The following is a 72,089-nucleotide window of genomic DNA, read 5'->3' as shown; positions in this document are numbered from 1 at the left end:
GGATGGAGGGACAAATGATTTAGTGGCGTTCAGCCCCCAGGCTGCTCTCCTTCCTAGCTGGTGCCTGCCTCCATCACCGCATGCTCTACAGAATGTGCCATCTGGGGGCCTTGATGTAGGAGATGGCTGGGACTTTGGGAGCTGACTGAGCTGCTGCTAAGACAGAATGTGTCCCTGTGAGAATGTACAGTGAGTCCAGGGAGAGGCATCCAGCCTGCTTTCCTTTGAGCAGGGCTCTGCCAGTCTCCATGGGGACTTGGGAGAGAGAGAACGATTCTCTGCAAGGAGTGACTGTTGGAGATGGGGGTGGAATGCTGCCTCAGTGTCTGTTCTGGGGTAGAGGGAGGTCACATGATTAAGAAAAGTTAGCTGGTTAGTTGACCAACTCCAGTTCCACACCCAAAGTGAGCAAAATGCCTTGTGGGTCAGGTGCTTAAAGGAATCCTTTTATATTATGAGTCCTCTCCACTCCCCCACCACAATAGGCTGGAGCTGGGTAAGTCAGGATTGGAAAAGCAGCATAAGCAAAGTGCAAGGCATGGTCCCAGCTTCTAAGGAGCTTACAATCCAATCAGAAAAAGGATATTAAAAACAGAAAGCTATTAATGCACCGTACATGAGAGAATTAAGCAAATGCTAGGTGGGGCAGAAGGTAAATGCTGCAGGAGTTCAGGAAAGGGGAGGAGTGTGGGGAGTGGGGGCTGAGACGGCCAGGCAGTTCCCATAGAGGCCGGCCTCGGTGGACAGGAGGAGGGAGGAAGGCCATCCAAGGGGTGCGGCAGCAGGGTAAAGGCCTGGAAGTGAGGAGAAGTGAGAAGACCAGGGTGACAGGCATTGCAGATGCATGGGAGGGAGAAAAAGGGGTCAAGTTCGAGGGTGAAGCAGTTACTGGAGACACTTGATGTCCGGCTGATAAGTGTCCTGAGGGAATTTAAAATCCAGAGCCTTAATCTTCGGTGATATATATGGCACATGCAACAGATATACATATCATGAGCTGACACCAATGGCAGTAAGTGGATACCTGTGGTGGGGCAGCCTCTGTCAGATATCTGATGGCACTAGGCTAAACGTCCAGAGATTGAGGCCATTGAGAGTCTATGACCCTAGGAGGACAGAGCCATGAGTTCTGGCAGGGCATGATGAGCAGGCATGATTCTGGAAGCAGACAGGCTGCGTTCATACCCTTGCTCTGCCAACTTTGAGCCATGAGTTGTTGGTAACCTCTGCGGGCCTCAGTGTCCTCCTCCGTAAGAAAGGAGGCAGCACAGAAGCCCATGTAGTTCACGTGTCAAATGTCGATAAGATGAGTCTGGCACATTCTTAGGCCCTTGCTATGGTCTGAATGTTTGTTTCCCCCCAAAATTCATATGTTGAAATCCTAGTGTGATGGTGTTTGGAGGTGGAGACTTTGGGAGGTGATTAGGAAACAGAGGTGGTACCCTCGTGGATGGGATTAGTGACATTCTTATAAAAGGGACCCCACCGAGCTCTCTTGCTCCTTCTAGGATGTGAGGAGACAATGAGAAGTCTGCAACCCAGATAAGGGCCCTCACCAGAGCCTGACCATGCTGACAATCTGATCTTGGACTTCCAGCCTCCAGAACTGTGAGAAATAAATTTCTGTTGTTTACAAGCCACTGTCTGTGTGTTTTGTTTTAGCAGCCCAAGGGACTAAGATAGCCCTCAGTAAAGGGAGTTGTGATTATTATTATTATTATTTTTACTCCATTTCTGCTTCTCTAGCCTGGTCCCTACCTCCTAATGCAAAATGACAAACTGCTACAAAGTTCACGCTATTTTCAGGGGTCATCCAGGCATGTGCCACATGAGATCACCACACGGTGGCTGCTTGGCACCATTCCCCTTCTATGGCAGGGGTTCACCACATCTAATGAGAGCGACAATCATATTCTGCTGGGTCCCACTGCCATGTGCCACCAGTGGGCACCACTAAAATAAATGGAGCCTGCATCAATCAAATATATGCAATTGACACCAGAGGATAGGAGGGGACAGGACAAAGCATGGAACTGGATGTGGAGATGGAAGGAGGAATGTTAACCTGGCCTCATTCTGTTTAGTTAAAAAAAAATGTATCTGGCCGGCCCCGTGGCTTAGCGGTTAAGTGCGTGTGCTCTGCTGCTGGCGGCCCGGGTTTGGATCCCGGGCGCGCACCGACGCACCACTTCTCTGGCCATGCTGAGGCCGCGTCCCACATACAGCAACTAGAAGGATGTGCAGCTATGACATACAACTATCTACTGGGGCTTTGGGGGAAAAATAAATAAATAAAAATTATATATAAAAAAAAATAATGTATCGAGTGCCTTCCTGTGCTTAGAATTGTCCTGCCAGTGTTTGCTATGGTATTGGAGACACAGCCGTTCAACAATTGATCGGGTAGTTAAATACTGGAAGCCTACTATGGGTGAGTTAAGAAAACAGATATTATGCTTTAGATAATCCGTTAAAAAAGGATTTTGTTTTTAAGGGGAACGTTGAGTGAGAAAACTCATGTGCTCTTGTGAGAGATGAAAGCGCGTCCCTACTGACTCCCTTACCCACAGGCATCGAGCCGTTCCTGCTCTGTCTTCACTTCTAAGGGACCCGTTGAGTGGCCGATGATGAGTGCTGACCGCTTGGTTCATGGGAACAAAGACATTCCACCGTCCTAAAGCCGGGGATGGAAGCAAAGAGATGCTCTAAAGAATGAGCTATCTCTTGTTGCTCTAGCTCTATGTCTCCATCAAAAAGGTTTTGACAGAGGGGTCTTCTCAGAATGAAAAATGTGAGAGGGGCTGGAAATTAGGGAATTGCTATCTGCAGCCTTGCTTCTTTGGGGAATTGGTTCTTCCTCATGATTTATTTTTCCACTTTGAAATATTTCATTCATTCATCCCACAATTCATTCACGGCGTTTCATCAACGTGCCACTATGAAAAACTAGGCCAACTTAATTTTTTTCCTTTAGCACTAAAAAAAGTTCTCCAATTCAGTCACATTAGGTGATTTTCCCTTCTAAAAAGTAGTTCCTTGTTTGAAATGGATTTTAAAAACAATAAACTGGAGGATGGGGGGAAAAATCTCTATAATGATCCCAATGTAACATATTTAGTTAGCAGTATGAATAATATCAAAACAATGTGCTGATCATACCCACAGCTCCTTTGAGAACACTGAGTGAGATCATGTGCTTACAGGTACTTTGACAAATATACAGTGCTCAGAAGGGGATTTTTGGGGAGCAAAATGGGAAGAGCCCAGGCTCAGAGGTCAGACACCTCTGAGTTCAAATTTTGACTTCATTATTTACCGGCCCTGCGATATTTAGCAAGTTATTTCTCCCTGTTAGTTGGGGGTTATGCATATAGAGGAATGTTTGGGTTATGGTGGACTCAGCTAATGGTAACCATTATTATTATGCAAAGGCAAGGCATTACTATAATCACTATAATTATTATTTTTTATTATTTTCAGTCTTAGAATGAGTCATGTGGCCTTTCTGCAACCTTCTTAATGATATTTCGTTCGAGTTAATATTATAATATCAAAATGAGATTGTGTTCTGGGACCACTGATGTTAGTGGGAGGTGAGGCCAAGGAGCGCAGAGCATCAAGACATAGTTCTCCAAGATTAAACCTTGACAGGGGACAATACCTGCAGTGGCTAAAATTTAATTTTTATCTAACTGAAAACTCTTGGGTGACTTCACTTCTCTTCATAAAAGTTCGTATCATTTACTATAGACCAGGTGCTGGGAATGCAAAGAATAAAACACAAGAGGTACCTGGCCAGAGGAGGTAAACATAGCATAATGTGGGGAGTGCAGTGATAAAGAGATAGATGGGGCTTGTGGGTAGAAGAGAGCCGGGGCATGTGAATCTACGACAGGATGCTCTTGGCCACTCATAACAGAAAGCTTGACTAAAAAATGGCTTAAACAATAAAGAGATGCATTATCTTCCATAAAAAGTAGTCGTAACATAGGAAAGCACACAGAGGAAAGTAAGCAGAGTTGTTTACTTTAGTAACTGGACACAGATCCAAGTTCTTTTCGTCTTCTCACTTTGCCACCCTCACTCAGTATATTGTTTAGATCCCCTCATGATTACAAGATGGGTGCAGTAGCTAAGACATCAACAGTATCAGCAGACTAACACCCAGGGACAGACACAGGCCTGTTTCTTCTATATGCATTTCTTTTTAAGAGTAAAGAAAACTTTCTGGAAGGTGCCTGTGCCACCACAGCAGACTTCTCCTAACATTTCCTAACCAGGTTACCTGGCCACTTGTGAAAAATCACAGTAAAGAGAAGGGCAACACCAAAAATGGCTCTTAGATCTGTTAAAATTTACTAAGTCATGGAGGGAAGAAGGAGACCTTGAAATAAAACTGGGCTTTCCCAGCACTAAAGAAAATAAAAGTTGGTCTTTTCAACAGCATCTAACTCAGCCTCGGGGTGAGAGAGTGGGAATCAGGGATGCTTTCTGGAGGCAATAACACCTGAGCTGAGACTAAAGCCTTGCTACTCAAAGTGTGGACTGGGGACTAGCAGCATCAGCAGCACGTGGGGGCTTGTTAGCAATGCAGAATTTCAAGGGTGTCCTAGACCTACTGAATCAGAATCTGCCTTTTTACAAAATGCCCAGGGGAACCGTATGCACATTGAGGTTTGAGAAGCACTGATATAAAACATGAATAGGAGGCAGCCAGGTAAACGTATTTGAAAATGGAATGGGGCTAGGAAATGGAAGAGAGAGCTGTATGAACAGAGGTGGTAGAGGGAAAAGTAATGTAATACATTCGGTTAACTATAATGAGCTCAGGGTTGTGGGTTTTAGATACAGCTTCCAGTATTTCAAAATATTCAGAAAATTTAATCCACCCAATATCACCAATAAAGTACTTCCCTGAAGAATTTGGCAGAGCTAACACTTATTGAAAGCCTGCTGTGTTACGGGCACTGTCCTGTTTTTCTGTATAGGTTGTCCTGTTTAGTGATGTATAGATTGTTCCACTTATATGAGGCTGCTTAACAAACTACTTTAAAACTTAGAGCATTGAAACAACAACTGTCTTACTGTATCTCACAATTTTATGGGTCAGAAATTTGGGCAGAGCTCTGCAGGGTGATTCTTCTGCTTCAGGTTGTGTCAGCTGGGGTCACTCAAGGGTATTCAGCTGGTGGTTGAGCTGGTCTTTGGGATCCAAAATGGCTTGACTCACACCCTTGGTGCCTTGATGGAGTGGCTGGAAGGCTGGGTTTGGCTGGGCCCCTCCCACTTCCTCTCCTCTAGTCTTACTGCCTCTCCAGGTGGCTTCTCCAGTGAGGTAATCAGCCAGAGAAGAAGCCAGAGACAGTTCTAAAAGTTAGGTCCAGAACTGGGAAATTTCACCTCTGTCCTACTCTACTGACCAAAGCCACAATAGACCAAGAATTGAGAAGAGGGGAAATAAGATTCCACCTTTCAGTGGGAAGAATGTCAAAGAAATTGTAGCAGTGTTTAATCCACCAGATACTAATTCATGTATTCCCCTAATAACCCTGAGGTAGTTATTAAGTTATTTGTCTACAGAAAAAGAAATGGAGGCACAATGTAGATAAGTAACTTGCCCAAGGTCAATGCCTAGTCAGGGAAAGTGTCTAGATTGGAATCCAGTCAGCCTGGCTGCAGAAAACATATTCACCCACTGAACCACTAGAGGAAGGCCACACTTACCAAGAATTAGTTAGAGAGAGTATGTTTCTATGGTTTTAAACCACAATGCAGGTTATAGCTCCTTTTCTCTGAAGAACCATTTCATGGGCCTGCTGTTGGCAAACTCATTCTCCATGACACATGTGTTGAATAGCCCACTTACACTTTTAATACCCTGGTTTGGGCCCCACATTTTTAAAGGGCTTTTGATCTCTTCTTTCTGCATCCAGTAACCCTAGCCTGGGTGTGGAGGATCCAGCAGCAGATTAAATGCATTTCAAATAATGAGAAGACAAAACCCTGCCTTCGCTGCCCCCACCACTCTCCTGGATTGTTGAAGGATTATTTACTGTGTTTGCCTTGACTTGAGCTATTTAATTTTTCCAAAACAGATGCAGGCGATTGATTAATGGCATTCCCACTAAAAGTCAGAAATGTCAGCAAGACTCTTACAAGCCAGTGTCATTCTGGACCAGAACAATAGATACGGCTAAGAAACAGGGACTTGTGCCAAGTATTCTTGAGGCTAGGAGGTCATGTGCCACTTTTCTGCTACGAGAGAGATATATTTAAGGGCAAGGGAAGCGGAGTTTAGGGGGTTGGGAATGGCTGGGCATGTGCTAATAATAGGATGGATCACATGACACCTAAGTCACCTCGAAAGAGGCTTAATTGGTGGAGGTGAATTAAAGTGCTCGGAATTAAGGACATTTCTTCAAATATCCCGATGTGTAAAAATAGACCGAAGGAAATACCTGTGTGATGGAGAGAGAATGGCGAAGTTAGGCTGACCTCCCGTCAGAGGGCTTTTGTGATTTGCTAGGGCAAAGTTAGGAGCAGGACCAGTTACATAATTTGTGGAGCTCAGCACAAAATGCAAATGTGGGGCCCCTTTTTAAAAATTTTTAAGAATTTCAAGATGGTGACAGCGGAGCATTAGACAACACGTGTGGCCCTTCTGAGTTCAGGGACTCTGTGCGACTGTGCAGATCTACGCCCGTGGAGCCAGCCCTGGTTAGGAGAACCTGATGCTCAATTTCTTTTTTCAGGTGGGGCAGCAATGAGTGAATCTGACAATGACCTGCAGGGCCAGCCCCAGGCGAATAGGTGCAGGGGGCAGTTTGTTTAGGAGATCATGTCCGCTCTATGCTCCCTCCTCTGTGCCTCCAAGCCTCCTCCTTTCCTCAATTACCCAGAGCTCCCTGGCTCTCTCACCTTCTCCATCCCCTCCCCTCCAAAACCTTGCCTGCAGAAAACGATCCCAAAATGTTCCAGACACTGAGGTGTACATGACTGATAATATGTGGAGTGCTCCCCCTACGTGTTTGTATTTTTACAGACATTTAAGCCTCAGGCAAAGCAATGATGGAATTTCAGGTGTTATCTGGTTCATGGGAAAATTATTATTTTTTTCTAAGCTGGGAGGTTTGCCCAGAGCCCTTGAGATCACACTGTCATAGGCATCCACTTATTTTGGCAGTCGTGGAGGCTCGTGGCTCTTTGCTCTCGGGGCATTTATCCCAGAGAGTACAAGTTGCAGCCTCTTCTTTTGCCAGTGGAGCTGAAAGGACCCCTCCTCCCCGTGCATGGGCTGGACAGTAGGACACGCTGAAACACTGTCCACAGGAAAGGTCTACAGACTGAATTCCACTTTGGTTGCACTTTGGTGAGCCTCAGTCTCTCACGCCATCCCCACCCGGGCACCTCCATGCCCACTCAGCTCTTTCAGAGTACACAGCTCAAGACTCGGCAGGCCTGAGCTGTCCTTCTTTCCTTCACACCCTCTCTGAATACCAGAGACACCCCTGGAGTTGGCTGCACATATGACTCAGGGCACACCCTCCCCCTCACCCCCAACACACACTTGATCCGGCAGGGGTCTTGCTGCTAGGAGGGTTGGGGCTGGGAAGTGCCCTCTGGACATCCCAAACCTGACTTTGCTCCCTTTCTCTTGGGCCTGCTGTGGATTGCCTGTCCTTTCCCAGGCTTAATGTCAAAGGAAACGCCTTCTATAACCACAAACCACCAGGGCCTCCCTTATTTCTCAGATTGACTTGGCTTCTAGGAAGTGGCTGTGGCCTACAAAGCCACGGCGTGAGCCCAGGAGCAAATCGTTTCAGTCGCACAAGGCCACACAGAAGCTCTGCCTCACAGAGGAGGTTAATAATAGAGCCTGTCCTAGAGGCAGTCCAGGAAAGCCTTTGGAATGTTCTGTCTTCAGATATGCCTTGGATCGATTCATTCAGACGCACTTTATTCTCTGGGCCTTCTCTGTGGCGACCTGGCTCTAGAAGGAAGGTGATTACAGTTCCGGTTTTGAAACCTCGGGGGCTATGACTGGTTTAGGGTTTGAAGCCAAAACATATTGAGCAAATGAAAACCTCTGACTCACCAGGAATCTTTGCTTTTCGTTTTCAAACACATCAATCAGTCTGTCAACAGCACTGACTGAGGGTCTATTCTGTGAAGAACCGTGGACTGGGCACTGTGGGGAGATTTGCAAAACCATGTATTAATAGTTTCATTCATCCATCATTTATCTAGCCATTTAATTCAATTTAGTGAATTGAGTCAAATCAGAAATACCCACTGAGCCTTACGAGCCACAAAACTCTGCTCTCAGGGGATGCCGGAAATGTAAAGATAGTAATGTATAAAAAGTCACTCTCTAGAGCTTACCATCTAGTGGGAGTGGTGGCAAGGGCAAATACATAAATAGATTAGACCAGGCAAACTAGGATGAGTATAACAAGAGAAGCTGACCAGAGGTGTTCCAGAGATTCAGAGAAGGGAACTGTCATGATGAGTCAGAAGAATTACAAAATGCAGTTCCTTATTGGGAACTCGTTATTAGGTATATCAAGTATTCAAAAAGTATGTGTTGAAAATTGCTAAGTAAGGTGGGCTTGGTTATGGGCCTTGGAGGATTGGTAAGAATTCATAGGCAGGGGCAATCACCACTAGTAGCAAGTCTAGTGAGGTCTCAGGGGGCAGAAATCTGTTCTGTTTACTCATCCATCATCTTTCTTTTATCTATTCATCCATCCAAGATGTCACGATCGGCAGTGAGGGGCAAACCAGGGGGGCGATTGACACTGAAGAAGCAGGAATGGGAACTAGAAAGTATTTGCAAACTAAGTGGCGGGTATGGGCAACAGAATGAAGGTCTGATGGTTCGCCAGAGACTTCATCACAGATGGGGAAGGAGCCAGAGGTGGAACCCTCAACACAGGCCAGCGGCCAGAGACTGGGCAAGCAAATAAGGTGACTGCGTACAGACACCCACACGTGGTCACTGAGTCTCTGTGACTCAGTCTCCAGATGGGCACTTAGGCCTGGTGCTAATTATATATTAAGCACTTGCTGTGTGCTCAGCATTGTGCCAGGTGAAAAAAAGATCCAAGAGAAATGTGTGAAATGGTCTTTGTCCTGACAGAGCTTATAATCCAGTTGAGCAAAATAGGATAAATAGAAAAGAAATGAGTGGAGCATAATACGGGAACAATTGTGAGAGTCAAGTATGAATGAGTTGTGGGAACTGGAAAAGAGTAAATGCAGTCTGAACTGACTTCACAAGTATTGACCGGGTGCCTGCTCGCTCTAGGCAGTCACAGGAAGCGTGTTGGAGGAGGTGGGTTTTGAACAAGCCTTTCAGCAGTGGCCAGTCAGGGATGGTCAGGCAGGAGATCAGAGGCCTGAGCTGGTGGACATCTGCCTCAGCCTACAGCACTGCTCATAGCCCCAGCCACCTGCTGTCCTTGATTCCCTGGGGTGGGGGTCTGAGGATGCCCTGGGCTGGTGGCATGCTGGACCCAGCTTGCACAGGGTCATACTGGCTCACACTGGCTTGGGAGGGCCAATTTTGTGCATCTCTTCTCAACTCACTTTCACGTGACATCATATTGGTAGCTTGAAATCGACCATGATGGGACTATTTATGCCACAGACATCAGCAAATGCTGCAAATCAGGGAATTTTTTCCCCCTGAATTTCTGACTTATGAGCGCACTTTGCCCCTGGACCATTTCCCCCTGTCAGGGAATGATAGACATAAATCACCACCTCTAGGAGGAGAATTCTCAACCTGGATCTGATCAAGATTTTATTTTTATTTGAAATAATTCAATAAACAGTTCAAGAGTTCATTTCAAAAAACGTGCCCTTTTGAGTACCTGCTACGTGGCAGGTATTGTGCTGGCACCAGAGACCCAAAGACGAGTCCGGTACAGTGGTGAGGAGAAAGGGGCACACAAATCGATGCCAAGGTAGACTGGCGAGGGCTTGGATGGAGGTATCTGTAGGATGGCAGAGGAACACAGGAGGGGACTGGAGTGGATGGAGACTCGGGAAATGTTTCCGGAGAAAGCAGCACTTGTTCCGATTCCTGAAAGAGAATTCCAGGCAGAGAAAATACACCAGCAAAAGCAAAGGGATGTTTGAGGGCTCTCAGCTCTACACACTGTCATTTGTAAGGCTGGAACATAACACGAGAGCCACAGGGGCACGCTAGCCAGGTCGTCAGGGATCCCCTGATGGAGTTGACGGCATTTGAACATTGTCCTTAAGGTGATGGTGGGCCAGGGAACAAGGTGCAGGGAAGCCATAAGGACCAGAATAAGGCAGGGCCAGCGCTAACTGTGCCTGGTCTGATTCCCTATCAGCTCTTCCCCTATTTCTTTGAGGTCCTTTCGTAGGGTTTCTGGGGCTGGGAGGGAGGTTGGGGATCCCTGCTTATTGCACTAGTGGGGCAGATCCAGTCCCCTGACTTTCCGAACCTGGTCCCCGACCTCCCACTCTGACTGCACTTTCCCGGTGCCTGAGACCACCTGCTCCTTTGGCCATGGCAGACCTCCCACTTGTCGACTGCCTTCTTTCTCCGTCCTAGAGTGTTCCCTTTGAAAAAATATTGTTTATGTTTTAACATTTAATGCACAAATAATGTGTTAACACATTTTCAGTGTTCAAAAAAAAAAAAAGAAAAGAAAATCCCCCAAATCTTTTTAGATGCTCGCTATCCCATTTATTTCTCAAAAGTACTTTTCCTTATAGACTTTTCACTATATTATTATATGTGTGTGTACTTATGAAATATTGTTTTTTATATATAAATGGTAACATGCTTATGCATTGATTTGCAATTTGGTTTTTTTTCTCACTTGAAAAGATGTCTTGGAGCTCTTTCCATGCCACTGAAAATAGATTTGTCTCCTTCTTCTTAAGTGGTGTATTGTATTCCACAGTGCAGATATATATTCTTGGTCATCCTTCTACTAACAGACTTTTACGTAGCTCTCAATTTTTTTGTGATTACAAACAATGCCAGAATGAAGATCCCTGTATAAACCTCCTTGGGCAGATATGTAAGTGTTTTTCTACACAATAATTATAAGATATAAGTATTTAATATCCTAATAGGTAAATTATCTTTTTAAATGACTTACCAATTTAATCTCCCTCCAGTAGCCAATTTCCCTCAAACTCTTACCTTAATAAAGGCTATTATCAAGTGGATTAATTTTGCTAATCTGATGGGTATGAAATTGAGATCTCACTGTTTTTCTTTTATTTTCAAAAATAATGTTATTTTTTAAAATAGAGATTTTTTTTCCCCACAAAATTCTACTTTTAAAATTGTCAGACAGTGAAATTGGCTTTTTTTCTTTTGGTGTAAAGTTCTACGAATTTTAACACAAGCACAGTTAAGACATCCTCTTCTCATGCCTAACACCTGGCAGCACTGATCCATTCTCCACCACTGTAACATCTTCTTTTTGAGAATGTCATATTAATGGAATTACACAGTTTGTAACCTTTTAAGATTGACCTCTTTTACTCAGCAGAATGCTTTTGAGATTCATGAGAGTTGTTGCATAATATCAATAATTTGTTCCTTATTATTGCTAAGTAGTATTCTGCTTATGGATATATCAGGGTTTGTTTATCCGTTCACTGAACGGAGGACATTTGGGATGTTCCTAGTTTTTAGTGATTATGAATACAGCTATTCTAAACATCTGTGTACAAGTTTTTATGGCAATATATATTTTCATTTCTCTAGAGTGAATGCCCAGGAGTGGGTTTTCTGGCTCAAATGATAAGTATATGTTTAACTATAAGAAACTGCCAAACTATTTTCCACAGTAGCTGTGCTGTTTTCGCACTCAACTCGTGGAGTATGAGAGTTTCGGTTGCTCTGCCTCCTCATCAGCTACCACCTGGTAATGCCAGTATTTTTTATTTTGGCTGTTCTAATAGGTGTGTAGTTGTATCTCACTGTGGTTTTAATTTGTATTTCTCTAATAGCTAATGATGTTGATTGAGCCTCTTTTATTTGCCATCCTTATATCCTCTTTGGTGATGTGTCCAAATCTTTTCCTCACTTTTTTAACTGGGGTTTTTGTTTTCTTATTGTTGAGTTTTGAGAATTCTTTATATATTATTGACACAAATACTGTGTTGGAATTGTGATTTGCAAATATTTTCTCCCAGTTTGTAGTATGTCTTTTCATTTTCTTTTTTTTTTTTTTCTTTTTGTGAGGAAGATCAGCCCTGAGCTAACATCTGCCAATCCTCCTCTTTTTGCTGAGGAAGACTGGCCCTAGGCTAACATCTGTGCCTATCTTCCTCTACTTTATATGGGATGCTGCCACAGCATGGCTTGACAAGCGGTGCGTTGGTGTGTGCCCGGGATCCGAACCTACGAACCCCGGGCTGCCGAAGCGGAGCGCGCGCACTTAACTGCTCCGCCCCTGGGCCGACCCCTTGTCTTTTCATTTTCAAAGCAAAAGTTTTTAATTTTCATAGACTCCAATCTATAAATTTTTCTTTTATGTATCATGCTTTTGGTATCATGTCTAAGAACTCTTTGCATAATCTGAGTCATGATTATTTTCTCCTATGTTTTCCCTAAAAGTTTTACATTTTACGCTTAGATCTATGATCCATTTTCAGTTAATTTTTGTATAAGGTTTGAGGTATAGGGCAAGGTTTATTGTGTTGCATAACGATGACCAATTGTTTCAAAACCATCTGTTAAAAAGACTCCTTTCTTCATTGAATTGCTTTTGCACCTTTGCCAAAGATTAAATGGGCATATTCTTATGTGTCTATTTTTGGACTCTATTATGTTGCATTCATCTGTTCTATGCCTTCACGAACACCACACTGTTTTGAGTGCTGCAACTTTATAGTAAGTTTTAATATCATACAGTTAAATTCCATCAGCTTTATTCTTTTCAAAGTTGCTCTAAACATTCTGGGTCCTTGCTTTTCTATATGAATTTTAGAATCTTATCAATATCTGCAAAAAGTTCTGCTGAGATTTTGATTGGTACTGCATTAAATCTGTACATAGATTTAAGGAGAATTGATATCTTTATTATGCTGAGTCTTCCATTCCATGAACATGATATGTGTCTCCATTTATTTAGATCCTCTTTGATTTCTTTAATTTCATTTCATAGCTTTCAGCATACAGATTCTGTACTCATTCTGTAGGATTTATACCCTTATAAGTATTTCATTTTTTTAGCTATTGTAAATGGTATGGTTTATTTAATTTCAATTTCCAATTGTACATTGCTAGCATAAAGAGCTACAATAGACTTTTTTGTGTTGATGTTGTATCCTGCCATCTTGCTGAGCTCACTTTGTTCTAGAAGTCTTTTGGTAGAGCCCTGGGATTTTCTAAATTGATGATCATGTTATGTGTGAATAGGGACAGTTTTATTTCTTCCTTTAAAATCTATATGCTTTTTATTTCTTTCTCTTGCATTATTGTGCCAGCTAAGACCTCCGGTATTATGTTGTATTGGGAATGGATATCCCAGCCCTCTTTCCCATCCTAAGGGGACAGCATCTTAGGGGAAATCTTTTACCATTAAGAGTGACGTTAGCTGAAGGTTTTCTGTAGATGCCTCATGTCATCTTGAAGTTCCCTTCTCTTCTTAATTTGCTGAGAGTGTTTATCAAGAATGGATGTTATATTTTGTCAAATGCTTTTCTGCATCTATTGATAAGATCACATGGGTTTTCTTCTTTAGATGGTTAATATGGTAAATTATATTATTGGTTTTGAATATTGAATCAGCCTTACATTCTGGGGATAAATGCCAGTTAATTGTGGTGAATTATTCTTTTTATATATAATTGTATTTCATTTGCTAACATTTTGTTGAGAGTTTTTTTCATCCCTGTTTGTGAGAAATATTGGTCTGTAGTTTTGTGTTTTTTTGTACTTTTTTTTATGGTTTTGTAGCAGTATAACATTGGCCTTATAAAATGAGTTGGAAAGTATTCCTCTTCTGTTTTCTGGAAGAAAGTGTGTAGAACTGGTGTTACTTCTGCTTTAAATTTTTGGCAGAATTTTACAGTGACTTCCATTGGAACTGGAGATTCTTTTTTGGAAAGATTTTAGCTATAAATTCCATTTATTTAATAGTTATAAGTTTATTCAAGTCATGTACTTCAGCTAGAGTGAGCTTTAGTAGTTTGTGGTTTATAAGGAATTGATCCATTTAATCTAAGTTGTCAGATTATTGTGAATAGAGTTGCTTGTAGTATTGTTTTTATTATCCTTTTGATGTCTGTAGGGTCTGCTGTGATATTGCTACCTTCATTCCTGATATCGGTAATTTGTGTCTTCTCTCTTGTTTTCTTTGTCCATCTTGCTAGAGACTTACCAATTTTATTGATTTTTCTCTAAGAACCAGTTTTTAGTTTTAGTGATTTTTTTTCTATGGTATTTCCATTTTCAATTTCATTGAGTTCTGCACTTAGCTTTATTATTTGCTTTCTTCTGCTTTGTGTTTATTTTGTTCTTTTTCTAGTTTCTTAAGGTAAAAGCTTAGATTACTTATTTGATACTTTTTTCTCTTTCTAATATAGGCATTTTAGTGCTATAAATTTCCCTCTAAACACTGCTTTGGCTGTGTCCCACAGATCTTCATACGTTGCATTTTCCTTTTCATGCAGTTTCATTGAGACTTTCTCTTTAACCTATGGATTATTTTTAAGTGTTTTAAATTTCCAAGTGTTTGGAGACTTTCTTGTGAAATTTTTGTTATTGATTTCTCATATAATTCCATTACAGTCTGAAAATATTCTTTTTATGATTTCAAATATTTTAAATTTGTTAATGTTTATTTTATGACCCTGGATACAGTCTATCTTGGTGAAGAATATATGTTCACTTGGAAAAAATGTGTATTCTGCTGGTGTGGGTTAATATTTAGATCCAGTTTGTTGATGATATCAATCTGCTCTATATTCTGACTGATTTCCTGTCTACTAGTTCTATTACCAAGAGGGAAATGTTGAAGATTGCAACTATAATTATGTGTTTGTCTACTTATTCTTTCATTTCTGTTAGTTTTATTTCATGTATTTTGAAGCTCTGTTGTTAGGCATACACACATTTGAGATTGTTATGCCTTTTTGGTGAATTGACACTTTTAGTAACATATAATCTCTCTCTTTATCTTGAGGAACTTACTTTGCCCTGAAGCCTACTTTGATAATAATATAGCAACTTGTGGTAGGAGACTCTAAAATGGCCGCCAATGATCTTCACTCTCTGATATTCATGCCCTCATGTAATTCCCTCCTCTTGAGTGTAGGCTGACCCTAGTTACTTGCTCCTAACCAACAGAATACAGCAAAGGTGATGGGATGTCATATCGGTGATTAGGTTACACAAGATAGTGACTTTTTTCTTGCTAGTGGACTTGCTTTCTCTTTCTGGCTTTGATGAAGCAAGCTGCCATGTTGGAGAGGCCTCCATTACAAATAACTGAGGTGCCCTTGAGCCAACAGTCAGTAAGGAACTAAAAGCCATCAGTCTAGCAACCAGCAAAGATTTGTAGTCTGACAACAACTGTATTAGTCAGGACTCTCCAGAGAAACAGAACCAATAGGATATGTATAGATACATATAAGAGGAGATTTGTTATAAGAATTGGCTCATGCAATTTGAATATGATTTGTCTGGGTGTAGATTTCTTTAGGTTTATCCTGTTGGAGGTACATTTAACTTCTTGAAACTTTAAGTTTCTGTCTTTTGCCAAACTTGGAAGATTTCTAGCCATTATTTCTTCAAATATTTTTTCAGAACTTCCCTCTTTTTTATTCCCTTCTAGAACTCTGATGACACAAATGTTAGACCTTTTGTTGCTGTCCCACAGGTCTCTGAGGCTCTGTTCATTTTTTTGTCAATCTTTCTGTTGTTCAGACTGGAATATTTCTATTGCTCTATCTTCTAGTTTACTGCCTTCTCTGTCATCTCTAATCTACTAATAAGTCCATTTAATTAGTTTTAAAATTTCAGTTATGTTATTTTTTAGTTCTAAAATTTCCATTTAGTTCTTCTTTTTATGTTCTATTTCTTTGCTGATTCCTTCTCCTTTAACATTTGTTTTGAGAGTGCTCTCATAGCCTTGCTCTTTCAAGCATTTTTATAACTAACATAAGGTCTTTCTCAGATAATTCCAATATCTGTGTCATCTCCTTGTTGGTTTCCATGTGAGTTGAACTTCACGATTCTTCATACTAAGTAATTTTGGATTGTATTCTTGACATTTTTAGTATTAGGTTATGAGACTCTGTGTCTTGCTTGAATTATGTGGATATTATTCATATTTTTGTTTTAGTAGGCAATTGATGATTAGATTTAGACCACAAGTTCCCACTTGCCTTCTATAGGCTGTGGTTACAATGTCAGTTCAGGTTTTAGTCTTGGCAATGCTATTCAGATCTGTCCCATGAGTGCACCACCAAGTGGTCACTCTGGGACCTGGGTGGAAGTCTATTAGCTCAGTTCTCAAAGTCTTTGATATGCTTATTAGGATTAGATCCAAGCATGTGTGTGTTTGGGGTGAGCCCAGAAGTTCATTGGGTCACTGTCCTGAGCTCTTCCCTCTCTTGGTTTCCCCAGTACTTCTCAGTTCCCTAGGGCTCCTCACTTTGGTCTTCTATGCAATTGCAGTGTGTCTGTGGCCAAGTGGAAGGAGGTCAGAAAGAAAGAAAAAGCAATGGGATTTGCCCTCACCTTAATGGAACCCCTGCTCCACTGAATGGTGGGAAAAGTTCTCTCGCAGAGTTTTAGCTCCTGCAGGCTGCCATTGCTGCTGTTATTATTGCTTTCCACTGCCACCACTACAAGACTGCCTGGGGGGCGCAAGAGAATGAAGAAAAAGGAGAGAGAAAGCTGAAGAATTTCCTCCACTCTTTCTGAACTTTAAAACTTCCTTTTAGCACTCCTGGAGCCAGGGCTAGAGGGTTTCTCCTGGAGCTCTTTCTCTCTACTACAGTGCTCACTTCAGGTTGTCCAACTGAGTTAAGGCCAGAGGGACAGAGAAGGGAAAAAATTGTTAACTTTACTGTTAGTTTGATGATACTTTATTTTTGGTGTTCCACACTGGTCTGCCTACTGCTATTTACTTTTCAGAGTCCTCTAGTGGTTGGACCATTCATTCTGTCCAGGTTTTATGGTCGCATTCAGTGGAAGTGAAAGTATGGTGTGTGTTTACTTCATCTCACTTGGAACCAGCTTCCTTGCTGTTGTTTTAATATACATTTCTCTGATTACTTGTGAGGTTGAACATCTTTTCATCTTGTTTTTTCTTAGCACGTATTTTCTTCTGTGACTAACATTTATATCTCAAGCCCATTTTAATGCTTGGTTTATTTGTTTTTTTATTACTTGTAGGAGTTCTTTTATCCTGAATAGTAAGGCTTTGATTATTTTCTATGTGACAAATAGTTTTTACCATTTTTTTTTTTTTTGGTCTTAAATTGTTCATAGCTAAGGTTCTTTATTGTAATAAAAGTATGTAAGTTTGATAAATTAATCAAATTTATCAACCTTTTCGTTTGACTGCTTTTGGTAACTTTTTTTTAGGCTGGCCTTTTTAACTTCAAGGTCACTATCATATTTGCCTATTATTTGTAATATTCATAAGTTTGCTTTCTTATAATTAAATCTTTTATCCATTAGAATTTATTTTCATGAATGATGTGTGTTAGGGATGTAGCTTAGTGCTTTTTCCCAAATAAGTTGCCATTCTTTCCAACACCACTTATTACACATCATTTCATCTGCTGATTTTACCAAATAGCAAGTTCCCATATATACAATGCTTTGTTTCAGAATTACTTTGACCTATTTATCTATTCCTTCAGAAATATTACATTATTTTAATAAATACGGCTAATATGCTTTAATAATTAAAAGGACAAGGGTTTCCTCAACAATTTTTCTTTCTCAAAATTGTCCTTGCTATTCTTGGCATTTATATTCTTTCATATGAATTTTAGAATCAACGGATCTTTGGGATATTGATTAGAATTGCATTAAATTGGTAGATTAATTTGGGGAGAATTGTCATGTCCACACTTTGAGTCTTCTCATCCACCAACATGCTATATACTTGCATTTATTCAAGTTTCCTTTTATGTCTTCCAGGAGAGCTTTCTAGTTTTTTCCTTGGAGGTTTTGCATACATTTTATGAAGCGTATTCTCAGATATTTTATAGTTTTGTTGATATTTTAAAGGGTATTGTTTCTATTTTATTTTATGCTTGGTTATTGTAGATATATGGGAATGTTGTTGATTTTTTATGCTTAGCTTGTATCCAGGGTTTTACTAAATGTACTTATTGTTTCCAGCAGTTTTTCAATTAAATCTTTAAGATTTTTTTAGTACATTATCATAATTTTCCAGAAATAATGACTGTTTTTATTTCATCTCTCTCTCTCTCTTTTCTTTTTTTGTTGTGCTGACCAGATATACCAGTATAATGTTAAATGTAGAGAGGAGAGGAAAGATCTTTGTTTTATTCCAATTTTATCAGAAATTCTTCTCATATGTTACCATTAACTATAATGCTTGCTATAGATTTCTGGTAGGTAGCATTCTTCAAGTTCAGGAAGGTGTTTTGTATTTACGTTGCCTAATCATTTTTTAAAAATCACAAATGGGTATTGAGTTTCATCAAATGATTGTTTAGCATTTATTCAATGACTGTAACTTTTAAACCTATTAATTATTTTCTAATGTGGCACCATCTTTGCTCTCCTAGGATAAACCCTACATGTATATATACGTACAAGGATTCAATTTGTTAATAAGTTATTTAGAAGTTTGCATCTATATTTATAAACAAGACTGACATGAATTTTTTCTTATAGTGTTTTTATCTAGTATTGATATCAGAGTTTCTCTCACCATAGTTCTTTACATATTCTCCCTATGTATACACATATGTATATATATTCCTTATATATATGTGTGTGTGTGTATATATATATATACTGTCCCTTACTTTACTGTTTTTATTTAGCAATATATTTGTTAGATCATTTCATATCAGTAGGAAAAGAACTTCCTCCTTTTTGAATTTTTAAATGAGCTCATGATATTCCATTGTATGAATGAGCTATAATTTATTTAATAAGTCCCCTACTGGTGGACTATCACAAGCACTTCTATAATGCATAAATGCTTACATATATCATTTTATACACAGGTGGGGCTATCTGTAGGAGAAATTCCTAGAAGTGGAGTTGCTGGGTCAAAGGACATATACACTTGTGATTTGGATACATTTTGCTAAATTGCCCTTCAGAAAGATTATACAAATTTACACTCCCACAAGAATTTTTGAGGTCTCCTTTCTACTCATACCCTTTCCAACACAGTGTTATCAAACATTTGATTTTTGGCAATCTGATGGATGAAAAACAGGTACTTCTGTATAATTTTACTTTGCATTGCACTTATTGAAGGGTATTGTGACTAGTTAAAATTGTACATTTTCCAGAATCCTTTATAGACAGGGGTGATAATGTGATATGTTTCTGCCAATAAGATGTAAGAAAGAGTCACTGTGTGAAATATTTAAAACTTGCAACAAATTCTGTGAAACAGAGTACTGAGATAGAGAATATCAAGGGAGAAACTACTTCATTATATTGAGTAATCAGGAAAGGCCTCTTCGAGGAGGTGGCATTCAAACTAACCTTGAATTTTAGGAAAGAATCAGAGAGTGGCTGGCAAAAATTCAGTTTTGGATACACTAATTTTGTTAAGTTTTTTTAGACGTCCATACAAAGATGTCTAGTAGGTAGTTTAATATGTAGATTTGGATCCCAGACGAGTCTGAGCATAGAGGAAAAAGTGGGGAAATAACAGTATATGGGTTATACTTAAATCCATATGAACGAATGTGATTCTCCAGAGAGAGAGTAAAGAGAAGAGGATCAAGGACTGAAACAGGAGGAACAAAAGCATTTAGAGATCTGTTAGAAGAGGAAGTGCCAACAAAGAAATATAAGAAGAAGTAGTGAGATGAAGAAAACCTTTACGATGTGAGGTCAGCTACTCTAGACCCATTATTAGGGGTAGTGCTAAGATCATCATATGGTCTATTAGTTATAACCTTCTCACAAAATCAAAGACTAGACCCTGTTAAAAACAGTATGGTAGAATTTCATGGGGTCATTGTGTATGTCTATATATTATAGCTAAAGTCTTCAATAGTTCCTATCAATGGATAGTATATATAAATATATATAAAAAATATGAACATAAAAACTTTCACTGTTATTCACCCTTTTTCCAAAACATGTATAACAGAATGGACCATCACCTCCTTTGTGCTGGCAAATATAATTCCTTCGAAGTAGCTTAAGTATTTGTTTGAGTTTTTTGAGGCCTCTTTATCTGATGCTGTTGTCTTTGAGATCAAGCAAAATTAGTTTCTTTCCAAAGATTAATAAGAAGTATTGCAGAAAAGTTTGCTTGAAACAAATTTGTTTTTAAAGCAAGGCTAAACAGATTAAACTTTATTGGCAGTTGGGAGCCAAAAAGGGTTTATTAAAATGGAAGAATGTTATGATAAGAGTTGTGATTTAGGAAAATTACTCTCTGGGCAGCATGAAGGAGGGAAAGGAGAAGAGAGATTGGAGGGAGGGATAACAGTTAGGAGGTTGATCAAGATATGATGACAGTGTGACCCTCAAGACAGGCAATACAAGAGGAAAAGAAAAAGAAAAAAAAATCATTGGGTTTAGCTTCCAAGAAAACAATTTAAGAGGGAGGTGAGTATAGACTCAGCCTAGCCACTGTCTGTTTTTTGCCTTTTGCCTCTTCCCTTCTTCCTATCTAGAATGTAGTAAACACCATGGTAAAGGCGATGAGCACATGCTAAAGAAGACTGAGGAGGAAGCGAAGTGGATTGTGAGTGTGGCAAGGAGGACATTTTAAGCACATTGGATCCCACAGATACCAAATAAGTGGCTGGATCACAGAGAGTTAGAGCAGGAAGTAACCATAGAGGTCAGCTAATCCAACGCCTTCCTTTTACAGATGGGGACATTGAGATTTAGAAAAGTGAGGTGACTTGATTGTGCTGTCACTAAAACAGCCAATGCTCACTCCCCTGTCCCAAGCCCTAAGATTAGAGTGATAATTTTTAGAAAGATCTCATAAAGCTGGGTATATGAGGGACCAAAAAAAGAGGAGAGTATCAGTGTAAGCAATTATAAATAAGTCTTTTTGGAGGAAAACAATCTAACCTATATTTATCAAGTGATGAACTTAGATGAGGTCCATTCCCCAGTGCAAGAAGTTCAAAGCAGCATAGGAAAATCTATCCTCCACCTTCTCTCATAGTCCGTACTCTCCATACCCCCTGCCAAATGGCTAAAAATATATATTAAAAAAAAATTCTGAGCATCAAGAAAAGGATTGGAAACAAATGAAAAAAAAATCCATTATTCCATTTAGCAAACTCACAGGACTCAGATTAGAAATACATCTCAAGGAAAAGCTGGATAAAGTAAATAACAACATTCATAATGTGAATATTTCCTATGAGCCCTGTTCAAAGTATTTTATGTAAATATCTTATTTTAATCTTGAGAACAACTTTGTGTCCAGATTATGCAGATGGGAAACTGAGGCTCAGACCTCATTAATTGCCAAAGGTCAGAGACCGTGTATTGTCATGACTGTAAGTGGTAGAAACCCAAATGACTTAGCTGAGGCAGGATGATGAACTTAGCAGTTTGGCTAACAAAACTTTGGGGAGGCAGAGAGTCAGCTGGCTTCAGGAAGGAGTGGATGCTGTTGTGGAAGGCCTGCAGGGTTGTCTTTGCCCCTCTCGAGGTCAGCCTCACTTCTCAGACCAGGCTTCTCTCCTCATCAGGACTCAGGGCAGCCAACAGCTTAGGCCTCACATCTCATAGCTTTGCTTTCAGAGAGGGACTAATTTCTTGTTTTTTTTTAGTGAGATCTGCCCAGAGCTAACATCTGTGGCCAATCTTCCTCTTTTTTGTTTTTTCCTCCTCCCCAAAGCCTCAGTGCATGGTTGTATATCCTAATTGTAAGTCCTTCTAGTTCTTCTATGTGAGCCGCTGCCACAGCATGGCAACTGACAGATGAGTGGTGTGGTTCCATGACCAGGAAGTGAACCCAGGCCACCAAAGCAGTGAGAGTGCCGAACTTGAACCACTAGGCCGTCAGGGCTGGCTCTAATCTCTTCTTCTTTTAATGGCACTGTGATTGGCAACTTCCACTGAAACTATATGGTTTGATTGGGGCAAGGAGCAGCCCCCCAAAAGAAGAGGGTGGGTGCTGAGCACAGAAGAAGAGAAAATGTCAGAACCAGGAATTCCACATTAGCCACGATTCATTCTCAACGGTATACTATTCTAGATCTCTGCTCTGAACCACCATAATACAAAGAATAGTAGCCTAATTGACCAAAGGTAAAGAGAGATGTTTTTTGTTTTTTTTTTGTTGTTAGGAAGATCTGCCCTGAGCTAACATCCATGCTAATCCTCTTCTTTTTGCTGAGGAAGACCGGCTCTGAGCTAACATCTATTGCCAATCCTCCTCCTTCTTTCTTTTTTTCCCCCAAAGCCCCAGTAGATAGTTGTATGTCATAGTTGCACATCCTTCTAGTTGCTGTATGTGGGACGTGGCCTCAGCATGGCCGGAGAAGCAGTGCATCGGTGTGCGCCCGGGATCTGAACCCGGGCCGCCAGTAGCGGAGCGTGTGCACTTAACCGCTAAGCCATGGGGCCGGCCTGAGAGGTGGTTTTTAACTCTGATTGCACATTAGAATCCTCTGGAAGTTTGTAAAAACTACCTCTGGTCCAGCCCTATCTCCCACCAACCATCTCTGGGGCTGGGGCCAGAACACTGTATTTTGTCTCTCCAGGTGATTCTCATTGCAGTTAGAGTTGAGAACTGTGGAGGTGCCTCGCTGATTTGAATGTACACATGTATTACCTGAGGAACTTGTTAAAATGCAGATTCTGATCCCTTAGTTCTGGGTGGGGCCAGAGACTCGGCATTTCTGACAAGATACAAGGTGATGCCCATGCTGCTTTGAGTAGCAAGGTTCCAGAGGGACTTCTTCATGAAGGAGATTTTAGAATAAATAAAACAAAAGGAATTTTACATAGTGAAAAGTAAACCGAGAAGCTACTTGGGCCCAACACAATAGCCAGCTACCCATCCATCCATCCATTCACTCTGTGATCTTTGAAGTAAATAGTTATCTGAGTTGAAAGGGTTAGTAAGGAAGGATCTTGGAGGAAGAAACCATATTTGATTTGGGAATGGTTTGGACTGAGGGGAGCTTCAATTGATAGAGCCTGGGGAAGGGCCCATTTTAGAGGAAGCAAGGATGCGAAGGTGAAAATGGCATGCTGTATTCAGGGCCAACAAACAAACGTCTCTGCCTAGAACAGTCTCCCAGGGTCAGTGTGCAGGGGCCACCTGGGAGGTGATGGGCTCAGCCCCCTCTCTGCAGCCAAAGCAACTCTGCTGTCACTCAGTTTCCACATTCGGTTCAGCAAAGGGTGTTGCAGCTGCAGAAGTTTGGAAACCACTGGCCTAAAGGTGATAGACTTGATACAATTGGTTAACAGTTGAGCACAGCAGTTAAAAACTCGGGCTCTGAAATCAGAGAGGCTCTCCCATTTATCAATGGTCCCTGGGGCCGGTTATTTAATCTCGCCAAATCTCAGTTTCCTTGTGTATAGTAGGGATTAATTTCAATTGTGACAAACTCAGAAATGATTAATAGATTTTCTTTGCTTTACTGTATCTGAACTTCATTTCTACCTTGAGCCTCAGTTCTACAGATTGTTGAAACTTTGACATAGTAAATTGAGAGTAAAAGTCACCATTCATCTTTTCCTCCTGGGTGGCACGTGGTTTGGGAGGTGGAGTGGAGAGTGGGCAGAGGTTAGTTATGGGGCATCAGGGCATGGGAAGGGTGTGGCCCTCAGTCGTCACCTGACCATCCTGATACCTGAAGCTCCATGCTCTTTCCTCTGCTCTCCAACCGGCAGCCTCCATCCTACTGGCAGCTACAAAGACACCCATGGTCCTAGCTGGTCTCTGGTCTACAGTCTACACCCGTCATCCTCTAGCCTTCACATCCCAGCTGTGAGGCCACTCCAGGTCTCTTAGACCCCTCTCCATCTGGGGTCTCTCTCAACTACAAGGGAAAATAACTACACCTATCCAAATTCCAAATCTGATGTTTAGGATGAGACAGAAGTTTTGGAGTTCGAATTGCTAAGAAGAACATTTTTTTGCTTTTGCTTTTGTTTTTTCCTGTAGCAATCCTATTCCAAGTGCTCTGAATGCCAAGGTGTATTTTGGTGGCGAGTAGTGGGTGGCTAGGTAAACAAAAGCCATTACAGGTGAAAATCCATTGGTAAATATGTCAGAAAAATTATTCTGATACACAGGGATAGTAGCAATAGTTACTTTTCAGAGCAGTTGTGAGAATTAAATGAGACAGTATATATAAAGGTGCCTGGCCCAAAGAGAGGATTCTCGAAATTTACCCACTATTCCTATCTTTAGCTGTTGTCCCTGGGGTTGTAGTCCCTGCTCTGTGTCATCCACTTGCCCTGGGTAAGGTCTGTAGCTCGCCTGGATTATGTATTAATAGCAGTGATGAAGTGTTAGAGGCAGAGGGAGGGGCAGGGAGACATGGGTTCGTGGCAATAGCTCCGTTTCCTTAAAGGCTTCAGTGCAAAGCCTCTGATACAATTTGTTAGCCCACCCAACCCTGCAAATCGGAAATTGGGTTTATATTTGATCAATTGGGTTTATATTTGATCAATTTGGCTGGGCCACTGAAGCTTCATGTGTCAACAGCAGCACCGACTTATCATCATAAAGCTTTCAGATGCCCGACCGACTGCTCCAGCTTCTGGTTCACACCTTCCACAGTCTTGAACTGGGAAGAAGTTAGCCCACACTTCTGGGTGTCGTTTCTGGGTCTGAGACTGTCGTAGAAAACTCAGTCAATCTTTAGAAACAGTGGCGCCAATAGCTTGAGAGAGAAACACGCACAGCAGTATCTGAAGGTGGAGTTTTGAAAAACCACTTTATTTTTCATAGCTTTGTTTTTAGCTGGTAAAGTATACCCTCAAACATGGAAAGTTTTGAGTATTTTATATCAGCCTTGTTTCACGATTTGTGGTAGACGCTAAAAAAAGGGCCGCAGCCTGAAGCGGATGTCGAGACCTGGATTAGTCGGAGAGGTCTACTCGGTTGTGAGAAGCCAGGCGCTGGGGCTACTTTAGTGAGCTGTGACAAAAGGAGTCAAATTCTCTAATTATCAAAGTGAGAACAGGTTGGAATTTTCTGCCTAAGGTTGGGGAATGGACTTGGGAAAAGAAGATGGAAGAAATGGTCTAGAGACAAAGGGGAGGTGTGGAAGATGGTAGAAAGCTGGAGCACGGGGGACCACAGCCAGTGAGAAAAGCCTTGTGAGGAAGAATGGCTAGTGACTTTTTCAGACAGTGATTCCTAATATTTAAATTTAAGTTAGCTCCTGTTCAGGGCTGTGCCACCAGCCCCTTACCATTAGTCCAGGTCTGATACAGGTGTTGCCTTGGGGAATTAACTTAGAAGAGTTGTACTCCATACTTGGGACCACTTGGGGCAGACAGCACAGCAGAGAGAACCACTGTGGGAGGCAAGATGCAGAGAGCACATAACCCTTCACCCAAGCAGGAGGAAGGAGGAAGAGGAAGGAAACAGAGAGCCCTCCCGCCTCCCTGAGCTCTCCTGGGAATCATCAGGGATCCGGGGAAAGGCACCGAATCTCTCTCAGTACATGGGAGGCGGACTTGAGCTAGTTCACCCGTTTATAAAAAGTGACTCCAGAATAACGTGTTCACATTCGTAATATTTCTGAATCACGATGTGAATCCCAGAGCCGTAGAAGCTGATGTGCGGGAGCTAGTGAGTGAGTCTAGCTGATTGCCCACGTCCGTGTCCTGTGCAATCTCTTCGTTCTCCACTGAGTTGAGCAGGTTATATTTGTAATATCTAAAACTTGAGGATTAGAAAAGTTTAGGGAAACTAGCCCTCTGGAATATATAGAGTCTACTGATTTCCTTTCCAGAATAGTCTGACTCAGTCAAGTGGCTGCTTTCACTTACTTAGAGGGTCCTGGAAGAGTGTCAGCAAGTGAAGATGTGTCACAGTTAACACGACCAGATATCAGTAATGGCTCACACGAAGGAGGACCAGCCAGCACGCTCCTGTGTTAGAACTTGGTTTTCACTTCTGTAAATAGGGTTTTTGAGAGAAAATGAATGAACCTTTTTGTTATTATTACACAAATGATATGAATGAATTAAGCTACTTGTTTTCAGCAGAAGGGCACATTAGACAGGGAAAGAAGAGACCTGAGTTCAAGTTCTTGTTCTACCAACAACTGATGACCTTTGATATGGGCCCTGAACCTTGCTAGGCTGTGTGCTCTGCAAAATGAGAGAGACTGTTCTAAATGATCTCTAAGATTCCTTCAACTCTAACTCTCTATGATTTAAGAAAGTTAAAATGGAAACCCAAGTTTGGATAATCCATTAACCCAAAGGTTCCCAAACTTTCTCCGTTCACAGCATCCTTAGCGCCTTAGCGATTTTGTTCATGGTTCCCCAAGGCCAAAAGAAATACCTCGAAGTTCCACCTGTTAAGTGGTTAAGTCCAAACAACTTAATAAGCATTTATGTCTTAATAACTTGGTAGCCATTTGAAAACTAATACACATAAATTGAAAGAAAAAGTCATACTTGTATTTCATTCCTACATAACCACACTCACTCACTCGTGGGGGTTGTGTCTCTTGAGCACAGCACAACTGCTCAAACCTTCAATGAAACTGGACCCTGCACTCTCATTTCCTGTTTCACATTGCTGTTCACTCAGTACTTGCTTTTTGTCACAACCACCACCACCAAAACCTAGTTTTGCAAAGATATAATGTCATCAAAAGGGACGTAGCACCCTCTGTCTTGAAACTGTGAACGACCTCAAACTAATACTTTGTGTAGAGTCTAACAGATGTTGCTGTGTTTCCTCGAAAATTAAAACTATTCCAGAGCACCTTGTGAGTTTGCTGCACTGCCCAGGGATGGCTAGCTGTAGAGTTTGGGAATCATGGCTTTAATTGATGTATAATGTCTCCCCCCTGTTTCTAATGGAACCGTATGCACGTTCCTGTTGCAGACATCTATGGGGTCCACAGGCCAAGCACAGAATAAGACAGTTTTCAAAAATTCAGGGCAATGTCTCTCTGAATCCTGCCCTGTTAGTAATGGATCAACCAGGTGGTGACCTTCCCAGTGCCCCAGCTTCAGGTTTGTTGGAGACCCTCCAGAGACCCGCAAGATTCATCCTTACTCCACTGCAGCCACTGCTCCCAGGCCACACCCTGGGCTTTGTCAGCCCTTGGAACTCACTTCCCTTCTCTGAAACTCCAGGATATGACTCTGCTGTCGCATCCTCCTACCATCAGCAGGCTCAGTCCCTTGCTCCCAGCCCACTTGCTGTTTTACGTCATGGAGATTGGTCATCTCCTGACTGTTTTTCTTGTTAATTTCTTCATTTCTCTTGCCAACCCTATGATATATCGCTTCAGCCGCCTTCTCCCCAGCACTCTCAATGTCTTCACATCTTGCCCTCTACCACAACTATCCTACAAAATCTCATCCTTGCATCAATCTAACCATTTGCCTCATGGCTTCTCTCAGTTAAGTTCAGATGAAGTAATTCCCAAAATGGGTGCCTAGGGGTCACCACAGGTGTATGATTTGTGGCCTCAGCTGGGGTTACTCAGGTTCCTGGGTAACTCTTCAATGTGGCCAAGTAAATTCTCTCAGCTCCCAGAAAAACATTCCAGTTTCTCCACTATCTTTTCTCATCCCAGCAAGAGAGCAAGACTCTCTCGCTCAGCAGATCACCTGCCTTCTAGCTCATAGAGAATTCAAAGCTCTCAGGAACAAGCACTAAAGCTCTGGCCTCACTCACAAACGTTCAGTTTTGCACCTACCTTCTTACTTCATCCCTCTAGACTTGGAGGAGGAGGCGTCACCACTGATGCTGAAGGCTCACCCAACCCTTCCCATGACCCATGAACCAGCATCTGGCTCCACTCCTCCTGTATTTTCAACTTCTCCTTCTTTACTTATTCCTCCTGTGTAGCCTGTGAGTGTGTTCAAATCTCCTCCTATTTAAAAAAGTCTTTAACAATGTCCTTCCGATAACTGATGCCTGATTGTCTTCCTCCCCTTGGCGAACAGATCCCCTGAGGAAGAGTCCACACCCCCTGCCTCCATTTCTTGACCGCCACACACTCTGCCCCCTGCAGGCAGCCCCATCTCTCACTTCACTCGCCCCCCTCCTAGCCCTCCAGCCACAGGAACCACATGGCAATCTCTGAACAAGCTGTGCTGTCCACACTTTGATGTCATTATTCCCCGAGCTCACTTTCTCCCTTGTCCACCTTGCAAGCAGCACTTATTTCAAACATCCCCTGAGAAGCCTTTCTGGACCCTCCCTCCCTCTTCCACCCACCAGGGAGAAATGGTCACTCCTCCTTTGTGTTCTCAGCTGTCCTTCAAGTCACAGCCTGTGACCATTTACTTTCCATGTTTCTGTGCTTTTCTCCAGCAAATATTGTAAGAGCAAGGACTCCTGGAGAGCTAGGACTGTGTCTTGATCACACCTACATTCCCGGTGCCGAGCACACCCGGTACATCTCCATAACCTCTGTTCAGTGAGTGAGTGAATGGAGTTTGTACGTAAATACCTCCCAGCTACCCATGGCAGTGGTGGGGGTCCCCGTAGCAGACATTTGATCCCAAACAGTTTCTTCTAGATCTCTCAGCACTCACAGCACTTTATAGATGCCATCTCATTCTTCCCCATAGCACCTCTGAGGGGGGTATTATGACCCATGTTTGACAGATGAGGAAACTGAGGCTCAGAGAGCCTTGGTAAGTTTGCCCTGGTCATGCACTAATAGTGGTGGAAGCAGGATTCCAGCCCAGCTCTGGCCCCTTTCTACACACCCAGGCTCCTCTACATTGTCTGACCAGTGTATGTTCACTGACTGCCACCTCATTAATTGTCAGCCTTTAGAAATATAATTAAGATGGCACGTCAGAAGCAAAAGCATTAAGTACTGCATTCAGACCCCAGTGTGGTCATGAATGCTTGTGGAGACTGGGGCCATGAATTTGTGCTACAAATATTGCCCGTCCATTGGCTTTATTTTCATTAATTTAACAACCATCATTCTTTTAACTAACAAATCCACCTTAGCGAGAAATTAGACTTCAGCAGAACTATCAGCAATAATAGACTTCAGAGCCTTTTGACACTGTTCACAGAGGTGCGAGCTGCCCCGCCTCATTTTTCCTAACACGCCTGCCCAGGGGAAGTCCAAGAAATCTCCTAAGTTTGCGCCATCTGGTAGCCTGTCACCCTGCAGCATTTGCACTTGAGTCCCCATCTGGGCCCTCTGCCGAGAGCTTCCCTGTTGCCTGCTAAGGCTGATTGAAACCTGGGGCTGGGGTGGAGTGATGGGAGAGGCTGTCCCTTCAAGGAAACTTAGAGAAGTCTCTCTTGCCTCCTGAGCCCACCAGTTCATGTCCCCCTCCCCACTCGCTTCCCTTTTTGTTTAGTTTGACCTTGGTCACTGATGACAAGGTTTCTTTTCCTGCCAAACCAATCAATAAGCTAAACAGACAGAAGATGAGTATTTAGAATATGGAAGCCAAACTCAAACACAGATAGGTTATCAGTCTAGCCCAGAGCAGACTTCTGAGCAAATATTTCATTAACAAATTTTTCATGGCAACTTGCATGTTAAAAAAAAAGAGGGGAGAGGGAGAGAGAAAGAGAAAACAGTGGTGGTGGTGGGGTGATAAAGAGAAAGGCTGGCTGAATCTTTGAAGCTGAACTGCCCTGGGAGGGGGTGCTTCTGAGGGTGAGAGGCAGAGGGTTGAGAGAAAGGCGAGATGGCAGAGAGAAGCCCCCAGGAAGGGGAGCCCCATCTCCTTAAAACTTTTCAACTTCAAACCTCCCTCTCATTGCAGGGCTGGCCCGTGTAATTCATCTTCAGCCATCTTCACGGGGCTGGAGCTGGTTAAGTCTCCCAGATACAAACCCCAGGGGGCAGTCAGCAGCTGGCTGGGAAGCCCTGGGCTGGTCACCAGTGAGGGGGCTTGGGAGGAGATAGACGATACGGTCCCTGGTGAGCCCTATGGGGGAGCTGGGGAACAAAGGGGACACTAAACATAAAAAATAATAACAAGAGCAGTTGTTTATTGGCTCCCATTAAGTTTTAGGAGCCTTGAAGTTTCTCCAACATGTTACATCATTTAATCCTCACAACCACCCCTAAGACTGCAGTACACAAGGGCACACATGCCCATTGGTGTCTGTTTTGATTGCTCAATATTTTGAATATCATACCCTGTCCACAACAACCCTAAAAGAAAAGTACATTGGTTTTAATTTATAGATGAGGAGCCTGAGATTCAGAGAGGTTAAGCAACTTGTTGAAGTTTGCACAGCTGGCGAACTGTAGAGGCAGAATTGGGAACTAGCCCTGTCTGATTCCAAAGACAAGTAGTTTTTGGCTCTTTTCCACTGTTTCCCTAATAGCTTTAAGAATACGTTAAAGGAAAAGTTGGCAAAACATGGAATTAGTGCCAATGTCCAACTCTCGTAAGCAAGTGCTGAGGGAACGAAAGAATGAATAGACTGAATTCAGTTCCTTGTGTGCTGTGCTCCTTCCCATCTTAGCATGTGTACACACGTCTCCTGCCTCCTGGAAATCCCTTCCTACCTTCATCCGGATCCACGTGCAAACTGTTCAGGCCTCAGTGGACGGTGACTTCACAGGGCAGCTCCCCTACGCACCCTGTGCTATTTGTTCTTATCACTTTCTATCTTTCCTTCAGAGCGCTTACACAATGTGAATTAAGTATCTTTGTGTGCAATTTATTGATGAATATCTGTCTCCCAGATAGACTGGATTAATAATAATAGTCATAGCTAACTTCTAGTCAGTGCTTACTACAAGCCTGGCACTATCTGAAGGGCTTTACTATGTTAATTTATTTCATCCTCTCGAGGACCCAGTGAAGTAGTAACTGTTAGTGTTCCCATTTTACAGATAAGTAACTGAGGCACACAGAGGTAAAGGAACTTGTCCAATGCTACTTAGCGAGTGAGTGAGTGAGTGACAGAGCAGAATATGAACCCAGGTGGTTTCTGGTTCCAGAATCCATGCTCTTAATCATATAATATGGCCACAAATTCTTCCCATCTTGGCATGTAGACTCCTTAGAGATGGAGTCTGTTTCTCCATCTCTTGAATCTGGGATGCTCATGTGATTTGCTTTGACCAGCAAAATGCAATAAAAGTGATGCTATGTGACTTCCATGGCTTGGTCTTAAGAGGCTCGGCAGCTTCTGCTTTCTTCCTCTTGGAATATGGCCCTGCGACCACTGTGCAAGGAAGCTGGTCTGGCCCACGGCTGCCTGTGAGGCTGCGTGGAGGAGAACCGAGGCACCCCAGCCAATGGCCTGCACCAATCTCCAGACATGTTGCTAGGATGAGGCCATCTTGGAACTTGCAGCCCAGCCAACCTTCCAGCTCAATGCAAGCACAAAATTGAGCCAGGCAAAATCAGCAGAGAAATCAGCCAGCCAACCTACAGAATCCTGGGAATCAATAAATCATGGTTGTTCCAAGCCAATAAATTTTGAGAAGTTTTGTTGCACAGCAAAGGTGAACTTGGCACGACCTGTCTTGTTCATCTGGTATCCTAGTGTCTAACGAGATGTCTGGTACATAGTACTCTGATGGTAAAAATGTGTTGACTGAGTGAATAAACAGAGGTGGGATTGAGCCAGGGAGAACCCCTGGAAGATGATGGCTGACTACACAATACATTATGGAACCCATTCTATGTGACACATTCTGGAATTCCAGAACAGATGATAATTTAAAAATACTGGCACTCTTAATTTTCTGTAGTTGCTTTCAAGTTCTTTTTATTTATTTATTTATTTGTGAGGAAGATCAGTCCTGAGCTAACATCCATGCTAATCTTCCTCTTTTTTTTGCTGAGGAAGACTGGCTCTGAGCTAACATTTATTGCCAATCCTCCTCCTTTTTTTTTTACCCCAAAGCCCCAATAGATAGTTGTATGTCACAGTTGCACATCCTTCTAGTTGCTGCATGTGGGACGCGGCCTCAGCATGGCTGGAGAAGCGGTGCGTCGGTGCGCACCCGGGATCCGAACCCAGGCCGCCAGTAGCGGAGCGCGAGCACTGAAGCGCTTAGCCACGGGGCCGGCCCCTGCTTTCAAGTTCTTATCGACCTAATTTCAGAATATGTTATAAAGTCATTTGTTGACATTTTAATTTTTTCTCCTGAGTTCTCTTCTTTTTTTAGGCTCTTCAACCATTATCTCGATATAATTTCATATTTGTTTGTATGATTATTTGATCAATGTATATCTTTTCCCTAGATTATAAAGTTGGAAAGGGCAGTCAGGGACACTGTCTGCTTTTGCTCATGGTTGTGACCTTTGTTCTGGCTCATACCAGGGTTTCAATATGTACTGGTGAATGAATTGAATTAAAAACGTGAATTTAGGGGGCTGGCCCATGGCCTACTGGTTAAGTTTGGCATGCTCCGCTTTGGTGGCCTGGGTTCGGTTCCCGGGCATGGACTTACACCACTTGTCGGTGGCCATGCTGTGGTGGTGACCCACATACAAAATAGAGGAAGACTGGCACAGATGTTAGCTCAGGGCTAACCTTCCTCAACCAAAAAGAGGAAGATTGGCAACAGATGTTAGCTCAGGGAGAATCTTCCTCAGCAAAAACTTAAATAAATAAAATAAAACAGAAAGCAACAAAAAAAGTGAATTTATTTTAATTACCAGTTTCTTTAGGCTAGTGTTAAACTCTAATCTGCATTTTTGAGTTTTCTTTTTTAAATTCTGAATTGTAGAATGCTAGAGGTGGTAGGGACCTCTTTTACAGGAAAATGAAGTTCAAAGGAGAGCCTGTTGTCCCATTGCCACACAGCTGGCTTATAGCAGAGTCAGGACTGTAGGTCACACCTTCATCGTCCACTGACTTTACATTCTTCTAAATGGGCAGACTCTGAAGTCCCCATTTTACTGATGGGCAAACTGGGGCAGAACCAGCACAGACCACAGATTACTCATCCCTTAGCTGAAGGTTGTCTTCATGAGTTTAAGCTGACTCTAGGGTTAAGCTTCTGACAGCTCCAAGTATTCTTTTTCTCTTTCATGTTGCTCTCAAATATATTTCTATCCCCATCAGACCATCCCCCTGTTCCCATTTAACCTGAGAAAGTTAAACCCACTTTTGATCATCATGTGAAAATCTGAAGCAAAGTGCTTTCTTCAGGGCAGATGTTTGGAAATGCTGAGCTGCAGGCGCTCAACTTGTCAAGTAACTTTTCAAATGATGAAAAAGGGGGAAATGTAGGTCAGAAAGCAATAAACTATATTCACATCCAATGTATCCTTCTGGTTAAGGAGCTGACTTTGAATCTCCACCTTTTACTAAAATGAAACAAAAATCCAAATCCAACCCAAAGCATTACAGCTTTAAGTACTGAAAGTATTTATTATTTCTATTCAAGTAATCCAAAAGCATAATCTCAAGAACATCTATGCTCCAGGAATGTCTCAAAACACCGTGGATTTGATGTGATTCCTTTATCCAGATGTCTGTAGAAAAGGCTCTGGATGGCATGAGGGGAATTAAAGATTTATTTTTAATATTTGAGAAAAGTCATATTTCTAATAACAGTGAGCCTTAAAATGTGTCCCCAATCTTTGCTGCCTCTCTGATTTTTCTCATTATTGTTTTCCTTAAGTAACAGCTCTATTCTTCCAAATGATCAGCCTATAGGACTCCAAATGGTAATATTTAGATATTGGAAGGACAGGTCATCAAGGTGCTTCCACTATAACATTGATATTCACATCAACTTCATTTCAAGAGACAATTTTCACCCACTGAGTAAGTTATAACCAAGTCCTACAAAAGTTCACTTTTCATGGGGCAAAGTCTCCAAAAAAATGCCCAACTCTCCCAGCCTTGTAGAATAGTGTGACTTGCCTTTGAAGACTACAGTATGTTTCCAAATGTCCCTTAAATCTAGATGTGTCGCCCCGGAGACCCCAACAGTTACCTTGTCCCTCCTGTGTCCAGACATCCAACAATAAGATATCTGGGACTCATGAGCATCTTATTATTTGAAGGCATCTCCCTCATCTATTATCCCCTCATCTGTAGAGAAGGCTATTCTAAAACATGCTGGATTTTATGAGTTGACTGAGTTTATCAGTTGGAGAAGATACATTTCAGGTTCTAGTGGCAGAGAGAAATGTAAAATTAGGTCACCTCATGGTTACAAGTTGTATCTACAGCAGAAACTACAAGGTCTCAGAGATCATACACATTCTCTGGTTGGGAACCCAAAAGCGACCCACTGTGAAATAGTCTATAATTGGTTTGTTACACTCAAAATAAAAAATATACTGAATATGTCTATGGAAGCTGAAGTTCTGATATAAAATCATACAGCTGGGTTAAAATCTAAGATCTGAGCTCTCAAATCAGTCCCCGTAGGACCGGTGTGTGTGCTTTTAGAGGACGCTCCGTGTTGAGATTTTAGGAAAACACAACAGTCCTCCCTGGCCTCTAAACCTTTCCTTTAGTTTACTGTTTCTTGAAACTGATGCATGAGAATTCAGTCTTTCGTTTTAAGATTTCGAGACTTCTAAAACGTAAATACTTCCTTTCTCTTTGGCTAACATTCATATGGTGCTTGCTTCCTGCTAGGTATTCTTCTAATGCTTTATGAGCGTGTATTCATCTACTTAATCCTCTCAGGAACCTCCTGACTTAGGTACGGATGTCGTCCCCATTTTGCGGATGAGGAACAGAGGCACAGAGAGGCCAAGTAACACATCAAAGTTCGCAGAGTCATATGTGGAATCTGGAAGTCTGACTCCAGGGTGGGCTTTATACCCCACCACACTGCCTCCTCAGCTCCTCGAGCCTCCCTACTTTAGGAGGCTTCCTACTTGTGGAAAGGCTGGGGAGGCTGAAGGGGGCTGCATTTACAAAACATGATAGCACTGGTGGGAATGTAGTGGGGAGGAAGGGAAGCCTAAAAGAGGGCAAAAAGAACAAAAAGGAGGGTGTGAATAATGAGGACAAATTCTGCTTATGTCTTAATTATGGCAGCAGCTGAGAGAAAATTGTCACAATGGACGTCCTTGGAATTGGAGACGGGACCCTTAATTATGGAGTTCAGTCTCTCATTTTACAGATGAGGGAAACTGAGGCTGAGAGAACAGACTGAGGACAAGGGAAAGGACGATGCTGAGATTTCACAGCTAGTTAGTGGCAAAGCCAGGACTGGGGCTCTGTTGCCCTGATTCTGGGTCTAGGGCTCTCTCCTCTGAAAGCAGCCTTGTGGGCTCCGAATCACTGAGGGGGCTGGAGGAAGCTCAGCAGAAAGGAGCCTTTGTATTTCTGTGGTTCTCCTTGTAAAGTGTTTGCTTCCCAGGTGGCGTATGGTTAGACAAGGACACATGGCAGTGAATTTTGCTACTACTTTTTACGAGGATTATTTCCTTATGGATACATTTTCTGGGACAAGAACAGCACCTTCGTGTCGACCTTATGCTTCTTTTGGGGAGCAGGTAGTGCAGCCGAGGCTAGAAGCAGAGTTCATTGTCACCATCCCGTTTCATAAGAGCATCGGAGGGGCCAGGTGAAACTGTATGGGCTGAGGAGAGGGAAGAAATGAAGAGCATGGTTGGAAATGAAAAGTATTCAAATATAAATTAATGTAAACCCAAGGGTCATCTTGCAGGCAGTCACGGCAATAAGAGAATGCACAATGTGGATGAACAAGTGAAAAAAAGTAATCAAAAGTCAGCAAGAAGCATATGTGAGGCATTACGCATCAGGTACAGAGGCGGCCGGGAGGATTACCGGACAAAGTCCAGAGAGTGTAAAAAGAGATAAGAAAGGCAAGGGTGGCAAATGAAAAAGAGATTGCACTGAAGGTTAAGGGAAATCATGGGAAAATTTTCCCAAGTGTGTAAGGAACACAGGGGTCATTGAAGGAGACAGTTGGATGGCTAAGACACGGGGAAGGGTAATTTATTGAAAAAATAGGTAAATGTGGCTAAAAAAATGAAATAAATTTTTTGCCTTGGAACTCTCAGGAAGATGGGGGACAAATGTCAGAAACAGACATACATTTCCTAATGGGAACCAAACGAAAATGGAAGAAGAGCATGAACATGCCACAGTGAGAGATTCAGAAATTAAGAATGGAAAGCAGAAAAAACTATTCAAGAACTCAGTCCCCGGCAGATTAAATGCAAAAACACTCACATAATAAATAACCAGAACTTAAGGGGTGAGAATTTGAAAAACAAAAGTTTTGGGGGGAAAAAAGTCCCATGAGTAAATGATTGGTGCTGCCCCCTAGCTGTCTAGCTGTCTTGCAACATTAGACCCTCCTCCTCTGTTTCTTTCCCTCCCCCCTTCGTATGTTCCCTCCACAAATATATATTGAAAATATGCAAAATGCTAGGCATTATGCTGTATTTTTGGAAGTACATAGACGAATATTGTCTACCTTCCTGCCTCAGCAAGTTCACATTTGGGTAGAGTGGACATGCACTGTTCGTGAATGGTCGTATGATGCAGCCATATGCTACAGAACTGAGAGGGCTGAGTGGTTTAGGAAAAAGAGACCTGGGAGGTCATCTTGGATTGGGACAATCAAATCCCACTTTTATGGAGGAAATGAATAACATTAATGCTTGTGAGAATAATAAAGAACAATCATCCTAGAGTTTTTGGGTTTATTTTGTTTCCATATAATTTTAAAAGAGTTCCCATAAAGCCAGGTGCCAGTGGCATGGGTTATTTAGGGGGAGATATTCTGGGAGCCATCTAGAACACATTATGTGGGGTGGCTTCTGCAAATGCTTGGGGGATCTGCTCGTGGATGAGGCCGGGGAGCCGACTGTGTCGCTGATCCTGGCGTCGAGGGCAGGGGTGAGTGAACCACAGGGAAGAGGTGCGGGGGCTGACCTGAGCACGCTTGTCTTGAGGGACCCCCAGTTCCCACACAGAGTGAGGGAACCCCCGTGGGAGCTGAAGAGACTGAGGTGTCTGAGGAAGGAACAAGGGTGGTCGGTAAGGTAATAAAATTCTAAGTGTTCGCCAGGAGAGAGAGGTAATTTGATTATCCAATTCAGTGTAGTGAGAAATAAGGTAATGAGGCTAGGGACAAGAAATTTAGAGGTAAAACAGATCCTTCCTGGTCACAGGTAATGACCTCAGAAGAGGAATCTGAGCGCAGAGGCAGATAAAATTTTAATGTCTTTGGCACCAGGATCTGGAGCAATAAAAGAAATCAAACGTTGTTCTGAATTGCAGAAACAGAAGGACTGTGAAAAACTCGAAGGTAGGTAGCTCAGAGTTATAAAAGGGAACGGTGAGTGGTGTTTGACCAGGGAGACTGCAGGAAATGCCTGAGATTTCTCCATCCCCTGTCTGTCTTCCCATCCAGCTCTTCTTATCACTTTTGTTCACTAAATTTAACCTTGACTGTGATTCTCCCTGTTGTTTCCAGCCCTGCACATTTGAGAACAACTGTCTATTAGTAATATTGCTCGTCCAGCTGATATTCTTAGAGAAGGCAGGACTGCGTTGAGAGTGGGATGTGGGAAAACTCGTATCCTTTTCTTCTTCCTCCAACCTCTGTGATTCTGATATGCTTTGCTAGGAGGTAGGGGCCCCATGCTGTCTGAGAATCCCTCCTTTAGAACCCTTCCCAATAAAATAAAATATAAATTCAAGAAATTGATTATTGATTTCTTCTCCTCAGACTGTCTTCTACGACTGTCAGTTACTAAAGAATATTTTCTCAGAAAGAAATTAGTCATCATCAGGTGCAGCTATGTTATTAGCGACCAAAGGAAAGTTGCTACAATCTTTAAATTCCAATAGAAACTAATGACTTCATTCATTTACAAATTTCTCTTCTATTCAGAGATTTTTTAACAGCACACTGGCATAAATATTCAAGTTTCAATTTGTTACAACGAAGCTCTCTTAACATTTATTCTCAAAACAATAATTATATGTAAATGTGCCAGAGAGGCATATGTGCCTGTAAATGCATATTATTTACAACATCACGCAGAAAGAAATACCTTTGGATACCTTTGGATCAATCAAGTTTTAAAAAAGGAAAATGGGGGCTGGCCCTGTGGCATAGTGGTTAAGTTCAGCGTGCTTTCCTTCGGCGGCCCAGGTTTGCGGGTTTGGATCCTGGGTGCGCACCTACACCTCTCATCAGCCATGCTGTGGACGCAACCCACATATAAAGTGGAGGGAGACTGGCACAGATGTTAGCTCAGGGCTAATCTTCCTCAAGCAAAGAAGGAGGAAGATTGGTAATAGTTGTTAGCTCAGGGCTAATCTTCCTCAGCAAAAAAAAAAAATGGTAGAGAAAGGGGTAGTAGTTTATCTAACTTCAAGCAAGCTATCTTCTCCATCCTTTGTTTACACCTGATAACACATCCACCAATTAAGCATTTAACTTATTTTTTTAAGATCAGGTTGCAAAGGTGTCGATTCACGTTGGGGCGTCAGGGACAATTTCACATGGGAAATCCACTTTATACCTACCAGCAGGTGTGTGTCTTGGCTCAGAGAGCAAGCTGTCTCAGGTATGGTGGCCCCCATGTGTTCTCTGGGAGATCAGGGGTCATTGGTTTCATATTAGCTCTGGCTACATCAGCCTGGTCACAGGAGCCCCTAAAGCTACCTACCCTCTCTCCAGGAGGTGAGTTTATTTTGAGATGGTTGAATGTGTGAGGGACATGTTAAGGTCATTCATTTAGTTGGAATGACAGGGAGGAGGAATGCGAAGGGATTGAAATTTAAATGTAAGCCAATATCTCCAGAGAATGTGAAAAGTGTCAGGTTCCATGTTCAGAAGCCTTAGAGGATTTTGATGCCAGGGAGCTCATTTTGGACTCTACCCACCCTCACTCGAAGGCCTCTGGGCGCATGTCGGGAATGCGGAAGGCAAGAAAGTGATGTGCTTTCCCCCACAAGTGGAGCCCTAGGGTTTCCATTTAGAAAAATAAGGTCCATTTAGAAAAAAACAATATCAGTCATTGCTCTCTGGCCCAATTTAATTTATCACACATTAATTGAGCACCTACTGTGTGCAAAGCTGACTGGCAAACATTGTAGAAGGTTATAGGTGGCTCATTTTAAGGTGCTTAGGAAGACAGATGTATGTATAAATAACGCAAATACACGGAAGGCTGGAATAGTGAATATAGTAGGAGAATGGAATGGAAGATTCAGGTTCTCTGATTGTGGTTTATTTATCCCTTTATTTACTCTTCATTCTGCGGCACACTGATCTTATAACATAGCTGTGCCTAAAAATCAGGAAGTAACTATGCAGGGAAAGCAACACCGTTCTCCCCAACGTACATGGTAGGGTAATGCAATAATGGAACTGGTTCTATTTGAGGGTTGGGAAAAATCATTCTCATTGATTATGGTCATGTGGCATATTTACCCAATGTGCAAATTAGCACAGTCTTTGAGTCCTGAGGGGGCACTTCTGAGGTCATTTTGTCTTTACAGACTAGCCCAGAGCAGCCAGGCTCTGTTCTGTATTTTGAACCTTGAGAGAAGTTTTCATAGCCTTCCAGGGTTGTCTATTTCAGTCTGGAACAATTTTCATCTTAAGGAAATTTTTTACATATAGTTGAAGTCCCTCAGGCTACTGGTTAATTTGAACCTGCTTCTAGATCCAAGAACTCAGGCCACCCTCCTCTTTCTACCCTAGCAAATGGGGAATCCTTTCCCAGATATGCAGCCTTTTTGAAATTACGAATAAGTCAATAACTGCAGGAATGACCTGATTACTGGTGCGTGAACTGGGTGAGCCTGAGCAGTGTCCTACTGTGGAAACCAGGGGCCGGTGTCAGAGGAGGCCAACGTGATGGCAAGATCTCAGGTACAGGGAAGTTAAAAGCGGTAGACTCAGCCGTGTGCTGGGGCGATCTGGAAGTCGGTGGGGTGGAACGGCCTGGGCGAGCCTCCTTGTCATGCCTCCAATAGCCCTTTTCAGAGTGTGAGCAGACCTTACAAAGAGGCATTGACCTCGCCTTTCAGATGACTAGCAGCTCACCATGATAACTAGCCCCGTGGGGATTTCTTTACAGTGATGTATGGTAAAGGTCAGCCTGAATCAGGAGAAATCTGAAATGGAGGAGGAGTTTGAGAAATGCGCTTTTATTACTTTTGAGAGCGTATGATAACTCAAGCACAAGAACTGAGTTCCGTTTAGTATCGAAAAGATCCCCTTTAATGAAACAAGATGAATTTATAAAGAACATCACATCAGCCATTTTATGTAAACGATGCTTGTAAGGATGTGGGGTGATTACATGAAAATATTTTATTCTCCTAAATGTGGCAGATAGCCCCTTGAAATATTTAAACTTGCAATGTGTCCTAGTTTATGAAGCATAAATCTGCTTAAATAAAAGTAAATTTTTGCCTAGCCAGTTAGAAGAATCACAAATTCAAAATTAGTGGAGATGGAATTAATGAGAGATCACTATTTTCACGTTAAGATTCTGACTATCTATACTCAGAAAACGGCTATAATATAAATCTACTGAATTCATATTCATGTGATTGGAACTGGACTGAAATTTTGAAGAAAGTATTTACCAGATCCATTACTAGTATAAGGTTAAATATAGGGAGAACCTAGTGTTTTCAAGATCTTTCCCAGAATCCTTTCCATTCCCCTCTCTCCTCTCTCAACGTAAGAAATAGATCCACTGTGTGACTTTCGTATTGCTGATATGGATCCCTTTTTTCTAGGCACACAGGCTAGACATTCCAGAATCATCTTTTATTATTTACCCCTTGCTCTCCTCACACAGCTACACAACAACTCCTGTTAAGTCCTGTGAAGTGTGTTTTATCAATCCCTTTCTCTCCACCCCCTGGGAGCCTTCGTTACCTCTCACCTGGTCTGTCTGAGCAACATTCTAATATTTCCTTGCCCTCTGTTTCTGCTCCCTCTGATGCATTCTACTCACTATCAACTAATTAACTTTGCTAAAGCGTGACTTTGATCATATCTCTTCTGCTTATAAATGTTCCGTGGCTCAAGATTACCTACCAAATACAGTGTAAAACCCTCAGCCTGGAGTCCTCAATGTCCGGTCTAATCAGCTTCTACTCCCTTTGAGTGCCCTCGGCTCCAACCAGACTGGTCTACTTCCCAAAGTCCCGCTCACTTTGCCCTTTTCCATCACAGCCCTTTCACTAATGGTCTGCTTCTATTTTGCAGCCGCTCAAGCTTCCTTTATATCCAATTCACATTCATTCCTTCATTTAGCCATTGATTCAATTGTGTTCATTCAGCAAACCTTCACCAAGTACCCACCAATTGTTGGGTACAGCCTCCAAGATGTGTTCCCTGATTTCCCCAACTGGAAGTAGCCTGTTCCCCCTCAGTAATATTTTAGTGCCTTTTACCACTCTGAGAAGATTTCTCATAGGCTGCAAGTCCCGTCCTGGCTTTGCCACCTGCATTGTTCAAACCTCTGTTCCCCCATCTGTGGACTGAGAGTTCCTTCCTTGTGGGGTGGCTGGGTTGTTGTGGGGATTAAATGTGCATAATGCATGCAAGGTGTTTCACATGGCCTCAGTGCCCTTGGGGTGAGCTATTATCTTACTATTATTGTTTATTGTGTTATTACACCCCATTTCATTCTCCTTGAGACAGGGCTGTGACTTATGATCCTCTGCACCCTCTCTAGCACCTGTCTTTCAGACAGTGATGGCTTTCCTCATTTTATCAGGTTCATTTGGTTGCAAGATGCAGAGACTGTCTTATGTTATCTCAAGAGAAGAGGGTTGATTCTGGCCTGGAATTGAGGACTCATCCGATTCCTGGGTCTCTCTTCCTCTCACCATGTGTCAGCTCCTCTCTGCATCTATTCTGTCACCTCTTTCCTACTAAAGGCTTCTGTGGCTGTCTTAGAGTCAGGAGCTGCTACATAATTTGCTAGGCCTATGGCAAAATGAAATGAGAAGTCCCTTGTTTAAAAAACAGGAAAACAGTGCTGTTAAATGTGAACTAAAACATAAAGCTTTTTCCTTTCTTCAGAGGCCTTCTCTTTCTCTTCCTCTCAGTCTCTTTCTGTTTCCCTCTATGGTGTTTTATATTAGCTATTTAATATCGTCCTTCCTCAGGCCTGGAGACATTTGCGGGGCCCCGCCCTGTGACTTCACATCCATGGCTGAGTTCCCCTTCCCTGTCGTCCAAAGATGGGAGCATCTTGCCTAGGGGAGGGGTGGAGAAGTTGAGCCAGGCATCTCCCCTTCCCATGAGCCCACTGCCCCAATTCAAAGCAGACAGGCAATCCCCAAGGTCCCGTGGTATTGCAACCTCCACCTATGGTGACGCACTGGGTACCTGGATCAGGGGAGGCCCAGAGACTTGCTCCACTGAATCACCTGCCAAATGAGCCGTGGTGTGCCAGCCCCGGGGCAGGGACAGCTGTCACCACACCCCATCTCTAGATGCCACAGGTCACAGGAGCCCAGCCCTCCCTGCCCCACACTCAGTTTCCTGCTGGCAGGTGTGGGGAGTGGAAGAGAAGGAGAAAGTGAGGAGCGGAGGGGAGTGGGAGCAGATCTGAGAACACAAGGAAGGGAAGGGAGGCGGCAGCAGGAGCAGGACTGTGTGAGATGAGGCTGCAGCCCCTGGTGTATGTTCCATAGTCCTGTCAACTTCACTAACAAAACCCAAATTCAAAAATAAAATTAAGCACTAAATCCAAGCATGGGGCCATGTTTGACCACTGGCCACATGCCCATGAAGCTGGCCCTGTTTAGAGTTTTGACTTTTTTACAAAGGCAGCATACACATGGAAGAGTATAGCTCTATATTATGACTTCTGGCTGCAGCTTCTACTGCTAACTGGTTTATTCTTTCAGTTTCTAAATATTAAATTAATGAAAAAGAAATCTGACTGGCACAGCTCTTTTTCTTTGCTCTCTCTCTTTTTTTACATAAACCACATAGGCCATTGGTTGCTGTCCAGAGATTGGGTTGGCTGCTCTCGAGTCAGGGGCCCATTCCTGGTCCTGTCATTTGGAGCCTAGAAGACAAAGTCACATTGCATAAAATATGGCCTCTGGGGGCTGGCCGGGTGGTGTAGTGGTTGGGTTAGTGCGCTATGCTTTGGTGGCCTGGGGTTCAAGGGTTCAGATCCCAGGTGCGGACATATGCACTGCTTATTAATCCATGCTGTGGCAGGCATCCCACATATAAAGTAAAGGAAGATGGGCACGGATGTTGGCTCAGGGCCCATCTTCCTAAGCGAAAAAAGAGGATTGGCAACAGATGTTAGTTCAATCTTCCTCACCAAAAAAAAAAAATATGGCCTCCTCAGCCCACTGCTTTTGGGAATCTGTGGAAAGGAAGCGATGATTAATATCTTTAGTGTAGAGCTCAACAGATATATTTGAATGAATAAATTTAATTTTTTTAAATTAAAAAATGTCCATTGAGACCTCTATTTAGCAATGTTTTGTTGCCAAAATTATGGTTGCACTTTACATATGGAAGAACTAAATGTTTTGTTAAAACGTATGCTTTGATATACACTATTTTCAGAAATTTATACTGGCTGTCATGCATTTTGTCTGAATTAATGAGGTTTTAGTTCACGTAAAATCATGGTCTTTGTAGAACATACGTTAGAAATTATCTTGTTCAACTCCTATCATTCCACAAATGTGGAATGCATTAATTAGATAACAACAAAATAGGGCAATTAAAACATAATACCAAGGCTAGAAAGAGTAAAGAGACATCTTAATAAATAAAACTACCAAAACAAACAAAAACCCCCACACATATTTCTCTATGTCAAAATAAAAAAGAATTAAAAATCTAACAACAGGACCTAAAACTTGCAGATAAAAGAGTTGATATCTTTAATATATAAAGCATTCAAATAAATCAATAAGGAAAAAAATTAATAGGAAAGTTGACAACAGGCATGAGTAGACAATTCACACAAAAAAGAGTACAAATTGCCAGTGAAATGTTCAACTTCGCTATTTAAAAAAAATTATTATTAAAATGACAACAGATATAATTTTTCTCTAAGTTGGTAAAGAATGATAAACCCGGGGCTGGTCTATATTAGGTGGAACAGGAGTACTCATATGCTTCGGAGGATATTTTGGAACAGCCTTTTGAAGGTCAGTTTGACAATATTTATCAAAATGTGAAAGATACATGAGTTCTGACCCTAAATTTTTACTTCTAGGTTTGACTCCAAAGAAGCACGTGTATGTGTGGACAATGCTATAAGGTATAGAATGTTTCACTGCACTATTGTTTATCAAAGTGACAAATTTGAAATGTCCAAAAATCTATCAATAGAAGAAATGTTTAAATTTATGATACTTAAGTTCATTTGATGAAATATTATGTAACCAAGAAGAATAAGGAAGATCTATATGCACCTACATGGAAAGATTTCCAAGTTATATTGTTAAATGAAAAAAAGTTAAAGAAAAACATCTATATTATGAACCCATTTTTATAAAAACTTTTATATATATAACTATAAATATTTGTTGGTTAAAATCTATTAAACATTATGTATAACAATATAAAATAGATAATGTTATAGTACAGTTTTATAAGATAGCATGTGGTTTGCATGTATTTGTGGGTGAGTATAAGAAGTGTTATCCAAGACCCCTCTCAGCAGTGGCGTTGGAGGATAGCAGCACATTATTCCCGTTCTCAAAGAGCTTACAGTCTACAAGAGGAGATGAAATTTGCTGGCCACAAAGTATAAATAGTATAGGACCGAGTGTTGTTGGGTGCTTATTGAATGAAACATTTTCATGCTCACAAAATCCCTGAGAAATAAATATAGATCCCCATTTTTCAGATGACCAAACTGAGACTTATCTAGAAACACGAGGTGGTGCTAAGTACATAACCACTCATTTCCCCATAGCCCTCAGACAGCCAGAATTTCACAACTTCTACAACCACACGTCCCTTGTGGCAGCGGCCCATCACCAACTCCAGTGTATAAAAAAAAAAGAAAAAAAAATTAAAAGTACCCCAGACATGTTCTGATCAGATAGGTGAAAATTAGCAAAAATTTTCAGGAGAATTCTACTCCCTCCCATTTTCTCTGTGCTGTTACTTCCCAGAACTTTTTTTCCTTTTGTATTTTACTCAACATCAACAGTCGACAAGATCCTTCAAGAAGGCCTGATTCTGTCACTTGCTGCTTGTGGGCTCTGGGCGAGCCCGACAGTAAAAGTGTCCCTAACAGACTTGCTTTGTTTGTCCATCTCCAGATGAAACAAGGTATGGGTGAGCCCTTGAACCCTATCAAGCACTGAAGATGACAAGTTTCTCTGCCATAAGACTTGGATCTGGGCTTTCCTCTTCCCACCTGCCTGATTGAAGCACCATCACTCAGAACCAGGAAGCAAGGACATTTTCTCTCCGAGAACCAGCTCACGTGCCTCTCCCGACAACAGATGGAGATCTTTCTTTGGAGAGCTAGCTTGGCCAGGTGAGCAGCTATTGCCGGGTGCCCTTATGAATAAGCGGCGATAACTCTGAGAGAGTGAGCTTAAGAAGACAGCTTAACTACTTTGCCGCAAGAGTAGGCTTGTTTTGGTTTTTGCTTCGCTTACACCACCGCTGGATTTATTTCTCCTGCTTTTGCGCATTTGGCGATCATGTAAGTTGGCATTTCCTTAGAAAAATGCTCTTTGGGAACTCCAGATATTGTAACTTGACAAAATATATGTTGGCTGGCAAAATGCACAGAAAAATAAATTTTTGTAAAATATAAGTAGTTGAGTAAACATCAGTATTTGTCAGATGCCTCAAAATATGTCCATCCTTTGTCCCAGTGTGTCCCATTGTGAGGGGTTTATCTCTCAGATAATATTGGATAGCTGTGAAAAGGAGATTCATTGCAGTATTATTTATAATGGTAAAAATGAGAAATTATCTCCTTGTCTAATAACAGGGATTGGTTAAATAAATGAGGCACACCCACACAATAAAATATAGACAATTATTAAATGATGTGGCAGATGTGTGTATTCATACACACACATGCACATACACAAATATATGGAGAGGTCGTCTGTTGTGAAAATTGGGTTATAAAACAATATGTGTAGTAAAATCTCATTTTGTTTTAAAATCTATATCTTCATTTCTATATGAAGTCTGGAAGATTATATACCAAAATGTGAACAGTTATTGCATACAAACTTATGTGTGTGTGTGTGTATATATATATATACACACACATATATATCTGTTTAGGAGTTATAAATTTTCCAAAATGACCATATATTATTATTATACTTAAGAAAAAACATGTGTTATTTATTTAAATATAGAATTATGAAATTCTATTTTTTTGCATAAAGATCAAATGTATCAATACAAAAGAATCCCCACTTACTGTATCAAGGGCTCTGGTGAGGGGATATAAGCAACAAAGACCTCAGATATATCAGGAATTACCATCCTGGAAGTGAATCTGCAGAATTTTCATACATCACTTTTCAGCAATTTTCCTGGTCCTAAATCTCTGGTCTGTCTTTGACAGTTTTCTCTTTTTTTAATCCTTAGAGAATGGAACTCGCACATATGCTTCTTAAAGATTTATTCCACTGTATCATAAGTGCTGAATCACCTGTTTCCCCCCCAGACTATGAGCTCCTTGCGAGCAGGATGCCTGGCAGAGGACGTGGCACCTATAGGCTCTCCATGAATGTTGATTGAATGAATGCTCTGCCAGAGGGAGAAGCGTAAATGAAGTACGTTTGTTAGAGGTCAATGGAGGGAGAGAAATCAATGTGAAAATGTACAGAATGGGTTATGGAGAAGATGGTATTTGATATGACTTTGAGGGATTGGTCAAGGCAAAAGTGCCGAGAGGGAGGCCATCAATTCTAGGCAGAGGGAACAGCAGGGTGACCAACCGACCTGGTGATCTCAGCTCTGAGGTGTTTCCTGGGACGTGGGCCTTTCAGAACTAAAACTGGAACAGTCCTCGGCAAACTGGGATAATTGGTCACTCAAGGGTGGAAAAGTCTGATCAAAGGCAGGAAGATAGAAAAGCAAATTTGGGAAACATGTTGTACCGTTTCGCTAGAGTATGGCTTAAGAGTAGGGGAACCGTGGACGGCAAGGCTAGTTGGGTTGGGACTTATTGAAGAGGACTTTGAATGCCAGAGTGACACTCTTGTACTTCATTTGGTGCAGAGTAAGACCAAAGGCACTTGTAAATCCTAAGGTCACTCCTTCAGCACACATTAAACTTCTCTCTCTCTCTTTCTGTCTCCAATATCTCTCTTCAGAGGCATCCTTACACTTTTCACTCTTGTCTCTTGACATGGTTTCTTCCCCTTATAAAACACACCATGAAGTTTCAAATGTAATAATCAAATCCAAGTGAGAACTGCCTTCCCTTGTTAGAGGGAAGTTGCTTTTCCACTGGTGGGGACAGACTCTGCTGAGCCCTCCATCTTCACACCCAGCCCCTCTGTGACCAGCGACATGTGCGAGAGACGACTGGTTGAGATTCAAGACACGGTTGGCGGCATCTGGGGAGCAGAGCAGAGGTGGGGGGCTCCTAGGGAGTGAGAGCTGGTGACCCTGGCCTCATTAGCACCGTGCTGCTGAGCAGGGAGCCACAGGCCATGCCTGGAACATCTGAGGAGAAGCTCGGGGTGCTACAGCATCGGGGTCTACACAGAAGGCCATTGCCATCCGCATCCTGGTCTCTCTGTCTGTGCACTATAAAAACTGACAAAAAGGGCCTCACTGCTGAGTTTCAGACTGAATGTTTAATGCAATTAATGCATATTTCATAGCACAATAACTGCCAGCGCTTTGCTCTGCCATCCTGCCTGACTGAGTTATTTACACAGCCATTTTGAGCCCAGTCACAGAGGAAGTTGACAAATGAGTATCTGTGCAACATGTCTCGTCTTTTCCCATGCAGATCAGGGCGTCGCAGCTTCAAAAAGTCCCTGAGCAGCATCTCAAACCTACCCCACTCAGTTGGGAGAATATTTCTTCCCCTGAAACCACCACTCAAAACTCATTTGCCTTATGTCCTTCCCTTTCCTCCCCTCCCTAGCCCCAAGAAAAGTATAAAAAAGGGGCTTTAGGCTAATATCCTCATGCTCTGAAATGAATCTTCATGATTTCTCTCATTATAAAATCCCTCCAAATGAAGAGAGTGAGCTGTCCCCCTGGCCAGTGACTGTGTTTATTCCTTGATCAGTTCTGACAGTCCTTTTGCAAGGCAGCTCTGCCCTTAGGATGGTTTGACATAAATCGGGGGCTCCTTGGCTCACCTGCTCATCACGGGGGATGGATTTGGCAGGTTTTCAGGTTCCTGTGAAACAGATCTCTGGACCGACAGAGCCAGACTGGGCAGCATTCAGCATTCAGCACGAGAGGGCTATCTGCTGATTCATATCTCACACTCTTTTCCACTTACTAGACACAGATCCTGCCCTTTGAGTCTTAGCTGTAACCTCCGATTAAACATCAAGGAGCTTCAGGTGTACTTCTCTTTGTGCAATAGTCGTGTTCCTGAAAAGTTGTAGATAATATGATTTCTTTGGTAAACGTGAGCCTGTGTTTCCAGTGACTTTCATTATTGGGAGACATTCCAGGTTGCTCTTTCTTGGATACATGAACTTTTTCTGCCTCCCTCTCCCTACCCCAGTCCCTTTGTCAAATATTTAATGAAAGAAAAAGAAACAAATTTAGAAAAGAATAGTTAAAAAGAACACTAAAAAAGAACACTTTTATAGTGTGTGAATATTCATCCTTAATAGATCTATCTTGTCACTGTGGATTCTTATATACCAAGTTTTCTTAAATAGAGATCCATCTACAATTAAGCACCCTAGCAAGTCAAAACAGCTGGCTGTTTTCTTTAATGAATGTATAAAGCTAAATTCAGAAAGTTTGATATGAGAACTTTGTGTGAAAAGAAAAATGAATTCTTTAAAGTACAGTCTTATTTAGCAAGCTCTCCTTTACACACTGTGTCTAGTTTTGAAGTCCTGCCATCAGAGAAAGCAACAGGATAGTGGAAAGAATTAGGCCTCAGAGTCAGAAACTGGGTTCATATGTGATACTCAGACACTGAAGAAAATAATGTTTAGCCCTCCTGGCCAATGAGAGGATTGAATTAGATAAGGAACGTGAAAGTTTGTGAAACTCTGATGACTATAGTGACACAAGGCACCGTATAAAAAAGCCATATTATGGCTTTACACTCTGAAGTCCTACAGGCCTGGCCTTGAACACTAGCTCCACTCCTACCAGCTGTGGGACTTTGGGTTGCTTGTCTCCTCCAATCTTTACTTTCCTAACTGTAAAATGGGTATAAAATAAAACCCACCTATAATGCCATTTTGATGGTTATATGAGATAATGCACATAAGTCACTTAGCGTGGTGCCTGACCATCACAAGCATTCTAACTACTAGCTTAAACAAGGCAGAACTGTGGTTGGGTCTGTTTTGATCTTCCCAGCCTCTCCTTGAGGATGGCAGGACATAGGACATTATCAACCCCATTTTGCATAGAGGACTTTGGAACCCAAAGAGGTTCAAAGTCTTGTCAGATCACACAATGAGTGAAGCGGGAATAAAGGCCAATGAGTTCCAAGAGTTCAAGGCTTGCAACACTTTACTTCGCCCTTAGGACATGGGGAAACATTGCAGAAAAAGAAAGTCCTCACTTCCTTCTATCCGGTTATCTGTCCTGACTGACCAGGGCTGGAGAGGGAAGGAGCCAGCCTCACACTCCCTAGATGTCAGGCCTCTGAAGTTAAGGCTACTCCTGTCCCTTCCCCAGCATGGAAGGGATCCTTAAATGGTAAGAGCTTCCAGTTAGGCAGGGCTTGCTTTTTGCCAGGGATTGTGCTAAATGTTTTACTCAGATTAGTGCCACCCTCTGTGGATTTTACAAATGACGAACCGGACTCAGGGAGGTAAGGTGACTTGTTAGAGGGCATAGCTAGCAGGGTGTCATGTCATGACTGAAATCAATTAGTTTGGTCAGTTTGTTTCCAATAGGGCTTTAAATCTCTTCACTATGTGGTGATTCAAGTTCAAGTTTAAGGTTCCTTCAAGCATTAAGGACCAAACCTGACTGATCATCAGAATTGCCTGAGGTGCTTATACAATAATGTGGATTCCTAGGTACTACCCTTGGAGACTCTGATTCAGTGGGTCTGGGTGGGGACCAAGAATCTGTATTTTTAAGAACCCTCCAGTGAGTCTTTTGATCGGCCAGGTGTGGAAAGTCAGCTTTAGGGCACATGCCCAGTGGTCCTCCGGAGTGTCTAACCTTACAGATGGGTCAATTCACTACTTCCTTGTCCTATGAGACCATTCCTATCTCTGGTGCCTTCCTCACCTTCAGGCTCAGAGTTTTGGTCCATACATCAAACATTTACGGAGTGCTTACTGTGAGCAGGACACACTGGGTCTAAGAGACCGATAGGTTATGACCCTGGGCCAGCTGTGTTCACAGTCCAGGGGTTGAAGTGTCTGCAAGCTTCTGGAAGCATGTTTTTTTGTAAAGATTTTAAGTTATCTTGCATGTGTTTCTTGTGCCATCTGTTGTCCCAGAAATCAAGGGCTAGTTCCCTTTTGTCTGTGTTTTCACAACACCCCATACAAATTAATAACATCTAGTACCTAGCTCCATGCCCAGTAAAAATGGTTGATAGCATGAATTTGAACAAAATGGAAAACTCCTTCTTCAGAAGGAATTAAGAATTCACTAGTTAGGCATATCTGGTCTGGCCCACAGAATTTTTTACCAGAGCTCTTTTCTAACTCCCAATATGCAGCAGCTCAGCCTTCTTCTTCCTAATTGTACCTCCTCCCCCACCCCCATACACATACCCAGTGAATTTGGACAGAGGCTGGGAGAGAGGCTGAGAAGCAGTATGGTACATGCAGTGATTCTGAACTCTAGCTCCATATTAGCACCACATGGGGAGTTCCTAAAATATACCGATGCTTGCGTCCCCCGATGTCCAATGAAATCAGAACTCTGGTGGTAGGGTCTGGGCAAGGGTTTTTTATTAATTTTTTTAGATATCCCCAGGTGATTCTAAAGTATAGCCAGTTGAGAAGCACTGATATGGCAGAAGAGAACTGGGCTAGGAAGTGAGAGGATCCCTGGGTTCAACTCTAGCCTGTGTGACCATTTACAAGATGCTCTCCCTGCCTGAGCTTCCTCGACAACTGTAAAACGAGGATGCTAGGCTAGATCTCTCATGGACTAGTCTCTCTATTTTCAGCTGTCACATTCTAAGTTTTAATGGTCTGAGGTCAGCTCAGATGGAGAGGGAGGGTTGGATGGGGAATAACAGCGGAGACCTTGTTCCTTTACAAGGGCCCGATGCACAGAGGGAGGCAGACAGCAAGAGGAAAAGAACAGGAGCTGGATGCTAATTGGAAAGGATAAGGGACATGTCGAGTTGTCAGTTTCATTCGCAGGGACCTGGTCTGTAAGTGCTGCAGTAGCACCGGTGGATCACAGGAAGGATCTTGGGTATGCCAGCTTCTGTCCTCTCTCCTATCTGTCTATCTGTCTGCATGCTGCTCTGTGGCAGAGGGCCTCTGTTTGTTTTCTTAAGACTATTAAGTCCTTCTAAGTCTCCCTCAGCAGAGCCTGTGATTGAAAGTGACAATTAGAGGCTACCCTATTTAAAAGCTGCCACTTTGTATTAGCAGAAGAATCAGCTCAGTTTGGGGGACATTTTACTGATGCATTTAAAAGCTTGATCACAGAGAGACGAACAGGTGTACAAGGAGGCGGGGTGGGGTGTACAGAAAAGAAGTCTGGTTGGAGAAGGAGTGACATGGCTCCGTTTTTAGCTTAGAGGGTAGCTCAACATAGGTCAAACCCATTGCCCTCATCCAAAAGGACAAAGTAAAGTGGAAGGCTGGGCAATGAGGAGATGACTCTGGGTGGTGTGAACAGCTGACTGAGGGCCCTAATGGCCAATGGGGCAGAGGAGTGTGACCATCTGTCCATTGCTGAATTAGAGCTCAGCTCTCAACACAACTTACAGCAAAGTATTCTCAATGCCTTCCCACCTCTCCTTCTCCCACATGAGGACATCTCTTTCTATGCATGCAATTTCTTTTTTTCTTCTTCATTCTGCAGACAAAACTTGCTATAAGACATTTGTAGAGCACCTACTATCTGACAGGCACTGTCCTGAGCACTGGGGACACAAAGATGAATGATTGGTACTGTCTCAAGAACTCTGGGAGACAGAATGGTAACCAAGAAGTAGTGTCGCATGCGATGTGTGCTAAGGGGAGGGAAGTTGGTATATTAGGGGCACAGGGCACTCACCAGTTGGGAGAGTAAAGAAGGATGCTTAAGCTGATTTTTGACATTAGGAAGAAAGAAGTTATTCCAGAAAAAGAGAATGTAGAGGCCCAGATTCGCATGTTCCATTCAGGGAATAGCACGTTTTTCAATATAGGGGGAAGAGAAGTGGAAGAAAAGCTAGAGAGGAAGGTAGGAGCCAGATCACAAAGGTTGTTATTGGTTTAGTTGAGTTAGAACTTTAGCTGAAAGCTAAACGGAGTCATTGAAAGGCTTTAGAGAACAATATGACCTTAGACATACATTTTTACAGGAGCAACATGCAGGATACATTAGAAATAGATAAGATTGGAGATAGAAAAAAACCTACTTCATATTAAAATGTGAAGGGCTATTCTAATGAAGTTATAGCTAAAGAGGGAGATGTTTTTCCAGGACATTCTGAAACCATGTAACATAGGCAGATAGTTTCCATTTGTACTAAGAATCTTTCCCTCCCCTTGAGCTTCTAGGTCTGGTCATGGGGTAGACACTCTGGTCTCAGAATTTCTATAGGTGGTGCTTATAAGAGCACCTGACCTTGACTGGGGCACATGCCTGTCTCATGCCCAGGGATCACACCTGCCAGGGATACGTCTTCAAGCTGCAGAGTCAAACCTTCATCCCTTCCATCTTCTAACATCCACTGCAGTGTCTCTAGTCTGAGCTTTGTTAGGCTGTCTTGTTCCCCGCTGGCTGACAGAATCACCTCTCTTTTCTCTTCAGCACTGATTAGATTTACCAACAGTGAAAATCTAGGTGGCCTCTTGGAGAAGCAATGTAATCCAGTGTCATTTAGAATATCTGACTGTATGTTTCCCAGCGAAAACTTGACTAAGCTACTCCTGCCCCTTCTACAGTCCCCTGGCAGATGGGAAGTTGAAGCAATTTTTCTAATCAGAAATAATAGTGAAGGACATCTCACTGGACTGCTGATCCATGATTATGAATCTAGCATATGAATCCCAGTTGCTTCAAGCCTGCGCAAGAGCTCTAAATCAGAATCACATGGAAACTTCCGTCTTCGTGGCTTTGGGCCCATGAAAAATTCTTTGCGTGGAACCTTGCAAGCTCTTCTATGCGTAACTCTCTCTCTCTGCCCAGAGTTTGTCTATCCCTGTAGAGTTTCTGTGGAGGTTCTTTTCTCCATTCCTTGTACTGTGTTCTCAGCAGATTTTCCTAGGATCTGGTAAAAGATAACATGTGTTGTCTGCATCAATACTTCCAGAGCCTGAATGTTTGCTGACCCAGACCAGAAACTGAGGAACCAGGGTCTGGTGTCCACTAGGGGAGTAAAAAGAATGTCTTTAACTGGTCTGGGCATACCTGACACCAATTTCATCTTTGAATGTGAAAGGACTTATTAAGAAATTGAATATCTGTAGGGTCTGAAGAAAAATAAATTCTGACCAGTTATATCTTAGGCAGTTTTTTTTTTCGCTTAGATTTTGTGAATTTATATGATGCATAAGTCTAGTTCTTTTCCCAAAAAATTCTTTCTTTTTTTTTTTTTTGTGAGGAAGATCAGCCCTGAGCTAACATCCGTGCTAATCCTCCTCTTTTTGCTGAGGAAGACCGGCTCTGAGCTAGCATCTATTGCCAATCCTCCTCCTTTTTTCCCCCAAAGCCCCAGTAGATAGTTGTATGTCATAGTTGCACAGCCTTCTAGTTGCTGTATGTGGGACGCAGCCTCAGCATGGCCGGAGAAGCGGTGCGTCGGTGCGCGCCCGGGATCTGAACCCGGGCAGCCAGTAGCGGAGCACGCGCACTTAACCGCTAAGCCACGGGGCCGGCCCCTGAAAAATTCTTTACCTAACTATATTATCCCTCAAATTGCAATTTCAATCTTAATGTGATCTCTTTGATGTTCCTATGGTTTTCTGAAAAGTGATTATGGCTAATTCTGGACCACATTCACATCTTTTACCCATAAGTTCAGCATCCAGGGATTCATATACACTCAGCACCAATCTAGGCTGATCATTCTAATTTGGGGTACAGGTGGTTACTACACCCTAAGTCCAGAATTATAGATGGCAGTTCCCCTAAATTGTAATTTTATATAACTATGAACCATGTGGTCCAGTTCCATGGGGCTACTGCTGTTTAAAAAAAATCAAGAAGCAAAAGTGTTTCAAATTAAATGAAATTCTCTACTTATATTTTTTAACATCTTGTCTTTCTCATTCACTGTCGTATCCCCAACATCTAAGATAAGGACTGATACATAGTAAATGCATACTAAATTTTTGTTAAATTAATGAATAAATACAAGGACCATACCAATTTATCCCTCCTCCCCTTTTTTTCTTTCATTCACTACCAAATGTACAACAGCTCCTCTTGGGATCTTTCCCCCAATCTGCATCCTTGCCCTTTGCCCCACCTCAGCCTTAAAAGGTAGGAGAGGAAAAAGACTGAATGGACCAGTCAGAGGAAAGGCTGGAAACACTTATTCTCTATGAGTTGTTTTGTGCCATTATGTAGAGGCTTCCCCATAGTCACTGAGGAGTTTTCAGTAGAGTACAGTCTGGCTGAATGCTTGTGAGTTTGGAGCCCTGCCTCACTCAGTCCAGCATGAGTAAGCTGACTGGTTCCCTATGTAGAAAGTCCTCCCAAGGGAGGTCTAGACATTTCTCTTTCCTCTATACCACACAGCTGGGTGCTAATAGGATACAAAATATTGCATTTTAGAAAATTAAAATTTTAGTTTTCTGTTTTAAAGAAGTAAATGGGGACAGAAGAGTATAACCTGGACTTTGGGCAGGCCCTTGAGTTGTCCCCAGTACAACCTAACTCCAAACTCTCTCTGGTATTGTTGACATCCAGCTTCTAACATCATGATGGAAATATTCTAGGTAGAGAAGTTAGAATGAGCACAGGCCCATGGAAGTGCAAGGCAGAAAACTGTAATAAATGAGACTGAAGTTGTATGAAAGAGAATGGTCTTGGAGGTCCACAGGAACCTGGCTGGGGTGGGGATAAGAGAACGAAAATCTTCAACTAAAGAAGTACCATGGTCAGATCTGCATTTAAATGGGTTATTGTTATTATTATTTTGGTGGCTTTATAGAGGATGGATTTGCTAGGGATAAGATTAGAGGCAGGGAGATCAGTTGGGAGGTTGGGACTAGAACTGGGGTGGGAAAGACAGAGAGGATGCGACAGATTTTGAGAATTTTTTTTAGAAGGTACAACTGACAGGACTTAAAGTTAGATGGCATTTGGGTGGAGCAAGATGGATTCTCAGGTCTGGCCTGATGATGGGTGGATGGAAATGCCAGCAATTGAGATTGGAAGTGGTGGGAGAAATACTGTTTGGGGATGAAATGACGAGTTTGTTATTGGATATGTTGAGTGGTCCGTCCAGGTAAAAATATCTAGCCCACTGTTGGTTATAGAAGTGTGAAGCTCAGGGGAAAGTTTTGGGCTGTAAACATTGATTTGAGAGCTATTAATTTATATATGGGAATTGGAACACTCAGAGAGAGTGAATAAGATTACAAAATAAGAGAGTCTGGGATAAAACTGTAGAATGCCTGTGTTTCATGGGTGGATAGAAGAAAAGGTCCCCACATAGGAGAAGAAGGAATAATAAATCAGAGAGAGATGAGGAAGGCCAAAGGAGTATAGAATCACTAGCTCAGGTAACCTAAAATTTTAAGAATGGCATTCTCAATGTGTCACTTTAGTAAAAAGGTATGATAAAGATTTGAATTTGGCAATTGAAAATTTCCAATGACTTTAGCAAGAGAAGTTTCAGTAGAGTAGTGAAGGCTGCAGCTAGATGGAAATTAGTTTGAGAAAGAGAAGGAAGTATAGAAGTGGAGGTCCAGAGTATAGACAAGTCTTTCAAGAAGTGGATGAGAAAGGGAGGAAAGAGATCAGTTCGTGGCCAAAGAGGGGTGTGGAGAAAAGTTTTAGTTTGCTTATTTTATAGGATGGGGTATCCTGTAAAGCATCCTATTGAGCATGCTCCTAGGCTGAAAGGAAGGCTTACCCAGAGAGGAAGAGGTTGAATATGATCAATGGGGCAAAGTCGTGAAGATATGGGAGAGGGTAGAGTCAAGGGCATCCTGAGAAGTCTTGAAGAAGAAGAGGGACACCTCATCCTTTGAGGCTCAGATGGGTGTGCTTAAAGATACCTGTGTAGGTGGGGATTGGAGATGGAAAGCTGAGATTCATCACCCTTGCTAGCCTCAATTTTCTTGATGAATAAAAACATCTGGTTGGAACTGAGTGCTATGGAAGGCTCGGGTTTTCTCCCTTCTTCTCTGTGCTCCCCAGTTAAAGCTGCCAACAATCACACATGAATGGCTCATTCCTGACCACAGAGCAACTTCCCATCCCTTGTCCTGACTGAGCCCCACAGCTCCCTGAGAGTGAATAGGGTAGAAGCTTTGAATCCACAATACTGTTGAGTATCCCTGGCTAAGCTGGGACTTGCTCAAGGTCACCAAGGGAATGGGTAGAAGTGCGGAAACTGGAAGCTGCTCTCCCTGCCCCATCCCTCAGCCAACCCACAAGCAGGAGGGAAGGAGGGATGTGCATGAATCAGTGGGACCCTCCCCACCAGCAAACGACAGGAAATGAGAAGAGCAGGTGCACTCCACTGCTTCCGGGTCAGTCCTCACCTGGCAGGTGCAACCCAGGTGCAGATGTTTGCAAGCACAGCCAGGCCCCCATCCCAGCCTGGGGGAGGATGGCAGCCACTCACTCTCCATTGTTATGCTTGGCTTTTCTTGCAGGGGGAGTCTGCTGTCTGTTCCTGAGAGCAAGGAGCCTTTGATTCTGGAGCAGCGGTGCTGTTCCCGACTTTGATCTCTCACAAATCAGGTCTTTGCACACTCCCAAGAGAACGTTTTACATTTTAAAGGCTCGGAGCTGGCTGTCTCTTTTACTCACCTTCCCCCCACGGCTCATCCTTCCAGCAAAATGGGCCCCTGGGTAGCCTGCCCAGGACAGAGTCAGTGAAAACAGGCTGCCCAAGAGTGCTCCTGAGCCAATGAACAGGCTAGCGGCAGCCTGGATCATGGACTGACACAGTCCCCTCCTTTGACTTGGGGCAGAGGGGAGCATCCACTGTTAAGGGCAGAAGAGTCAGGGTCACAGAAATTGGGAAGCCTTGCTCACCTGCACAGACAGCACGGGGAAATCTTCAAAGAATTTACAACACTCACCACTGAGGCTTCAACGCCTCTGTAGATAATACAACCTCCATTTTGCAGATGACAAAACTAAAACCAGAGGCAAGTCACCTGAGCAATTTCAGATTGGGCAGATCCAAGACTATAACACACACCTTTAGACTCCTTACTCTCTACCACATTAACCATTCCAAAGGCTCTTTAGATAGAGCCGGAAGACCCCAAATAGGCTTTCCAGGGCAAGGCCACCCAGGGCGGAGAAGAGTGCCCACCTTTGTAGGTTTTAGACTTGGTAACAACAAAGCACTGAACTTGGGAGTTAGAAGTGGATTCTGATCTTCGCTCTCCCATGTAGCAGCAGTTGGAATCTTGAACAAATGACATAAACTTTCTGAACTGCTTCTGTAATAAAACCTGTCTGCCTGTACCATAGGGAAATTTGAATGAGGTAAATTATTTGAAATTCCCTTGTAAATTGGTAAGTGCTCCAAGCAAGTAAGAAGTTATTTATCTTCATTCTTATTTCTTTCTGGAATCTTACTGGAGTTGGCCTGGGATCTTAGGAGTCAGGAGTCTCTCTAGCTTGTCTTCAAGCGAGGCCAGGAACAGAATCTCCTCTGCATCTACCTCGCATGCTTCTCTGAATGAGCATCACTCTCCATTGTCCTGTATTTATCCAAAGGATGTTAGAGAGAGGTGGAACAGACCAACCAACCCCCTGTTACAAGAAATCTGTATCTTGAGGTCCCCAGGCCAGTGCTCTTTCCACAATATACACAGTCTGGAAAAGTGCATTTTTCTTCCTACCCCTGCTCAGCACCCTCAGTAGGTCTTCTTGGACTGAGAAAAACTCTGTAGGTATAAACCGACAATTTAGCTTGGCTTGGAAGGGCCCAGTGAACTGGTTAGTAAACAAAAGAGATTTTCCTTAATCAAGGGCCGGTCATACGTGAGAGCTGTAACTGTCTGAGTTCCACCTGCTACTTTCTAATCTTCTTCCCCAACTGCCCCACCCTCTAGGGACCTTGGCCCTGCCCTCCCCAACTCTCCATTCCCCACCTGTTGCTGTGATTTCTTTGGTGATGGGCAAGGGAAGGGGCCTCCCAGAAACCAAACACTGGCCAGGGGCAGAGCCAGCCTCCCTCCCCTAACCTGGGAAAGCTGGCTGCACATGGGGAAGTCCTCCCTCACTGGAATTACCTGGGGATCCTTTCCAGGCACCACCTTACAGCCATGAGAAAGGGCCCCCTTCCCAGTATCATCCAAAGAAAGTAAACACTGACTTACTGAGACCAAGTTTCAGCCTTGTGTGTGGGGTTGCTGTACGCAAGACTTGGCATTCATAGCCCCGGCTTTTCCATCCACGCAGTCTAATCTGCTTACTATTCCCTGTACGTGCCCTGCTCATTTCTGTTCCGTCTCTGCTGATGTTAGTCCCTTGCCTCAAACACACTCTGATATTTATAAATCTATTTCACTTAGCATTTCAAAAGGTTTTCATATCTATGATCTCATCCAATTGGATCATGTCATGATGCTCCCAGCAACCTGGGAGGTTTTTGTTATCACTATTATTTTAATTATTACTTCCTGTTACATTTGAGGAACTGAGGCTCAGAGAGGCTTAATGACTTGTTCAAAGTCACATCAGTAGTTACAGAAAGAGCTGGAACTAGGGCAAGGACTTAGTGACTCCCTCTCCTGGGGCTTCTTCTCTGCCCCATGCTGTGTCTCTTTCATCACTAAAACACCTACCTTGGAGCCTCCAGGAGCTTCCCCCAACTCAGCCCCTGGGATTATTTTTGCCTGCCCATTGCATTCATCTCTATTGGGTTATAGTATCCTAATTTTCCCTTGAGGAATCATCCCCAGCTCCTCAGCTCATGTGATTTTGGTGGGACTGACCTCATCCCTTGGCTCTGGGAGTGAATGCACCATCAGAGCTGGCCAATCCGAGCCATGTTTCCCCATGGCCATAGCGATTGGTTGAGAGAAGACTGTGTGACCAAAGCCAACACAGTGAAATGCAACCCCAGGTCTTCTGCTGGAGTTGTCTGGGAAGAGACACTTTCTTTCTGCTGAAATTTCTAAATTTGTAGAATGTAAGCACCGAGTTATGAGGCCACCACTTGGAGATGCCTGCCTGAGGACAAATAGGAACTCAAAGCATAGAGAGGACCCAAGGGAGCCAAGTCCTGAACACATTGCTCAAGTTGATGGATTCCACCGTGCCTGAAGCCAATTTGAGCCAGTTGACTGAAGCTGGTTTGAGTTCGGTTTCTGTCACCTATATCAAAGAACAGAGCCTTGAGCCAGCCCTGATGGCCTAATGGTTCAAGTTTGGCCCACTCTGCTTCGGTGGTGGCCTGGGTTTGGTTCCTGGGCACGGAACCACATCACTCAGCTGTCAGTAGCCACGTTGTGGTGGTGGCTCACATCAAAGAACTAGAACGACTTACAACTAGAATATACAACCATGTACTGGGGCTTTGGGGAGGAAAAAAAACGAGAGAGGAAGATTGGCAACAGATGTTAGCTCAGGGCGAATCTTTCCCAACAACAACAACAACAAAACCAGTCTTGAGTAAGTTAACCTCCCCCCTGCAACACACACACTCTTTGTAAATCCTTCTTTTATTCCTTGCTTCTACATCCCCTTATATGGTCCACTTACTTGTTGCCCTGGATTAAAATGCTGTCAATATTACGAGCTTGAGTCTTTCCCCTACTTTATTACAAGCAGTTTGAAGAGAGGAACTTACTTTCTTTTCTTTTCTCTTATTTGTGCAGTGGAAAGGACACAGGCTTTGGAATCAGAACACCTGGCGTGAGTCCTGCCTCTACCACAAGCTGAATGGATAACTTTCTTTTCTTGAAACTCATTTTTTAAAAAATCTGTAAGACAAGACTTAAAACAACAAACTTACCTCTCAGACTTATTATGATTATCAAGTGAGGTAATGTATATGAAAGTCCTTTTCAAACTTTAAAATGCCATTCCATTGTAAGAGATTACTTAGAACCGTGTCTGGCATATAATATATACCATAAAAGTGTCTGTTAAATTGAAAAATAAAAATAATTGTTGAACTCAGCTTTTGTGTGTTGCCATCCATTGCTTGAATTGTTTGCTTTATGAGTAGGTTGATGGCAAATTGGGAACAGAGCATTTGGATGCCCCAGTGATTTTTTTATTGCAAACTTGTCACTAGAGTTCCTCATTAGTTGAGCATCCATCACCAGGTGAGAGAAGGTATAGCCTCTGGGGGAGGTAAGAAGCCATAAGGCATCTCTTCAGTCTTCCATTTGCATTGAGGCCACACACAAGGCTGACTTAAGCACCAACCCTAAGTGGGAGCTGGTGTTGAAGGGGAGTAAAACTAGGGAGTGTTTACCACCTTAAACCACAACTGCTCACTCCAGCCCCCCAGTTTCAATCATTTGCCAGCTCTCCCCATCCAGAAAAAAGTGCAAACAGAAAAGCCAGACCAGCCTAGGACATTGCCCTCTGGAAGACATCCATGCGTTTCAATGGCTTTTTTGCAGACCTTCTTTGGTGGCCACAAAGCCTTTGCATGCACATTTGAGGGAAGGTGTGGTGGCTTTAGTTCTTTGTTGGTTCCAGCTGAGAAAGAACTCCTGAGTTGGAAACTGAGGTCAGTGTAGTTCAAAAGCAAGCTCCTGGTATCTTTGCCCTTTTTAGATTCCTGACCATTCAGCCAGGTGTACTTCACTCAGAGAATTTGAAAATGCCCGGAGGAAATAGTTGTTTGTTAAATCGTTTTGTGTGGAGGATCAGGAGAAGTGAATGTCTTGGCATTATGTCATGAACTTCCTTTTTTTTTTTTTTGCTGCTAATTTTGACTACTTGTCTGTGTTAGACCCAGTAATGAACTTGTGACATGCATTATATCATTTGATTCTCAGCTTGTCTCTCTGAAGGAGGTTCTATTATTTCCCCATTATGGAGAGGTTTAAATAACTCACAGAAGGTCTCATTGCTGGTAAGTAGCAAAGCTGGGTCTTAAACCCAAGTTTATTTCATTCTAGGGTCTGAGCTCTTCCTAGATACCACCCCATCTATTCTGAGAATTTATGGTGCCCATGCCTCCTTCCTAACAACTGGCACTTCATTGAACTATGTACAATACCACATATATGTACATATATATTATACAACACCAAGAACTCATTAGAGTTAGAGATGGAGCACTATTTTCCTCTGCATATCTGGCAGTGAGAACCAAAGGGAAAAATGCCACACAATGGTAGCTAGGTGGGTGGATGGAGTGATCTGGAGACAGAAAGAAATGTACTAGAGGGTCTCTGGCCTCAAGGACTTGACAGTCTGGCAGGGCAGACAAAGCATAAATATATGAAAGCCTAAAAATTATAATAAGAATGTCTGTAATACAGCCATGATTATTGACAAATGAATGATGAACTCATAAAGTGTTAATTCGTGTAGAGAGAGAAATGTCTTTGGGTTGGTTCACACTGGAATATTGCTGTCTGAGGTTTTTAGTTCTGACTCCCTATTTCACTCCTTCTCAGATTCCAAGGGACTCTCTGTGGCACAGTTGCTTCAGTCCCACCCAGAGCCTGTATGGTGTGCCCGTGGGGGAATATGCTGAGTAAGCGCTAGTTTATGATGATTGATGACCACCGCTCCCAGATTACTCTTGGCCTGTGTGTGGCCCTGAGCTTCCTCAATTTTAATTTAATTAGCTTCCCCCTTTCTCCAGCTTCTCCCAGGGAAATCAAGTACTTGTTACTTCTAAGAAATGTTTTGCAAGTTCCCACCCTTTTGGAAGGCGCCCTCTGGAATGTGGAGGCCATGGTCAGAGAGGAAGCAGTTCTTCCTCTGCCTGACTGTGCCCTGTTCCCTCCCACTTCCCCCTCTCCAAGCTCAATTCAAGGTCAACTCTAGTATTCTTGGCTGTATCCTATCTGACACAGTCCTCAGGCTCCCAGGTGTTGTAAATACTACTCATATCACTTCTTTCATTTTATTGGCCTGATTGAACTTCTTCCTCACTCTCCACCCTCTTAGCACTATCTCTGATTCTCTGATCTTTCAGTCTCCACGGCTGGGAACTTCTCGAACTTCTCGTGGGGTGCTTCTAACATACCCAGAGGTAAATCAATTTGCTTTCACCTCTCTCAGAGAAGGAGCAAGTAGGAAGGAATAACTTAGCTGCCTGTGTTTCCAAAACTTTCTGGACCTGATGGGTGAAGGTTGCCGCACTGTGATGTTGCCCCTTTCCCCAACTGCTCCTTAGGTCAAACTCCCCCAAATTCATCATCTTGCTGTCCCGCGCTCTCTTTCTTGAAGGCATGTATGTATTATATGGAATTCTGTTGATTCAGGATCCAGCCCCAGGAGTAATTGTGAAGAAAGTGGAGTTTTCTTGGCAGTCCCTCATCTCCCCATTCTGAATCCCTCTTCTATTTCCCACACTCAGTGATCCAGGCACCACAACACAATCGCCACCTGCTCTGTATGAGTCTCCCCAGCCTCTTATAGAAAACACATTTTCAGAAAGCTGGGAATTTTCGCAGGATTGTGATCTACTTTTCCTCTAACTAATGTTACTCTTTTTTTTTTTTTTTTTTTACATTTTGGGGGAAGAGAGAGAGACAGAGAAAAGGAAGGCTGAAGAGAAGGGGATAATAGTGGGATCCATCGCCTTGCCTGTGAATCCAACTAACATTTCACGGAAATGCTACATTGTGTGTTGAAGTTTCCTTATTGAATGTTCATCTTCCTCTTCAGAGCTCCTGAAAGCAGTCAGAGGAGGGCTCCCCAACTAACCTGGAGCTCCTCTCCTCCCTATGTCTGGAATGTAGAGGTGGAGCTGGGTCAACTCTCTGCCCAAGTGGCTGGGCACGAGGCTGGAATGGAGGAATGCTGAATCTCTGTGTGTCCCCCAAAGGTCCCTTCTCTTTTGCCTCCCTTTTGGCTTCAGAGCTTCCTCAGCACCTTCCACACTCAGCCCCATGACTAGCTTTGGAGGCGCTTTCACAGGACCCACTGCTGGCTGAAAGGGCAAGCTCCAAAGACACACCTGGTGCTACCATGAAGTAGTTTCCTGCCTTCTAGGTCTCCTCTCTATAGGGTATTTAAAGGTCAGGGTTCTCACACTGGGCTACCATGATTCCACAGTTCAATTCGATTCCATTCTATTAAACTCAGGATGGCATTTATTGGGTCCATGTAATGATGGGTGGGGTAAGGCAAGAACCTAACTTCTCAGAGCTTTGATTTCCTTGTTTACAAGCTGTGGACTAGATCAAAGTTTCTCAAATTCCTCTGCATATGAGAATTGCTGGAGAGTTGTTGAAAAGTCGCTTCACATCCCTGGGATGTGCCTTCACATAGATCCTTGGGATGCTATGCCATATTTCTGTAGCAAGACCCAAGAGTCTGCATTTTAAACCAACCTCCATGTCATTTTGGTGCAGATCATCTGGAGAACACCTTTTGAGAAACGCTGAGTGAGGTGGTCTCCAGGCTGAACGTCTATGAATCAACAGGAGCCCCTCCTTCAATCACTAGGACAGAGCCCTCCTAGAGGGCAAGAGCCTGACTGTTGTTAGCCCTACAGGAAAAGGAGGTTGGGGTTTTCATTTAGGCATTTTCCCTCAAAGGGGAGAGTCAACGTGGAGGATGAACCTCATGCATAGTCAGGACAGGCAGCTGCCAGCAGGTACGAAGTCCTGTGTGCTGATAGCCAGTCCCTTCCCTCAAATATTTTTATGGATTAAACCTCTTGAGTTTTGAAGGGTTCAGAATCTTCATATTACAGTTCAAATTCTCCTGGAATACATTATCAACAACTGTAACTGAACAGCTCTGACAGAAGCCTAAAGATGGTTTTTTGGTGAAGAACATTGGCAATACCTACTCTGTGCAAAGTGTGTAGGGCCCGGGGGAGCCACAGGTTTGGGTCTGCAAAGCCATGGAGACGAGAGACATGTAGAACCAAGAGGTCAAGCCAGCCAAGGACTGAGTGGGGTGCTGAGTCTGGAGGTACGCAGTGTCAGGTTTCCAAATTGGAGGCTTTTAAGTCCTGCTCCTTGCTGTGTGGTCCAGGGGCAGGAGAGCACTCTCATGGAGCATGGTTACTGTTAGACTTTCCTGAAGGGTTCTCTCTCCTCTGCTCCAGCTCTCCATTTCCAAGCACCCATCCTGCAAGAACGGTTGTCCAGGCATGTCCCCTGGCCTCTCAGACCGTTCTCCCTCCTTAGACACACTGGCTTGCTCTTGTGCTCTGCGCTGCCTGTGTTTCCCTTGCACTGGTTGGAATGGCTCATGTTTGTCTGTTGCTTTGAAAGGCTCTTGGATGTTTATCTTGTCTCTCCAACCAGATAGCAAGATCCTCGAGGGCTTCTATTTCTTCTCTTTTGTTTCTTCCCACAGTGCTCAGTACAATGCTCAGGAAAGAAATTTTCTAATTGTTTGTTTGTCTGCCAAACAACTGATACCTACTTCTACCTAGCAGGCCTGATGGCAGGTGAATCAGTAGATTTTCTGGGAGAGAGGTTGGGAGGGAGAAGGGGAGGGAGCAGAGAACCAGATGCTGCATGTCCTCCCAATTCTGTCCAGAAAGTACCAGCTCTTTAATCAGTCACTTGACACATAGCTGCTTGTCTATGGGGACCCTCCCTGTAATATGGTCACCAAGTTCACTGACTAGTCAATCAAAGGGAGTTTCCACCTTGGTCTCCTAGAGTTGGGAGCAATGTGGATCGAGCTGTAAGACAAGGTGATCTCATTCTCCTTTAAAGGGGGTACTGTCTACCCTAGTGGTTTAGAGCCTGGTTGAAGTCAGGCAGATGTAAATTCCAATTTTGGCTGTACCTGTTGCCAGCTGTCTTATTTTTCATGAATTTCTCAATCTCCATGAGCCTCAGTTTTCTCAGTTGGAAAATGAGGATAAAAGTATAGTATCTCATAGGTTTGTTGTGGGGAGAATAAATGAAATAATGCAATTGAAACAATTTACCCAGGGACTAGCAAAGAGTGGGCCCTCCAGAATGTCAGCGATTGAAGGAGCACTAAAAAGGCTTTCTGCTTTTGTGAAAATCCAAGGCGTTCTGGGCTGCTGCCTTCTTTATTATCCTGCCAACTCCCCTTGACCGCTTTACCTTCCCCTCCATCTGTTGGTGGACATAATCAGAAGAGCAAGAGAGAGTGTGAGGGGGACCCTTTGTCTCTCCCTAGAGGGGCCCTCACTCCAAGAGCTGCCCACTCCCTTTTCTTACAAACCGAGCCTGCAAGCTCCAGGAATCAGGCAATCTCCCTTCCCTTCCTCTGGTCAGCTCGTCCACTGGAAGCCTTCTTGGCTCAGGGCCACCCCTGAGGCACCCCATCCTCTGCTCTACTGAGCCAAATTAAAACTGGTGGGCTCAGCTTTAATTGAAAATCCCCAATCAGGACAGTACAAAGAGATTCTGTTTTTAATGTAAACCTCCAAATGCAAATACTTGAGCGGATGTGCAGTCCTCTTATCTCATGCTTTTCTTTCCTGTCTGAAGCAAACTCCTCTTGTGAGACCTTGGGGTCCCGGTAAAGAGGCCTCTTTGCAATCATACATTACACATTTGTGGAAAGGGACTCCTTAGTGGGTTGGTAAGTGCCCTTAAAACAGATTTTATAAATATTTCAAGCAGGATTTTCTATTAGATTCCATCTTTTAGAAACTTCTGCTGCTATCTAGGTAGCCAGTTTTTCAAGGATATACTTCCTTTTAGTTGAAATCGTAGTCTCAGAGAAGTACTGCTGCCTCCAAAGTACCTTCTAAACAGTGTGGTTGACCCAGGAGTCCAAATTAAATTACTCTATGTTCTAATGATGGAAAAGATGCAGGGAACAAAATGGCCCTAGGGAAATTGTGTTTTCTTGTAGTATTTGGCTAGTAGAGATGTTAATCTGGGAGGTAGCTGGGTATTGAAAGCACACAGGGGAAGGAATTTTTCAGGGCTATTTCATCAGAGGTGTGAGGAAGTAAGCTTATCAGGATTCAAGCCTTTATCAGAATGAATCTTCCGTAAGCAGGAGGTACTGACCTTCTGGCTGGAGAGCTTTCCTGAAGGGGCAGGAAGGCTCAAGGACAAGTGACACAGATGGGGACTGGGCATCTGCAGAAGACCTGCTTTCACTTTCCCTGAGTCTCTAGCTCCTGGTACAGACCAAAGCCCCTGCCTAAAGGGCTTAGCAAGGACACCAACAGAGGCAAATAAGAATAAAATGTAAAGTCTGGCATTCAAGGCTGGATTATGTCAGCTGCCTCCCAACCAGCATCTAGCATCCCTCCCCTCTTGCCTTCTCCAATCCATTCTGATCAGCCAGAGAGGGCTTTCTCAGAGTGCCTTCTGGCTATACCCTCCTGGCTCCCACCCTGCTCTAGCCTCCCAGCCTCCTTTCTGACTAACTCATATTCATCCTTCAGATCTCAATTTAGGATTCATGTTATTCAAGAAGCCTTGATTGACAACCCCTTCCACCCCACTCTCATGCTGAGCTTGTGGTTCACTCTGAGTGTGCAGTATGGCAATAACCCACTGCATGTTTGCCTCCCTATCTAGACTCCAAGTTCCTTGAAGGTAGGACTTTATTTTGTTAAGGATGTGTTTCTAGCACTGAAGACTCAACATTCAGTGATTGATAAGGAACCCAATAGTGAAATCAAATCTCTCACTCAAACACAGGAAGAATGGGAAACAACACTGAGTGGTCACTGGGCTGCAGAGCAAGAATCTTGACCGTCCTGCCCTGGCTGAGGAAGGGGCCAGTGGTGTTGGGCAGCCTGTGGTCCTGCTCTTTGGAGAATCACTGCTGTCCAGTGTCCTTCAAATCAGACAAGGGCATGGAGAAGAATACCCTTTCTGGGGGCTACAGAAACTTAGCAGCTCACATTCTGTTGACATGAGTTTGGGGGCCAGGGTATTGCCTTATGTGTTAAACAGCAAATAATACATTTCTTTTAAAAACTAGGTTGGCTTTTAATCTATTTGTGCCCAGTCAATTCCATGGGGCAAAGATCTTATCTAGTCATAGTTCTTGAGCTGAGAATTTCTGCCCCCCATCTGGCCTCTGGGTTCTGTCCATCACTCTGGCCCCCAGTTCAATGGCCTCTGCCTTGAGGCAATTTGAAACAATAGTGTGGCGGGGAGATATGACCCATAATCTGATTTTTCCCAGCCAGCATCTTCACAATAAGCCTGTGTCTCCTTTGTCTAGTGGAGAATGCTTAACAGGAGGTGCTGGGAGAGGCCTGGGGATCTGGATTATAGTTTGGCTCAATCTTATCTCCTGCTCAATCTCCTGCCTTTTTGCCTCTGCTCCCACTCACTTTATCTAAGAGTAGAGAATTCTGCTTTTTCAACCCTGAAAGGCTTCAAGTTATTGGACTCTTAGTCAATCAATTTAGATCTCAGCATAGACAGACAGAAAGCACCTCTCTTAGCAAAGCTGTCTTTTTTTCCCCTCTCTGTTTTAAGATAGGTTGCCTTTGGTCTGAGCTGATCTCATTCATGTATAACCTGGCTGAAGACTGCAAGAAACAAAAGAGATGCCAATATTCTGAATTTCCCCTAATAGTACAGTCTGCTAATACTGCAATTTGACTGTATATTTTACCACCACGGAACAAGAATCACCAACTTCCCCACGAGGAACGCTGAGGTCTTCCCTGTTTCCACCTTTCCCTCCTCCATTCAGCCTAATTGTAGGGTCTGTGTCTTGCAGCACCCAAGTCCTGGGGCAAATTCTGTATCATTTGGATGATTTTGTATTAGTGCAACACATGACCATATGGAGGAGGATAGATTCCCTGAACAATATTAATTTTGTTTTGTTTAGTAAGAAAGGAGGAATAATAAAGGGAATGGATGCTGGGGAGGCAACCAGTAGTATTCTGCACCATTTTATTTAACATTCATATGTTCAGCAAGCATTTATTGAGCATCTACTGTGTTCCAGGCATTAGAGAGGCAGGAAAAACAAAAAGGTAAGTTCCACCTCGTAAAAACCCCACAAGCCTGTGGGGATGCAGACATTGACGCCCAGTGTGAGAATGACATAATAGAGGTGCAGAGAGTGCTCGGGGCACCCAGAGTCAGGGCAGCTGACCCAAACTGGGGTGGGGGGACCCAGAAGTGGTAACTCCTCCCCTCACTGAAGGTATATTCCATGATGCTAGGGTTTGTCTGATTTATTCACTGCTGTATTTCTAATGTCTGTCACAGGGCCTGCCATACAGCAGGCACTCAATAAATATTTGTTGAATGAACAATAGTGATGCCTGAGATGAATCTTGAAAGACGGGTAAGAACTATCATAGTGAGGAAGGCTAGTGGCGTAGGCACATGAACCACAGTAGGCAGAGCGGGCGATGATGTCTTCGAAATGTATTGGGCATGAGCGATAGTAGCTATTTCTTCATGATGCTAACATTTAAATAAGATTTGAAAATGGGAGAGGTGAGTAGATGCAATACCTGTGCTCTCATTACAGGAGTGGCAGAGAGGCAGAAGGCAGCCCAGCTGAGTTCCAGAAGACGAACTTGGACGCTGGGGATATTGAGAAGTAGGTGCTGGTCTGACTCTGAATGCACTGAAGGAGTTTTAGGGGACGGAAGTGGGAAAGGACAGTGGAAGCTCTGCTGGGAGCAGTGAGGAGCCCATTGCAAGAAAAGGTTCTCTCCCCTTTTCTTGATGTTCTCAGTGTGACCAGCGTTCTCTTATGAAGAGTCATGGATCAGAATTGCAAGTCCAGCTTTCAACAGGCTGGCCTTCCCTTCTAGGGAGTTTGCCTTCGCCCAGAATGGGTGGCCATCTGGTGATTGGTATAGTTTTATCATCACATCCTGTAGATACAGGTAGGAAAGACAGCATTCTTTTCTACCCACCTGCAATTCCTTTTGAGGCAACTTAAAAGAACAACTTATTAAAACAGCTATGGACATTCATCAAAGGGTAGAGTAGAAAGTCCAAAGAGTACACTTTAAACAGAGCATACGACATCTTACACTGCTGTCAATAACTTCGTTGTAATTCTTATTTCAACCTTAAAGATGAGAAAGTTGGTCTCTTCAATCATCATGAACCTTTGACTTGGACCCCTCCAAAGCTTTAGATCAGATTAAAATCTAAACCTCCTCCAGCACACTGCCTTCAACTTTTCTACTACTCAGAATCGACGTCATCTTGCGACAGGCCATCGTTGCTGACTATCTCATCAGTACAAGGAGTGATTTTTGATACTGCCCTCCCTTCATCTTGCTGAAGAGGTAATTCCTGCTCCCCTTTCTCTGTGAAATTCTCTTCTTCAGGAAAAATCTGAAAGAAAGTAGAGAAAACTTGGAAGTGTCCAGTCTACGGCTTATGTAAAACTTTTAAAATCTCCTTTTTTTCCAATTGAGTACATTTCTCAACCTCATGTTTTCACACCTTTCTGAGCAGAGTGTGATCTGATAATCACTAATGGAAAGGCATTTCTCATTTTATTGTGTTTCGCGGATACTGCATTTTTTACAAATTGAAGATTTGTGGGAACTCTGCATCGAGCAAGTCTATTGACACCATTTTTTTCAACAGCATTTTCTTATTTCATGTCTCTGTGTCACATTTTGGTAATTCTTGCAATATTTCAAATTTTTCATTATTTTTATATTTGTTGTGGTGATCTGTGATCAGTGATCTTTGATGTTACTATTGTAATTGTTTTGGGGAACCATGAACCACACCTGTATAAGATGGCAAACTTAGTTGATAAATGTGTGTGGTCTGACTGCTCCACAGCCTGGCTGTTCCCCCATCTCTTGCCTCTCCTCATGCTTCCTTATTCCCTGAGACACAACAATATTGAAATTAGGCCAATTAATAACCTTACAATGGCCTCTCAGTGTTCAAGTGAAAGGAAGAGTCGCATGTCTCTCACTTTAAATCAAAAGCTAGAAATGATTAAGCTTAATGAGGAAGGCGTATTGAAAGCTGAGACAGGCTGAAATCTAGGCCTCTTGCACCAGTTAGCCAAGTATGAATGCAAAGGAAAAGTTCTTGAAGGAAATTAAAAGTGCTACTCCAGTAAACACAGGAATGATAAAAAAGTGAAACAGCCTTATTGCTGATATGGAGAAAGTTTTTGTGGCCTAGATAGATTAAACCAGCCACATTCCCGTAAGCCAAAGCCTAATCCAGAGCAAGGCCCTAAACTCTCTTCAACTCACTGAAGGTTCTGAGAGGTGAGGAAGCTGCAGAAGAAAAGTTTGCAGCTAGCAGAGGTTGGTTCATGAGGTTTAAGGAAAGAAGCCATCTCCACAACATAAAAGTGCAGGGTGAAGCAGCAAGTGCTGATGTAGAAGCTGCAGCAAGTTACCCAGAGGATCTAGCTCAGATAATTAATGAAGGCGGCTACACTAAACAACAGATCAGTGGAGATGAAACAGCCTTCAATTGGAAGAAGGTGCTACTAAGACTTTCATAGCTAGAGAGGAGAAGTCAATGCCTGGCTTCAAAGCTTCAAAGGACAGGCTGACTGTCTTGTTAGGGGTTCATGCAGCTGGTGACTTTAAGTTGAAGTCACTGCTCATTTACCATTCCAAAAATTATAGGGCCTTTAAAAATTATGCTAAATCTACCCTGCCTGTGCTCTATAAATGGAACAAAAATGCCTGATGATAGCACATTTGTTTACAACACGGTTCACTGAATATTTTAAGCCCACTATCAAAACCTACTGCTCAGGAAAAAGGATTTTCTTCAAGATATTACTGCTCATTGACAATGCAGCTGGTCACCCAAGAGCTCTGATGGAGATGTACATCAAGATTAATGTTGTTTTCATGTCTCCTAAGACAACATCCATTCTGTAGCCCATGGATCAAGGAGTAATTTTGATTTTCAAGTCTTATTATTGAAGAAATACATTTTGTAAGGCTGTCATAGATGGTGATTCCTCTAATGGATCTGGGAAAAGTAAATTGAAAGCCTTCTGGAAAGGACTCACCTTCTAGATGCCATTAAGAACATTTGTGATTCATGAGAAGAAGTCAAAATATCAACATTAACCGGAATTTGGAAGAAGTTGATTCCAACCCTCATAGATGACTTTGTGGGGTTCAAGACTTCAATGGAGGAAGTAACTGCAGATGTGGTGGAAACAGCAAGAGAACCAGAATTAGAAGTGGAGCCTGAAAATATGATGAATTGCTGCAATCTCATGATAAAACTTTAATTAATGAAGAGTTGCTTCTT

The 72,089-nt window shown here is 42.8% G+C and overlaps 1 long non-coding RNA gene across 1 annotated transcript; it reads left to right on the top strand.

The window, feature by feature from the left end:
• The first annotated feature begins 44,521 nt into the window (after positions 1-44,521).
• On the top strand, positions 44,522-60,912 carry LOC147917771 (uncharacterized). The gene is made up of 3 exons (XR_015548847.1): positions 44,522-44,569; positions 45,582-45,802; positions 60,618-60,912. It is a non-coding gene; the product is annotated as an uncharacterized LOC147917771 (long non-coding RNA).
• Positions 60,913-72,089: the final 11,177 nt, after the last annotated feature.

Source organism: Ceratotherium simum, chromosome 2 (genome assembly GCF_057802395.1).
Source record: "Ceratotherium simum simum isolate JZ-2026a chromosome 2, ASM5780239v1, whole genome shotgun sequence".
NCBI lineage: Eukaryota > Metazoa > Chordata > Mammalia > Perissodactyla > Rhinocerotidae > Ceratotherium > Ceratotherium simum.
This window is presented reverse-complemented; position numbering and strand designations above follow the sequence as displayed.